The sequence below is a fragment of the Urtica dioica genome, chromosome 5, assembly GCF_054948205.1.
Source record: "Urtica dioica subsp. dioica isolate 48M chromosome 5, U.dioica_male_clone48M_v1_H2, whole genome shotgun sequence".
Lineage (NCBI taxonomy): Eukaryota > Viridiplantae > Streptophyta > Magnoliopsida > Rosales > Urticaceae > Urtica > Urtica dioica.
In genome coordinates, this window is record NC_142760.1 from 40,034,749 (window position 1) to 40,106,837 (window position 72,089).

Sequence of the window (72,089 nt, forward strand, 5' to 3'; positions counted from 1 at the left end):
AGCAAGACAATTCACATTTGCACTCAAATTCGACCAGAAAGTTTCACTTATCGTTCAACTCTCTCAATTATGTTTCTCTTCAACTAGATTCGTCTGTATCCATAGATAATTATGGCTATAAATTCTCAGTACTCGACACTTTATTAGTCAGTATTTAATATTTTTCGCGGGACAATTATTGTAATATTTTGTTTGTCAACAATTTCATAAAACTCACATAAAACAAGCATATGCCAAAAAAAATATTATATAATAATATGTATTTACAAAAAGACCATATTGACAGTTTTAACATATTTTTACATATATATAATGACATCCAGAAACACAAAATTTTATGTTGCCACTTGCCATACAGTTCAATTGATTTTAAGGACTCGTTGGACCAGTTTTTCAATGTATGTAGTTCTCAATTATTTATAACATTTGAATAAAATCCTTTCCAGTTAAGTAATTATCCAATTATGACATATTATTAATTTATTATCAGCTAAAAAATAATAGGATAGTACAATTCCATAATTGGCCAAATTAATTTCATGAAATATTCAAGATAAAAGTTGTCGATTGAATGCAACAAGTAAAGTAACAGACCTTGAAAAAAATAATGTGAGAATATTGCCACCACTTTATGTCGAAATGGCTTTAACTTGTGAGTTAGGAGCAACAGTTCTTAGGAAATGTAATATGGTCCTCTGATTTTTAAATCGTGATAAACGTTTATTATTAACTTAATATTTGCTTAAAAAACATAGGCTTTCGATCTATTTTTAAAGCATTTTGTTAAAATTTTGACCACAGGCTAATGTTTGGAGGATAAAATAAATAAATTGTAAATTGAGGTTGAGCACACTCTTTCTCCACCACAAAACAAGCTCGAGCCTGGGTTATTAATGACCATACTCCATGAAATCGACAGAAGAACAATATTTTTTCACTTATAAATACTTACACATAATCTTTTCCTATATCATCCTCAACATATTAAGTGAACCTGAACTAATCCTAGACATCGGAACCAGAAGAGATCAAAACTTCCAATTTCCATGCGTGACTTTACTCTATCAGAACTACCGTTTTGATAGTTGGGCGGACCGGAACTTCCGATTTCGAGGGTTGTTTGGAAGCAATGGGAAAGACTATAAGGCATGTCTTCCGGATATTTCCATTAATTTTTTATTTTTATATTTTTTTGGGCCGTTTGATTGAGATCCAACGACTTAGATTTGTTCTTTTTTTTACTTCGCCACGGCGTAATTCCTGTAATTTTTTTCTTCTTATGTTTTTTGCGTTATTTTAATCGGATTCAACTTTATTTAAATTATTTCTTTGTTTATAAATCGGAAGTTATCGAAACTCGGATTTACAATATCCTTATCGGAAATTCCAGTCCAATAACGTCGGATTTCCGACTTTATCAATCGGAAATTATCATTTTTGTTAAGCATCAGAAGGTACACTAATGCCTAACGGTGGCAGTTATTCCATTAGCTTTAGATGTCCAGGTTCGTACTACTAAAATTCGATAATGCGATTTCAAAATTTTATTATAATCACAATTGTCTAAACCTTTTATTTCTTTTTAAATTTAACTGTTAAAATTGTTTTTTTTTCAGACCATCTGCCCTCCATCTTTATTTTCCATCTCTATTTTACGTCTTTACATCAATGAATAACGTTTTTTATTTGCACTCCATCTCTATTTTATATCTTCTTCAAAGAATATCCTAAGTGTGTCCTCTACCACTATAATTTTTTTATAATTTAGTTTTAACCCATTATTATTTCTATATATTACAAATTTTCCCAACAAAATTAATTTTGTTAATATTCGTCCAAATACATATATATTATTAATAATATATCCGAAAATGAAAAAGATACTTTATTCCTCCATTGCACAAAATGTGATAATTTATTGATTGGAAACAAAGTACATAAATTAAAGTTTTGATATTTTTAATTTTGTTGTCTATGTAGTATTGTGACTCAATCTGGGCAATGGAAAGAATCGGTACTACCGTTAAGGTTTCTTCCGTTGCTTAACGAAAGTGGCAATTCTGTTAGGCATAACTTTGCCTTTCGGAGCTTAACATTAGTGGTAGTACCGTTAGGCTTAGCGGAAATAAACAATCCCATTAAGAAATTAAAAAAAAATCAAATTTAAGTGAAAAAATGAAGGGATAGAAATGTTAAGCTTTTAAAAGAAGATATTAATATGTAAACTAAATTGCATCTTTAATTATCACTTACAAAATAAAAAATAAAAATAAAAACATTACAACAAGATTATAGGAAAAAATTACAACAAAATATAATTTTATAACTTAAAACTGTATAATATAAATTTTAGATATATAGAGCTATATATTAAATCTATAGAATATATGTGAAGAATTTGATGGTTTGATACTTGAGAATTTGAGAAAATTTGATGGTTTGAGATAGATGAATGTTTGATTTGTGAAGAAAATGGTAGAAATAATTGAAAGAGTTATTTTTATTTTTTTTGGGTGAAATCTGAGGCTCCAACGGATAAATAATGGCCATTTATTTTCAGCCATTGATCATCCAGCCGTTGCACATCCAACGGCTGAGATTAATGTTTAAAAAAAACCCGAATAAAAGGAATCAAACCATTGCACGCATAATGGTACAATTGCCTATGCCAATTTCCGCTTGCCAACCTGCCAATTCCACCTGGTGTTGGAAGAGCCTCTGCCAATTTTCGTGGCTGACGAAATCGATACTTCCGTTAGACGTAAAAGGCTGACGGTAATGGCACTTCCGGTAACTACCGTTACTGTTGCCCATGTTTAATTGTGACTTATAGTTTTTTTTTTTTTTTTTAATAATTATGTAACTTTTAAATGTCTTGTTTTTTTTTTTTTTTAATTATGTAACTTTTAAATGTCTTGATTTTTTTAATTGTCTATGTAAAATATTGTGATTTCTATTGTAGTAGTTTTAATTAATTTTTTTTTTCAAGTACGAGTTGTATTTGAATTAATGATTTTTAGAATGCCGTAATTTATAAATAAACTTAAAAAATACATAAGACATATATAATAACAAATTATAGTTATAGATTAAATTTTGGGTTAATTTTAAATTTTTTAAAAACTTAGTATTGAAAAATAATTATAGAGATTGAATAATGCATCTTCAAATATGAAGATTCACTATTTTCATCAGCTTCATATGAAGATGAAATGTAGAGGTAGTTTCATATCTATCTCTAAGATAGAAATGGAGTGTAGATGCTCTTAAGACTTAAAAATTAAAATTAGTTATTCCGAGAGCAAAAAAGTTGATTCTCAAATATTAGATTGAAGAGCACTGCTATTTGACACGATGCCGACTTTTGATAGATTGAATGTAAGAGCAAGAGTACTCTAGAGAAAATTACCTCCACATTTCTAAAATAAAAATAGAGAGAAGATGCTCTTAAAACATATAAATTAAAACTAGCTATTTTCGAAGAAAAAAGTTGATTTTCAAAAAGTAGATTGAAGGTAAGAGCAAGAGTACTCCAGAAGTCCAGATAAAACAAAAGTCAATAGTGACAGTGAAATGGTCTAAAGTTTAACTCTTAAGTCAATATACAGAATTTTAAATTTTTTGTAAAGTATTTTTTTTAGCACCGTGTTCATTTCATTAGCAAGTACTTGACATGAGTGAGTGTGCACAATTACTCCCCACTGTGATTTTCAGTACCACTTACTTTTTAAAAGAAAATCTATGAGATTCAAAAAATGCCTGCAAAAAAGTTCATTTTTTTATTATATTTTATTTATTTATTAAGGGAACTTTACAAAAGAGAGAAAATATCGTATAAAAATAAATATTGAGGTGTCCATTAAATACCAATTTCAGACCTTCATTGTCTCTTTCTGGTCCTCCATTCACTTCTGAACCTCCTCTCTCTCTATAGCTATATATCATGAGTCATTTATTGTTTATTGGTGTAATGTAAGTGAAAAACAAATGTGATATTTTTTTTTAGTATTAAAAATTTGTTATCACTTTTCCAGGTTGGTTGTCATGTTCTAAATAAGAACCCAAAAAGATTCTTTCAATTCTTCAATTCGCCCCCATCTCTCTCTGTCTCTCTCCAAAAAAATAAAAATAAGAATTATCTTCTTCTTCACTTTATTTTCTTCTTCTTCATCTTCATTGAAGCTCAAAAACACCACACTTCTTCACTCAGGCTTCTTCTTGGCTGTGTGACTCGGAAACAACAACATTTTGGTACAATACCACACTTCTTCTCTCATCTCAAATGCCTTTCCATTTGTTTTATTCTAAAATAGGAAAATAGAGAAACTTCCTTATGTCTTTCCCTTTCATTTTTCTTTTTTAAAAAAACCCACTTTTCGTCTTTGGAAATGCTAAAGATGGAGTCTTTTTGACCACCCAAAATCCACAAACTAAAAAAAAACCCTTCCCAAAAAAAAAGAGAGGGCTTTTCTCTAGAGAGAGAGAGAGAGAGAGAGAAAATAGAGAGAGGTTGATTGATGAAGAAGAAGAACCTACTTTTTGAGTCATTGGTAACGCTAAAGTTAGTGCCTTTCTAACAACCCAAATCCAAAAAAAAAAAAAGTTAAAAAAATGAGGGCTTTTTTCTAGAGAGAGAAAGAGTAGAGAGATTGATGAAGAACATGCCAACAGTGTGGTTCTCACTAAAGAGGTCACTCCACTGCAAGTCGGAGCCGTCGGAGGTCCACGACCCGAAATCCCGGCGCCAGCTCAGCACGATCCTGACCCGAAAGCCCGGCCGGTCCGGCTGCTCTCGCTCCATCTCCAACCTCCGTGACGTCATCCACGGCAGCAGCAAGCGCCACGTGGAGCGGCCTCCGAGTTGCAGCCCCAGATCCATCGGCAGCTCCGACTTCCTGAACCCCATCACCCACGAGGTCGTCCTCGGCGCCGCCAACAACAACTGCGAGCTCAAGATCACCGACAACGCCGGGCCCACCGCCGGACCCGCTTACGTGGGCACTCTCCGGCCCGGAACGCCCGGCCCGGGAGGCCAGCCGGGCATGCACTACTTCAACAACCCTTCCTTCAGGGCCGCCAGAAAGCCCGCCGCCACGTCGGACGGCCCTTCCAGCCGCAGGATCTCCCTCGACGCCGACCTCATCAACGGCTCTTCGCCGACCGTGACGTGTCACAAGTGCGGCGACCAGTTCGCCAAGTGGGAAGCGGCTGAGTCTCACCATCTCTCTAAACACGCTGGTAATTTTATTATTTTATTATTATTATTTTTATTTTTTGTGATTCGGACCGTAGAAAGTTTTTTGTTTTGCGAATTTGCGGGTTTTCTAGTAGTGGACTGGAGAGATGCAATTTTTTTTTAATTTTTTATTTTTTAATTTTTGAATTTTTGTGAAACTGAATTTGTGTTCGTGTTTGTTCTTTTTCGGTCTGATTTGGAGCGGGATGAGATTCTTTATTCCCAAGAAGTTAAAAAAGAAAAAAAAATTTGACCCGTCTTTTTCACTGGTCTGATTATTTAACTACCTCAACATAGTTAAAAAAAAAACATTTGAACTTCAACTTATATGGTCCTAAAATTCATTACAATGTATCATATTCACTGAACTCGCAGAAGAGTGTAATACAATGTTTTTTTTTTTTTTTTTTTACTTAAGGTTAGCTAAAAAAAAAAAAAGATAACTGTCAAATTTCAGTTAATTTAGTTTCAACTAGTTAAATAAACTTGAACATAAAATTTTGATTAATTCTAACCATTTTTTAATTTAACATTTTTTTGTTTTTATATTGTTTTCAGTAAAATTTCGGTTAATCTATAAATTTAACCATTTTTTTCCCCCATTTTAGAGCACAATACGAGTAAAAATATTTTCGAAAAAAATTTGTAATCAGTGACGGAGCTAGTAGAAGGAGACTCATCAAGGAAAATAGTAGAGATAATCTGCCGAACAAGCTGGCCGAAATCGGAGAACCAGTGGGGCCGGATCGAGCGCGTCCTAAAAGTCCACAACATGCAAAAGACATTGGGCCGTTTCGAGGAGCACAGAGAGACGGTCAAGGCCCGGGCCAGCAAGCTCCCGAAGAAGCACCCTCGGTGCATCGCCGACGGGAACGAGCTCCTCAGATTCCACGGGACCACTCTCTCGTGCCAGCTCGGCCTCAGCGGCTCGTCGAGCCTCTGCTCCTCCGAGCGCTGCAGCGTCTGCAGGATCATCCGCCACGGCTTCTCCTCCAAGAAGGAGCTCAGGGACGGGGTCGGGGTTTTCACCACTTCCACGAGCGGGAGCGCGTTCGAGTCCATCCAGGCCGTCGATTGCGATGATGATGTGGCGGGGGCCGGGACTAGGAAGGCCTTGATCGTGTGCAGGTACTGAAAATCGGGACTGATAATAAGGTTTTAACCTAATCAACTCGGGGAATTCGGTTAACGATTTTATTTATTTATTATTATTTTTTTCGGTTACCAACTTAAACGTTTGGGTTTAGGTTTAGCAAAGTAGCCAGCGTTTCGTAAATCTTAAGAAAATAACCACTGCATTTTATTTGCAAGTGTATTTTTACATAAATACTCATAAATAAGTTCAAATTTTTTTTTGGGTATTTATGTATATTTTTGTAAATATACGCGTGTAAATAAGCGTAAATAAAATAAAATGGCTATTTACATAAAATTTACCAAATGTTTCCTATTTTGCAAAAACAAACATTAAGCCGACTATATTCCTCCTAGTGGACGGTTGTTTTTAGATAAATAATCAATTATAAAAGGTAACACATTTTAATAATTTTATTTTACCCTATGATTAAATTTTTGAAAGTGATAAAGTGTATTTTTATTATATTTTTACTTTTTTAAAAGTATTATTTAAAATAAAAAAAATTTACGATAAAATATTGGATAATCTTGATTAACCTTTAAAAAAAAAAAAAAACCGCTTATATGAATAAGCTAACAAAAAAAGTTAAAATGCCGGTGTATATTTGCAGGGTGATCGCGGGACGGGTTCACCGGCCGTTGGAGAATGTTCAAGAGATCGCGGGTCAAACCGGGTTTGACTCGCTGGCGGGAAAAGTCGGGCTGTACTCGAATATCGAGGAGCTTTATTTGCTCAACCCTAGGGCTCTTCTTCCTTGCTTTGTGGTGATTTGCAAACCTTGAAACATAGATAATGCCATTTTTTTTTTCTTTTCAAATTATGTGAATGAGTCTTTTTTTTTTGTTCTCCTTCTCTTTTGCTTCCAATTTTTTGGGGGAGAGTTACGTTTTCCTCTCTTGTTTCTCTTCTTTTTGCGAGGGGTTAGAATTTCTTTAGAAATGTGATTTAGTCACACTTGGGATGTTGTTTCCAATTGTTGTGTAGCTAATGAAGAAATGTTTAACAATTCGTTATTAACATCAATTGTTTATTTATTTATTTTTGGGGAATTAACTTCAATTGTCAGTGAAAAGAAAAATCATTTTGTTTGCCATTTAATTGTACATGACGAGAATGTTAGTGTTGATTATTTGTTTTTGTAAATTTGAGATACTTTTATAAATATTTGATCACATGTCTCGTAAAAATATTTGTGTTACGATGATTCTTTCACATAATTTAGTTTCAACCCGTATATTATGGATAAAAAAAATACAATCTCTCTCCTTTGTTTAAATGTATAAGCTCGATCTAATTCTACAGCCTGGAATCGATTAATATGTTGTTATTGCGTAATAATCTATAAGATTATTTATTATTTACGTACTAAATAAAATTTTCAGTGTAGTATCTAATGCGAAATTTGATAAAATATGACAAATAACACATAAAATTTAGTTTCTACTCACATTTATATTGTAAAAATATGTTTCGTTGGACCGAATATTTTAAATAGCTAAATATATTATAGCGATCAAAGGTCGAATATTTGACATTGACTGTGTTTGGCATAACTTATTAAACCTGTTTTTAACTTTTTTTTGAAAGTTAAATCATATTTAAGAGTTTGAAAAAATTGATTTAAGTTGAAAAAATGCTTTTGAATATTTTAACCTAAAATCTAAAAGCTACATTTTATAACTTTTGTACGTAGTTTTTGCTTTTGAGTTTTATTTTCTCTTTTCTAACTCATTTATTCTCTTATTTTAATTTTTTATTCTAATTATCTTATTATTATTAATTATATTTTATATAAATAATTATTACTTACAAATATTAATATATATTTTACAAAATACTAAATCTGTGGTTAACAGCTACACTATTTTATAATAATTTACCAAATGCTTATCTGCTTTTAGAAACATAAATTTTTTTTACAGCAAATTTAAAAACATTTTTTTTTAAAATAAAGCCAAGTCAAACGGAACCAATATTATTGAAAATATAAGCCAATTATATAACCAAATTTCTCTACTTAAGTCACAATGTCACCACAACAACTTGAACTTAGATAAAAGGGACTTTAAAAAAAAAAAGGGAATTCTCAAAGCCTTGGATTGTACTTAATAACAGTTTTATACACATAATTAATATGTGAATTAAAGAATGTTTTGGTCACGGACTTGGACTGATTTTTCTCTCATATCATAATTGCCACGTCGGTGTCCTATAAATGTGAACCTCCATTGTCTCTTAGATTTTAAGACTTGCTTACCTCTACTCCCCCAAAAATAAAGGACCACAAAATTATTAAATGACGAAATAAATGGATTTAAATGTCTTGAAATGAGACATTTCTTACTATGCATGTATAAATAAACTATACATACATACACATACAAACAGAGAGAATTTAATACAGATTGGATAAGTCAGTTATTGTCATTATAAATTTACAAAAAAAAAAAAGAAAAAAAAAAAGAAAGAAAGCATGCAGTCCATGTTACAATTAGGTTAAGCTAAAAACAATTTTTTTTTTTTTTTGAAAGGATTGTTGTGTTCCATATGTTATCTGCAAGAATTTGTTTCTCAATTTTTTCTTTTTGTTCTTACATCTCCAATTGATCTTGTACACTTCATATTTTGTCACTCTACTTAGAAAACAAATAGAATATAAACGTGTATTTCTACATTTTTCGTTTTCATTCCCACAATTTTTCGTTTTCTCACTTAAACATCTGCACAGCTTTCAAATATTCTGAAGCACATGCAAACTCATAAATGCACACTAACAACACTTAGCCCCAATATTGGAGATATTGAAGTTTATTTATTTATTTATTTATCTTTAATTCTTTTTCAATAAATGTTTGGAAGGAAGGTAGCTAGGCAGTTGCACTTGCAGCATATGAAGCTAAATATATATATATATATATAATTATAATATATATATATATATATTATATATATATATTAATATATTGATAGACATAACTCCTTGACGTGGACTATTCATCTATTGGGCAGCCATGCAATTTTGGCAAGACAAGATAATATGACTATTCTTCTAACTATTTGTGTTCTATTTATAGTTTTAAATTTTTCTTCCACATCCAACTTATCGTTTTATCTTGTTCGCTGTGTCTCTCTCTGTGCAGTTTGGATTTAATAGACGTAGATTACATCATGCATTGTTGCACATTGACTTTTAATGATGAATTTTCATGTTGTCATTAAAAATATTAGAGTGAAGGTCTAAAAGGAAGAATAAGGCTCATGCCCTTTTATGTAGCCATAATTTAAGGACAATGTATTATCATTTATGATGTTATGCCTTTTCACATGGCTTGGATGGATGGGCATAGTCAAAAGAGTTGGCTATAAGAGAACTCACCTTTATGATTTCTTTTCTGATTTGTATATAAATAAAAAAGAGAAAAGATCCGATAGCAGGAAGTACAAAGAGAAATTTGAGTATCAGATCTATTAATTAATATACTAAGACTGCTTTAAAATATTTGTTAATTTTTTTTATGTAGTATTTGTTATTTCAAAAGTTGCTTAAAACTTGTAAAATGTTTGCATTAGTAAAATATTTTTGGTTGATATGGATCAATCACATTAATATTAGATTATAAATTGCTTATTAGTTATAAGTAACAATATCAATCATTGAGATCTCATACCATGCAGGTGACCTCATTAATTCTTCATGCTCGTTCTAAATTCGATGTACCGTTTGTACATTTAAGAATCTCATACCTCCAATGTTAGTAATCCTATCGTGGAATTGTCGAGGTCTCAACGGAGACTCGGCAATTGGAGCCCTTCCGGTGATCGTGAGGAGGAATAATTCGGATATAATTTTTTGATGGAAACACGTAAGAGTCACTGTTACGGGAGAAGTTTGGTTTTTGGGGAGGAGAAGCGGTCTCGGCCAATTGGGTTTTCAAGCAGGACGTGTATTTGGTGGAGAATAGGTATAGACATTGATATTTGGTAGCTAAATAAAAATTTAATTTGGGCGGTGGCGAGAGCGATTACTAGAGATGATGATTGAGACTTGTTCGGGGTGTATGGGCCTCTTCATGACCGATGTAAACAATCTTTTTGGGACTTTTTCTCGTCGACAATCCTCGCATGAGGAGGCCTTGAGTGGTAGTGGGTGATCTAAATATTATTTTGGAAAAGAAAGATAAAAGGGGAGGAAGACCGGTGACTTGGGTGACCGGGAAAATTCTCCAAAATTTCTTGACAAATTCGGGATGGGTGGATATTGGCTCTAGATGAGGTCGTTTTACTTGGTCTAATGTGCAGAGAGGTTCAGGCCGGATCTTGGAAAGGCTAGATCGGGCTACTGTGAGTCCCGATTGGTTATGCAAGTTCAATAAAGTTGGGGTCTAGGTGCTCCCGGCAATTACCTCGGATCATAATCCTCTTCTTCTAGACTCTTTCCTCCTAGATGAAAAAGGGAGAAAACCGTTCCGGTTCTACGAGGCGTGGGGCGCGGAGGATCCGGGATGCCATGAGATTATTAAGGAATGTTGGAGCTTGGTCCAAACACTAATCGATTCATCACGAGAAGTCTAGGAGTGGGAAGAAAGCTCCAAACATGGCAAACGGTGACGTGGGGTAAGAATATACCGACGATCAAAGCCTTAGAAGAAGAGCTTCTTCGAATTCAACGAGCGGGAAGTTCCCTCGGAATCCTAGAGAGAGAGGCCGAGGTTAACGCAGAGTTGGGTTGCTTAGTCTCTAAAGAGGGTAATGTTTGCAGACAAAAAACGAGATAGGCGTGGCTCAAGGATGGATATGCAAATACACAGTTCTTCCACACGGCTACGATCATAAGAAGAAAAAGAAACTACATTGGTAGCATGAAGAGAGATAATGGAAGAGTCCTTGATACTAGAAAACAAATAGGGAATCTCCTAAATCACAAATTTGGAGAACTTTTCCGCTCTTCTAACCCGACCTTCCCGATGAATCTTGAAGGGCTCATCCAACCGGTGCTCAAAGACAACAACAACGACAACGGGATGCTCGAAGAGATTCCTTCGAAAGATGAGATTAAAAGAGCCATATGGGGTATGCCTTCGCTCAAAGCTCCGGGGCTGGACAGGCTTCAAGGGATCTTCTACAAAAAATATTGGGATATTGTGGGAGATTCGTTAGTAGAGTTTGTGCGAGATTTTTTCAAAGGGAAGAGTCTTGAAGCTGAGGCTTGTTTTGCACATAAGTTTGTGCAATTTTAGCTTCAAAGTCATCACAAGAATAATCACGGCGAGACTACGGGGGGTCCTCAACAAAACGATATCCCCGTTCTAATCGACCTTCGTTCCGGGAAGATAGATTATCGATAATACGATTCTAACTCAGGAAATTTTGGAGGTTATAGAAAAACAAGAAAAGGGTGAAGGATGGATTGGAATCAAAGTTGACATGAGCAAGGCTTATGGTCGTATGGAATGGGAGTTCATCTTCACCATTTTGAGAAATTTTGGGTTCTTCGGGAAAATAGGGAAGCTCGTCCAGGAATGTGTTTCCAAAGCCTCAAGTGCTATCCTCCTTAACGGGAGCCCGCTTTCCAAGTTGAAACTCGAAAGAGGACTCCGTCAAGGTGTCCCTTTGTCACTGTATCTCTTTATCATTCTTTGGAGGTCCTTGGCCGTCTTATCATGGGATCGGAGCCCAAATGAATTCAAAGGTATTAGTATCGGTAACAACATTCCTACGGTTTCTCACTTGATGTTTGCCGATGATACCATCTTATTTTGCCGGGCTAAAGAGGAAGATGTTGATGCTATTTGGATGTGTGTGGAGCAATATCAAAGATGGTTTGGTCAAAGGGTTAACATTGAGAAGTATGGAATTATATTCTTAAAAAAAATGTGATGAGGTCTCGAGAACTATCTTGAAGTGCCGTCTTGGCATGCAAGAGGTTAATACAAATGAACAATACATGTGGAATCTGTTGGGGCTTAGAAGAAGCAAAATTGCTAGCTTTTCGTATTTAAAGGAAAAAATCCAAGGGCGATTAAAAGATTGGATGGCTCGCACGATATCCAAAGCCGGAAGAACGACTCTTATCAAGTCTATGATCCAAAGCATCCCGATTAATGCCATGTCAACGTACAAACTTCCCAAAACTTTTTGCTCCTTATTGGATAAAGTATCTCGCAAATTTTGGTGGTTGGGCGCTGAGATTAACGATCGCTTCTTGGCTTTTGTTAGCTGGAAAACGATATGTTATTCGAAGTGGAATGGCGGGCTTGGGCTGAGGCAGTTCGAGGAAATTAACGACGGCCTTCTCTCTAAGTTAGGATGGCTCCTGGCATCTGGGTCAGAGATGATGTGGGCTAATCTTTTGAGGTTGAAATACTGTGCTCAAAATAAGTTCACAGAGGTAGCGAAATCTCTAGTGGATTCGATAGTCTGTAGAGACATCCTCTCTACTGAAAAGTTTGTGAAGGAGCACACATCTTATATTGTGGGGAGTGGAGATTCGGTGAAAGTGGTTGAAGAAAAATGGGCCTTTTTCGATAGACTCTTACCAAGACAAAGTGGAGCCAAGGTGATTATCATGGTGGACAAGCTATTCTAAGAGGGGACGAGAAGATGGATCCAGCCAAAATCGCAGAGGTCTATGGAGAAGAGTTTGTCAAGTCCATCATGTAAGTTTGTTTTCATGACACTCCCAGAGAAGACAAGCCTTTCTGGAATGCTTTTGAGTATGGCTTTTATAGCGTAATGTCGACTCTCAGGATTCTGAATAGAGCCTCGATGCCGCTGAATAGAGACTTATGGAAAACTTTGTGGAAAGTTAAAATCCACGAACACACAAGATTTTTTCTTTGGAGGGTTGCGATTGGTTGTTTCAATCTCGGTCACTTGCTAATCAAACAGTCTATTAGCGGAGATTCGCTATGCCGGGCTGCAAATCAGAGGATGAAACGATCGCTCACTTGTTTTTCCGATGCACCGCCGCGAGACATCTTTGATTGTGTGAGGGTTGGGATCCGGTGTGGACTTGGGGAATAGACGCAGAAGGGGATGACTTAGTTAAAGCCTTCCTGGACCTGAACTCAGGTTTGACTAATAAGAGAGGAAATGAGAACGAATTCTTGGTGTGTGCGTGCGCTATTTTTGGAGGCGATCTGGAATCGTAGAAACGCCATGGTTTTTCGCGGTGACGAGGAAGATGAGATGCCACCCTTAGATTTATTCGGAATAGAGTCCATTAATTTTGTGGCCATCGGAAGATTCCGGAGGTGATCCCCAAGATTTCCAGCTCTCCCTCAGTGCTCCGGTGGTCTGCTCCGATCTCCGAGATTTTTAAAATCAACATTGATGCCTCGTTCAACCAAAGAGGGGCGACGATCGGTATTGAATCGAGGTAGAATTGCATGGATGTGGTGGTCATGTGTCGAGGCGAGCTCGGCGTTGGAGGCAGAGCTCACCGGAGTCCTTGTGGCGGTCAAGTTGGTGAAATTCAGGAATATGAGGTATGTTAATTTTGAAGGGGATAATCAAATTATTATGAACTGTATTGAGCGAAAGCCGATGAGCACATGTTGGCAGCTCACCCCTGTATTCGAACAAATCTGGGATTTAATCGGTGTTTTTAATGTCTGTAGCTTTATTTGAAAGTCTAGAGTGACTAATGGTTTAGCAATCAATGTGATAATGCTGTTTTTTTTTTATATATATATATATTTTTATTTTGGGGATCTCCCGCCCCTTGTGCGAGAGCTGATTGTGGCTGAAGCCGTGTTGGAATGATTCCATGGAGTTGATCTCCTTTTTGCTCTTTGTTTCCCCTTCCTGGGGGGAGGAGAGATTTTTTCAAAAAAAAAAAGAATCTCTTTTATTTCTGTCTATTTATTTATTTTTGTTTTGTTTTTTCAAACCTATATTTGGATTAAAATATAAAACGAGCAAAATAATTAGCAAATTAACCATATTTACGCTTTTAGATTGTTATATAGCCAACATTTATTAAATATTTGATAAATAGCCACAAATAATTACGTGGTAGCATGTGGATGTTTTACGGTTCCCAGATTTGCCATTCTGATTTCGTAAATAACCTTTAGTAAATATTTGATAATTATTGTCTTATAGCTATTTATCAAATATTTACTAAAGGTTGAATAAATAACAAACCATACATGTGTATTTATTTCTTTCAGGTTTTTTAATATCCGTGACACGTTTTGAAAACATTAATAATTTTTTTGAATTTTACCGTTCATCATAAATTTTACTGTTTACCGTCTGAGTTCATCTCCCACCATTAAAATTCATTGGAATTAAAAAAAAATCAAGCAACATCAAACCCTTGTGTAGTGACTGTTGCCTTTATCTTGCCGATGAAATTATGTAGCGGCGATGAAACCTGAGGATGGGAGGTCAAATTTAAATAAATTCTTAGTGTTCTTTGAAATGCGTCAAAGATATCCAAAATAAATTAATTTTTAGTACGAAAATGAATTTAAATGTGATTCTTGGACTTTTTTAAAGTAAAATAGAGAATACAAATGAGATAGATAAAATAAATAAATTAGAGAATGAAAAATTGAAGTTTTTGAAATTAAAGTTATTTTGGTCCTACAATGGTTAAAAGTTTATTTGCGTAACTTTTGAAATACTAAAACTTTCTAAGCAATTTAGCACATTAGTGGGTCAAATTACTCAGATTTCACAATACAAAATACAAATTTGGGATTTGTGACAAAGTGCGATTTTGTTTTGTTAACAAGAGTTGATCTTTAATAGTTTTCGGCTTAACGTTGGTATTTTTTTTTATTGATTGCAATAATTTTTTTTTTTTTTATCTTATTATTTTAAACGTTTAAATCTAGATACAAATATTATTCAATAAACTATTGATCGTTAATTTTATATTAAGTAAATGATTAAAAAAATCGAGCCGGATATGCGGAACACGAAAGTCACGAGTGTCACTCCTCTAGCTAAACAACATTTTTCGTTCGTCGCAGAGATAATGAGAATAATAAGAAGAAGAAAGTAAGCTAGAAGGGCACATAAATAGTATCTCTGGAGCGCGTTCCGATTCTCAACATTATCATGAATACTGTGCTTGAGTTGGGGGGACATATATTAAAGAAGAATAATTTAGAAGATTTGTGGCTCGATTAAAGGAAACTGTGTGCAAAGAGTTCTCAGAAGCGTTATAGAACTCTGTAATCGAGTAGAGAATTTTTAGAAAAAATTACTAGATCCCTATGAGTGGAAGGGTATTTATAGCGAAGAAGAGGGTTGAAAAAACTCTCTTGAGTGGAGGCAAGGAGCTCGCGGCGAGCCTTGGCGCTTGCAGGTGAGGGTGCTCCTTTCTGCGCGTCGACGCGTCGCGTCCATGGGTTTGCGCGACGTGCACCTCGTGATGTGAGGCACATGCGGCGATGAGTGAATACCGATGTCCACGCGACGTGCAATGGCATCTGCACGGCGCGCGCAGCGGTGGCGTGCGTTGTATCGGTCCGTGCGAGCTCGAGCTCGGCTTAGGCCCACTTCGGGTGGGCTTTCGACTTCTTTGTGCCTACAATGGGCTTTTACGTGACTTAGTTCATTAGACTTTTTTTTATCCGGAATTCGTTACAAGTCGCGACGAATTTACTGTTTCAAGTTTTTCGAGAAGAACTGACAACAGTTTATATACTATAGAGCAGTCGTATTTTCAGTTTGATTATTTTCGCTTTATTAAACTATTTTGTAGCGGGAAAATAACACATATATATCAAGTGTTTTAGTGAAATGTTGACTTTAACCTTTGGTTTTCAAAAATGTTGAGTTCATACCATCTGTTTAACTAAAATGACGAAATTATACCCTTAAATGGATAGCAGTGTCACAAATTTCCATTTCATTGGTATTAATTCTTATATAAGAAAAACCGAATAAAAACTAAACTAGTACTCTAACTTCCAAATTCCCAATTTTGAAATAAAAATAGCCTTAATTTGAAATCAAATAATAAAACTCATATCTCGCAAGAGATGACTTCATTCCGTGTTCGAATTGCAACTCTGAATCATAGATTCTCTGTTCGAATATGTGATTTTGATGACTATCAACTGTCGAGTTTTAACCATTTGCCACTTTATGTGTTCTTCACGATTAAGAGACCGTTGTTTATTTTTTAGTAGAAATAAATTACATATATGACGCGAATGAATAAAGATAATTGGTGCTCACATATAAATATTATAGTTAACGTCAATGAAAAGTCAATAAATCAATAAAAAGAAGATTCATGGAAGTGTTGTCTATTTTAGGGTATAATTTCGTCATTTTAGTTAAACAAAGGTATGAGCTCGACATTTTTTAAAACTAAAGGTTAAACTCGACATTTCACTAATACACAAGGTATATATGTGTTATTTTTCGATTAAGACTAATATCTAAAATTTTAAAATTGACGAAAAATAATTAAAAAAATTTAAACACCAACTTTTAAGTTAGTCTTAGCTATAAAAGAATCCGTTAATTTTGTTTGAAATAACTTTCTTCTCGGTTGATATGCAAGCAAGCCAATAATTTCACAATTTATTATGGCTTTCATATTCATGACACATATTTTATTTATTTATTTATTATTATTTTTTTTAATCTCCTTTCCATCTGAGAAACAAAAGCACATCATATTTAACCACCCCTAAGTTTTTGTCCTCCAAATTGACGGCAGAGGACAATAATTTGAATGTCTTACTCGAGTTTGCTGAGAAAAGTCAATTAGCTATACTAAAATAACACAAATAGTAAAAAGGATAGTCTCCACAACAATTATTATTTGATTTCACCTATAAAAATAATTGTCTTTTTTCCTAGTCGCATTTGTTTTTTTTTTTTTTGGATAAATCATATCTAATATAATCATATCCTTATAAAGGGATATATATATATATATATATATATATATATATATATATATATATATGTAATATTTGTTTGGCCATCAATTTAGTTTTTCTTCCAAATCAAAGCTGCAAAACTTTTGATACTATAAGAATTAACTCATACAAAAGCACAAAGTTTCACTACATTCCAATTGAAGATAGAAAGCCAAATGCTAGACAAGCATTGACTGTCTGATGAATAATATCATCTACACCATGCTTGTATTTGAATCCCAAGTCTCTTAACTTATTTGAAGAAATTTCAGGGGGAGTTTCATTAGAGCCTTCAAGTTCACCCGCAAGTCTGCATGTGGGAAAAAAAAATTATATGTCATTAGTATACACATAATTTCACAATAAATTTGTCCATATAATATTTAAAAAAAATAAATATATTAACCTTTGTAAATTTGGGCAAGGATATTCTTGAGAGAGGTGACACAACAGCTTATAGAGGGTAATATTTTGGGAAGAACATATATATTTGCCTTGTGCTTTATCATGATTCATTAAGAAAATGTGTGCTCTACAAATATCTTCAATATGGACCAAGGCTATAGACCCCATCCTTGTATTCACAGCTGACAATATGCTAGAGAGCTCAGAGTCACCTACAAAACAAATTATTTCATATTGCATTTATTCTCATGTCTCTAAATGATTAGTCCTCTGAAAATGAATATATATATGTATATATATATTTTACAAAGCAAGACATAGTACACACATTGTCTAGGGCATAGACCACCTAGTAAATTGGCACTATGATTGATTTTCTATTGACTATTGAGTATTTCATACATCACAAAAAATTATAAATGGACCAATTTGATATTGATGAAGTTGTACTTGTGTCACATAATAAAGTGTTTTGGGAAATAAAAATAGTTTATAACAATTAAAAAAAACTATATGTAGAGAAGAGGAAAAAATAATTTTTCAAGCACATATTCTGTCATAACTTAATAAATTAGTTACCTGTAATTGGGGACAAGAGAACTCGAACGCTTGAGGGAGCGTTAGACGTGAGGAATGGACCGGAAACGGTGGGTGTGATAACCGAAACAAGATCAATTCCGTTTGCGGTCGCGAATCTAAATGCAGCTTCTTCAGTTAGAAGCTTTGAGAGCACATAAACCTATTCGATAATCAAACCAAACACTAGTGAGAAAGTTTTGTAAAATAAAGAAAAGAAATGCCCAAAAAAGAAAAAAAGAAAAGAGATCAAATAATCACCCATCCGCTAGCTTTTGCTTTCCAAACACGGTCGATAGGAGTTTGGCATGACTCATCGACTATCGATCTCCATTTTTTGTCAGAATCTTTGGCGGTGATAGTACTAATGGAAGATGTGAAAACAACCCTCTTCACGGATTCGGATTTTGAGCATGATCGAAGAAGGTTCACGGTCGCGTTGACCGCGGGGTCAATGATTTTCGATTGGACATAATTCTCTTAAGAAATTGAATTGTTATAGCAAAGTGAATATACTACTTGGTTTCAAGAAATAAAATATGCATTATTTAGTGTGCTTCATTTTTATACCTATGTTGTCTTCTTCTAGAGTGACACCAAATTCCATTGAGGCCGCGACATGAAACACTCCATCGCAGCCTTTCATGGCCTCGTCGAAGCTGTTTTCTACGTTCAAATCGGCCCGGAACAATCTCAACCGTTTATTATTAGGCCATTTCGATAACAAGTGCGAGCATTTGGCTGAAAAGAAAAATGTATATTAAAAAATATTACAATATAGAACGTCTATTCGAAAAATTATATTTTGTGTGCGAAATGTCACTTGTTGATGATTGCTTCAGAACGTCTATTTGAAATTTTTAATGGAATTTCTTATATTCAATCAGTTTTCATCGTAATTTTTTTTTTTTTTTTTTTAATTTTCAAAACAAACAAAAATGTCTATTTTGCTGAAATTACCAAAACCTCCGTAAAAAATTATAACGTAACATAAAAAAAATTGCTACCAGTAGTTGAACTGTTGAAGATTAATGATAAACGGTATTCGTCGGTTTTTCTCGGGTTTTGAAACTCTAAATCACACGACGGATACATGATGTATCCTTCGTGTGATTTAGAGTTTTAAAACCCGAGAAAAACCGACGAATATACATGTTATATGAAATTAATATAACACATAATATTCTTGTAAAAAAAAAAAAAAAAAAACAAATTATGATTTTTTTGTTAGCAGAGAAAAGTTGGCTATAATACTAGAGACTAGAGTCACTACAAGAAATACCACATTTAGCGACGAAACTATTAGCAACGACTTAATCGTCGCTAATAAATCGTCGCTAATCACCCTTTTAGCGACGATGTTATCGTCGCTAATTCTTTGGTGCGAAAAATAATAAAGTTTGGCGGCAAAGATAATTAGCGACGAATTTATCGTCGCTAATTCTATTTTGTCGTCGCTAAGTTCGCGGGAAAATAATTAGCGACGATAAATTCGTCGCTAATTATTTCTGAATTCATTTAGCGACGAAAATATCGTCGCTAATAATGTTGAATTAATTTCGAATTTTAAAGAGGGAAAAATCCCTCCAATTTGATTAAGACAAAAACATTTAGCGACGATAAAATCGTCGCTAAATAGTTTTTTGTTGTCGCTATACAATTAGCGACGATTTCGTCGTCGCTAAATGTTTTCGAATTTTGACGAATTTTAAAGAGGGAAAAATCCCTCCCATTAAATTAAAACGAAATGATTTAGCGACGATTATGTGAAATTTACTATTAGCGACGAAGAAATCGTCGCTAAATGCCTGGTTAACGTAAGTTCGTTTAGCGACGAAATGAAATCATTTAGCGACGAGAAAATCGTCGCTAAATGTCTTTAAATACCAGATCGCGACCCAGCTTCCCCATTTCTCTTTCTTTAACCTAAATCGATTTTCTCTCTCTTTTTCTCTCTCCCGCCGTCGCCGTGCCGTCCTCCGCCGTGTGCCGCCGACGCCGTCGACGCTACCCGGTAAGTCTCTCTCTCTCCTTACTTCTGTCTCTCCTCACATGCATCTCTCTCCTTACCTCTCTCTCTCTCCCGGTGCAGATCCTCCGCCGAGCCACTCCGCCGCCGACGCCGCCCCTCCGCCGCTCCGTCTGCTTCCCCTCTTCCCCGCGACCCGCGTCTGCTTCCCCTCTTCCCCGCGAACCCGCGCCCTCTTCCCCGCGAACCCGTCTCACTCGATCGATCGGTAAGTGGTTTTTTTTATAACTTTTTATATATATTAGTTATTTATAGAATTAATATATTAGTTATTTATATATATATAACTTTTTTATATATTAGTTAGAAATATAAATGAATTAAGTAGTTAGAAATGTAAATGAATTAATTAGTTATATTTACATAATTTATATTTATAGAATTATATATTTGTTATAAATTTTATAAATTATAAATGAATTAATTAGTTATAAATATTTAAATTAGTTTTGTTTACACAAATATGTAAATTAGTTATAAATTTTAATATTAGGTATAAATATTTAAATTAGTTATAAATATTTATATTAGGTAATTTTATGTAAAAACATGTAAAAACAATTAGTTAGTTTATGTAAATTATGTAAAAACATGTTAAAACAATTAGTTAGTTGATATGGATTATGAATTTTAATAATCGAACCACTGAGGTTGGATTTATTGTTAGTTTTAGGATGTTTCTATGCAGGTTTTAAAGTTAAAGGCTTGATGCCGGGTTGTTAAGTTTATAGGGGAGGTTCTGTCGAAATTTCGGTAGGATCGATCGTTAAATTATAAAATAAAATCCGAAAACTACTAAATTTTGAAATGTTCAATCTATAGGTAAAATGAGTTATCCAAATAGGAATTGGATAATCGAGGACCAACGTTTAAGCGTTGAGTTTGCGGCTGGCATGACAGAGTTCATGGCAATGGCCCGACAACACGTAAATGTCGAAGGACGAGTTAAGTGTCCATGCAAGAGGTGTAACAACGTGTTGATGCAAAAAATTCATGATATAGAGAATCATCTCTTTATCAGAGGATTTAAGAGGAATTACACGAGGTGGAACTTTCACGGGGAGGAAGAAGATGACGTAATGCAGAATACCAGAGTGGACAGTTCGATGACCTTTTCAGCGACCTGAACACAGAATTATGGCCGGGTTGTACGGAGTATTCGTCACTCTCATTTGTTGTCACGTTGATGCATTTGAAAGTGATGAACAAGTGGACGAATAAGTCGTTTGATCAGCTTCTGAAAGTACTGAAAAAATCTCATCCGATCGACAACACGATTCCAGAGTCACATTATGAAGCAAAGGCGAAATTGCGTCGATTTGGTATGGGTTACGAGTCGATTCACGTTTGCAAACACGATTGCGCGTTGTTTTGGAAGGACAACGCCAATCTAGACGAGTGTCCAGTTTGTAATGAGAGCCGGTGGCTGATGAAAGACGGTGGAAAAAAAGTAGCGCATAAAGTGTTGCGCTACTTTCCACTGAAAGATCGACTTAAGCGACTGTACGCGAGTCGGCACACAGCTCTAGAGATGCAGTGGCACGTGAATGAACGCATTAAAGAGGATGGTGTACTGCGACATCCTGCTGACGGAGCAACGTGGAAGGAGATCGACCGAAAATATCCCATGTTTGCGGCAGAACCGAGGAACGTCCGGCTTGGACTTGCCGCCGATGGTTTCAACCCATTTGGTGACATGAGTTTATCGTACAGTATGTGGCCGGTAGTCTTGACTGCGTACAATTTACCGCCGTGGTTGTGCATGAAAACATCGTACTTGATGTTAACATTGCTTATACCAGGTCGTAGTGCGCCGGGTAAAGACATGGATGTTTTCTTACGACCGCTGATTGATGAGCTGAAGGAATTGTGGGAAACCGGTGTTGTGTTGAGAGATGGTTCGACCGGTGAGCTATTCAGGTTGTTTTCCGTACTTCTATGGACGGTGAATGATTTTCCAGCGAGAAGCAGTTTGTCGGGATGGAGTGGTCAAGGGTACCTTGCTTGTCCGACGTGTAACAACGACACACCATCTTTCAAGGCTCGAAACAAGATTGTTTACTGCGATCATCGTCGATTCTTGCCGTTGTTACACCCGATGAGGAAGAGCAAACTGTACAAGGTACGAAATGAGAAACGACCACCACCAGTGAGAAAATCAGCGAGCGATATACTTCGACAATTGCGATTAGTGGGAGATGCAACCCCGGGGAAGCACCCTGACTTCGGCGGGAAGAAACGAAAGCGCGATGCGAGTGAGCTGAATTGGACAAAGAAAAGTATTTTCTTCGAGTTGCCGTATTGGTCGAGTCTTACGCTGAAGCATAACCTCGATGTAATGCATATAGAAAAGAATGTATGCGACAATCTTCTGGGTACCTTGCTGAACATCGAGGGGAAGACGAAAGACACAGATAAGGCGCGGTTGACTTTGACGATTTCATGAGGTAAATGAGTGAAATAAATGAACTTGAATTATATTTATACGAAGTGATGTATTAAATGAACATGAATTTTATTTCAGTGAACACATAGATCTCATGGAATTAGAAGGTCGGCCAGATGTTGAAGAAGCGCATCGACTTGAGTTCCCAAAGTGGTTTTGGGAAAAGGTATTTCACTCCAAACTCAAAGAATATGAGATAATTAATAACCGACTCGTTAATGGTTGTATGTAGGTATTTCGCATGAGCCAAGACGGATTATCCGTTACCTCCGAATTATATGCATTGGCATTGGGACCACATTTCGCACCACAGACGTATCCGTGTTGTGTAGTGAACGAGGTTAAATTTATCTCTCGTCAACGTGATAGTAGAAGAACGACTCAGAATAGCGGGGTATGTGTACCAAGTGAAGGAGGTCACGACTTCTACGGTCAAGTAGAAAACGTCATTGTCTTGACGTATCAGAACAATTGTCGCGTCGTCTTATTTCAATGTTGTTGGTTCGGTGATCAAGATCCGAGGAAAAGGACACGCAACGACAATAACTTGACAAGCGTGTATGTGGCAAAAGAATGGTACAAAGACGAGCCATTTATTTTGGCAACTCAAGCGAAACAAGTTTTCTACTTGGAAGATAACTTGAATGGTCCTGATTGGCGAATCGTCGAAGAGTGTAATCATCGAAATGTGTGGGATCTTCCTGATATTGACCTCATTCTTGGTCAATCTTCGTCTTCAGTTCAGTTGTCAGTAGAACCGTTAGATTTAGATTCACTGTCAACGCGTCATCAGTCTGCGATACCAGAGCCCGTGAGCAACGACGCAGTGAACTTGTTGGAAAATATTGAAGAAGAAGAGTTTATCGATGATGAAGAAACTGAGGACGAAGATTTGATGGAAGAAGATGATTTGTCAGACGACGATGATTGATAGTATATAACGTTTTTCATTTACTTACTAAATTAACTGATTTAAATCATTAAGAATGCATAACTAAATAATTTTGTTTTGAATTTCAGATGGCTGCGGCTACAGGAGCTGGAGGCAGCGGAGGCGGGGATGACTTCTTAGCCCGTCTCCCGAATTATTGCCAGTCGGCGCCCGTACGTGATGGCGTCGAAGAAGAAGACGAGGATATCGAACCGACCGTGCGTGGGCCGACGGTCGGGCTTCGATCTGAGCGTGCACGGCGCCCCGGGGTGAAGGAAGTCGTTATTTATAACGAGGAGTTTCAGTCGTTCTTGCAGCCAGAGCGCGAGATGGATCCGGATCTCGCGACGTTCGCGAACACGCTCGGGTTGGTCATCCGAGACAAGATCTCGCCTACGGTCCCAAGGTGGACGAATGCGAACGTGGGGCCGGCGAAGGAGGCCGAGATCCGAGCAGCGATTCGAGACAAGTACGACATTCGAGTCGATGGTGATGCAACCGGGAAGAAGAAGGCGATTGTTGATGCGGCAATCATTCGAGACGCGAAGACTCGTCTTCGCGATTGGAGGCATACATTGCGGTCGTGGTTCGACATCGACTGCAAGAGCAGCGTACAGGTGGCGCGGTCGCTGAAACCGAAGACCGTTAAGCTCGACACCGAATGGGAGACGCTGATACAACGATATACGAACGATGAATTTAAGGTAATATCGAATCATTTACGTTACTCGAATGTTTATTAAACGATTTGTTATTTACGTGTACGTTTACTTATATTACAACAGGCTATACAAGCGAAGAATAAGGCGAATCGCGCGAAGAAGAAGACGAAGACTCGACAGGGGACGATTGGGTTCTCGACCCACCGCATGAAAAACGTAAGTTTTATGTTTATATGATACATCAAATCGTTAAAATTATCTAACACTTGAAGTTTTGTTTACATGCAGAAGAGCGTCGAGACAGGCGCATTCGAGAGCTTGTTTGCGAACTACAAGCGCCAACATCAGTCCGACAAGTCTGAATGGCTGACTCCTGAAGCCTCCGCACGTTATGTAAGTTTACATTTATTTTTCTTATTTTTCGATTAATATATACTAACTAGTTAATTATATCAGGATCGACTGGTCGCTAGGTTCAACACGTTGCGAGCGGAGGCTGAGCACCAAGGAGCGGACGTTGATATTTCCGTTCTAGAGCAGCAGGCGATCCGCGATATTATGGGTTCGCGGATTGATCACTTGACCGGCGTCGGACGTTTGGTGCCACAGGGAGCACGGATGGCGGCTGAAGTCGCCGAAGTCTACGGTTCGGAGGCTGGGACGTCGCAACCAGGATATGTCTCGCAGGATGTGTTGGCATCGACCCTCGCCGCGTTCGCCGAGACAATACAGAGTCAGGTGCCCGGCCTCAACCTTAGCTCGTTCATGTCCCAATTTCCGCAGAGTTCGCAGCAGGCTCCGTCATCCCACAGCCAGCAGACTCCGACGGCCGGCGTCCACACTCCGACGCCCGACGTCCGCACTCCGACGGGCGGCCAGCAGAGGACTCCCGACGCCAGCCAGCAGACGACGCCCGGCGGACCAAGTCAGTCTACTCCGACGCCGCAGCCTGCAGAACTTCAGCGCCAGCAGAAGAGCGTTTCTCGTCGAGGAGGGGGAAAACGAGTGGCGGGACGACAAAGCAAACGTCGCGACTAGTGGTTTATTAGTTGTTTTGTGTATTTATTATTTACATATTTCTCGATAACCGAAAACGTACGTAACCGGATTTTATATAGTTGTTGATTTGGATAATATAATTTAGTTTTTATATGATTTTTCATTTTAGAATTTCACAACAAAAAAACCGTAAAAAAAAATAATAAACGACGAAAAAAAAAATTATAATAATAATAATTAGCGACGATAAAATCGTCGCTAAATATTATTCACACAACGTTTTAGCGACGACTTTGTCGTCGCTAATTGGCGCGGGAAAAATTCCCGCGTGAATTAGCTCTGTTTCACAACGAAAAAAACTTCTCGTCACAACATTTAGCGACGACTTTGTCGTCGCTAATTGACGCGGGATTTTTTCCCGCGGTAATTAGCGACGACAAATTCGTCGCTAATTGTCTGTTTCAAAATGAAAAAAAACTTCTCGTCACAACATTTACGGACGATTTTATCGTCGCTAAATATTTACCGACGATTAAATCGTCGCTAAATATATTTAGGCACGGCAAATTAGCGACGATTTTTATCGTCGCTAAATACATTTAGCGACGACTTTAGGGTTATTACCGACGAAAAAAATCGTCGGTAAATGTTGTAAATGTTGTAGTGAGTAGACCCCAAGTGAATAGAAATTTTTATTTTTTAGTGTGGAAGAGTCAAGACAATAGCAAATCTATTCATACTTAATGAGCATTAGTTCAGCTAAGAACTGTTGACATGTGAATCTCCTTACTCCCCAGTGTATTTTTATTTGTCCGAACAATTTAAAGAAAAAGACCATTTTCTGGAAAAAACTGACCTAAGTTACAGTAGATTAGACCTATGCAAAACATTCAAACATGTCAAGACAAAAAGAGCAAAGCATCTCATTAATTTAGGGCAGAAAGTGCATGATGAGTTACTGAGTTTTTATTTTATTTTTTTTTATTTTTGGTTTACTCTAAAATTAATGTCAGTCCGAAAACTGAAATTAATCCCTAGTCTCTCAGGTTGGTGGTTGGTGAATCTTTTCCTTCACTAAATTCTCCAAAGTTTGCCAACATAAGCAACATGTCACGTGGCAAAATATATGAAAGCAGTTTCCTTAAATTGCAAAAGAAAAATTATATACCAAGGTAATTTTCAACCACCATACACCAAAATAATTAGCATAATGAAGAATAAAAGCACAAGCAGATTGACCATTGAATGAACAAATATTTGGTGATCATGAGGACAAATATAACGGTAAATGAAGATCAAAATGACTTTATATTTATGGTGACTACTGTGAACCTCCAATCAGCTTTCTAGAATGCCTTCAAAAAAAAAAAAAAAAAAAAAAAAGCTTTCTAGAAGCGTCGAAAAATGTAAAGTGGAGAGATGTCATGGATGGAAAATGACGCATGAGAACTCACTACACTACTACGAGGACACAAGACAATGCTATAGGAGACTTCGAGAGATACAAAGCTGAGTTGGTGGCGAAATATACTATATATAGTTAAAGAAAAAGGCATTGACCACGATGAGGTAATTTATCTCATTGCTCAACTTGAAACTATATTAGACTAGCAGTCATTTGATGACAATAAAAAATAGATGAAGGGTCTATGACATGGGTGAAAATTTGACGTTTCTTAATGACTTTCTCAACAAAAATAAAGTCAAGATACTTATCCACCCTTCCACCCCACTCTCAGGTCGGAGACTTTCGTGAAGCTAAAGAATATACTTGGAGCCAGAAATCAAGTTTAAAGAGGGGATGTTGTAATATAAATTTAGACCTAGTTATATCTAGTTTGTAAATTTGGGCTTTAGTATTTTAGGTCTCTAGTAAATAATCGTATTATCTAGAATATTCTTGATATGTCTAGAGTAGTTAGAGAGTAAATAAACTCTAGAATAATTTTGTAATTTTTTAGATAGTCTTTAATAAATTATGAGAATTCTCTAGAAAAAGTTGTATCTAGAGATTTCTATAGAAGATTATATATAGAGAAAATGACGGTAAAAAAACTCAATGTTTACGGATTGTAACACTTAAGTACACATTCTTTAAAAGATACGGAAAAAGTACCCAAGGTCAAAAATTTGTCCCTCCATTAGTATTTCTACCGTTAAATTAGATGAAATGATATGTGTCACCATCTGATAGTTTTGAAATCATTTTAAAAATAATTAATTAATTTAAATCATGTTAAAATTTTAATTTATTTTAAAAAGCTCTCTCTCTCTCTCTCTCTCTCTTTCTCTCTTCTTCTTCTTCTTTTTTTCTTCTTCGTTCCTTTTCTTCTCTGTTTCGAACTCAAACATTATCGAATATCAAATTCCAAACTCACTCACCGGACGGCGGCGGCGCTCAACCGCAGTGATCGGTAGTCACAAAGATCGACAGAAGAGATATGTATAAGACATATATGAATAGAATGCCCCTCGCTGCGAGGATCGCCTGTAGCACTTTTCATTTTTATGATTGATTCCCATGTCGCCGAAAAAGACCAATTTTCTCGCCGGAGTCGGGATGGCGGCTGTGAATAATCAAAATTGATGTACTCGACGTGTAGAACAAGACTCAATCAACCGTTTTAAAGTGTTTGGTAAAAACAGTTTTTAGTAAAAGTTGAAAAGTGTTTTTGCAAAAATATAGAAAAAATTGAAAAGTTAGACTTTTGTAGCTTTCGGGAAAAACAGTTTTGTTCAAAAGCAAAATTTAAAAGCGTTTTTCTTAAAAGCATAACTATGCCAAACACCGCCTTTGTCAAAATTATCACATGGTGACACGTGTTATTTAATCTAATTTAATGACCAAAAGTATTAACGGAGGGACAAAATCTCGACTTTGGATACTTTTGATGTAATTATTAAAGAATGAATACTTGAGTGCTAAAAACCGTAAACATTCAGTCTTTTTGCTGCCATTTTCTTATATATATATATATATATATATATATATATATATATATATATATATATATATATATATATATAGTTTTATAGTTAATTAAGCCGCTAATAATTCAATCGCTTTTTCGAAAGACCAAAATCCATCACGCGTATAAACCAAAGTGTGCAAAGCTGTTTGGATGATCATTTTTCACTCAGCTTTTTTCCCTCAATCCAAAAAAAAAACACAAAATTCTTTCCTCCCCATTTTTTGTGTACCAAACATCTATACTGAGTGTTTGAGAATCCAATTGTAAAATATATATATATATATATATATATATATATATATATAGATATAGATATAGATATAGTGATGGTATCGAAATGAAAGCCAAACCATAATATAAATCATTGTATTGCTCATTGTGCACTAATCTTGTTTAACAGATTGGATCAGGTAATTAATAATAATTATTATTATTATTCTAACACAATATCAATAATAAACTGAGAGTACCAAAATAATCACGGATATGGTAGAAGAAACCCTCTCTTAAATACCTGGATCTCTGGCCGTGGCATGAATTGTGTAACCTTTTTCCAGAAGAGCGTTGACCAACCAAGAGCCAATATAACCAGTCGCCCCAGTTACGCAGTATGTTTTCAAACCCATAGTTTTCTTAGTTTTCCTCTCCAAAGTCCAAACCACTCATCTTTCTCTCTCTCTCTCTCTATGTGTGCGCGTACATATATTATACTGTATATATATATATGTGTGTGTGTTAGTGTGTATATTCTAATATTATAATGGCCCATACGTTATTTTACTCTTTTTTGTTGGTGATACGCGCGTGCAATATTTTATTTGCTAATTATAGGGAGGCCTATTAACTGAGATTTTATATTTTTCTAAACGTGGCATATTTGCATGGGCGTTGCAAAGATAGTGTAAATCTTTCTGTCGTGATTTGGCATTATATGTATGTGGGATTAATGCATGAGCGTTCAATGACATTCGTGTCGTTTTCCAAAAGAAAATTTATTTCAGGTCTATAGACTATAATTATCTTTCATCATTTATCTACATTCCACTCCACGGTCCACCCTAAAAATGGCAACGGATACAGATAAGACCGGCCGGATATACCTATTTTATTACCCGTACCCGTTATAATTTTTTACCCGTTATCCGGAACCATTTACCCGAGTTTTGAAACAGTCCGAGTAACGGGGATACGCGCCAGGTAAGCGGGTTAAAAATATTAGACTCGTTATCCATTTACCCAGTTAAAAAAAAAGTAGCGACGCGACCAATTTACTCGTTTACAAAATAAAAATCCATCAACAATATAAAATTTTAAAAATAATAAAATTTATGTGAAACATATCAAAGTGCTATTACAATATAAAAAACATTAAAATTCAAAATAAATAAAAAAATACAAAAAGAAAGTCTTCATTGCAAATTGGGACATCTTCATTGCAACGCCATCACACTGGAAAAAGTTGTTTCCTAAAAAAGTATATCATCTAATTAGGTAAACATATAATGATTTATTATATTTTTAAATATTTAAAAGTTAACAAGTCGGGTCCTGGATAACCGGGTACGGGATGACTATTCCGTTATCCGGACCCGGACCCGTTAAATTTTGACGAGTATTACCCGTTTATCCAAAAAGAACGGGTACTACCCGACCCGATAAAATCGGGTAACGGACTAGAACGCGGATAACGGATCAAATTGTCATCCCTAGTCCACCCTTGTTACCCCCTCTTCACGTGAACAAGTTCTTACACATAAATCTTTCAATTTCCTATCGCATCTTACACACACAGTCATATATATATATATATATATATATATATATATATATATATATATATATATATATATATATATAAATATAAAAAAAATGTGGGCTAAATAACTAGGCCAAATACTCAACCTACCTACTTTAAACTAATAGACCAACTATTAATAGCTCAATTCCATAAACAACACTAACGTATTCCTATTATACCCTTTCATAAAAAAAAATACCCAAATCAAAACTTAATTCTCGGAAAACAACCATATTCTTCAAACACCAAAAAAGATGATATTCACGATTTCAAAGCGAACTCTCCGTCTCCACTCTGACCACTCCGACTCAACCTAATCTCTCATTCGATGATTGCTAATTTTGTCTCCGACGAACACCAACGTACTCGCCCTCGTCGACCGACATACCTTTCCTCGTTAACCGCGTTCACGAGTCGTTCAACAATCATTGATCTCACGTTCAGTAAGCGTCTTCATATTCTGTCGTAATCGATTTCGTCAACCTTCAATATCGCCTCAATCTCTTCACCGATCTCGCTGCCATGTACCGGACGAGCTCGGCGTTGGCTTGGTCGGAGATGGATAGAAATGGACTCACAATCTTGTTTATCTTCTCGTTTCATTGATCGGCGGTGGAGTTTCTGCGTGTTCTGTTACTCTAAGGATGTGCTCACCGGTATGATTTTTTTTTTTTTTTTTTTTTAAATGTGTGAATGTTTATTCAGTATAGTTAATTGAATAAACATTCATAGTTAATCAGACTAATATTCGATTGCTCTTTTTTTTTATTATCACATTTGTGTTTTAGGTCTGCGATTTTGTTTTTAGTTTTTTAATTTCGTTATTGCGTTGATTCATTCACAGTTAATTGCATTAACATTCATAGTTAATCAGATTGATTTTTGTAGTTAATACTATCAACCTTCACATCAGACCTTTTAGCTTCTATACAATTTATTTGTATTTATGTGTGTTCTGTTACTCTAAGACTATGCTCATTGATATGGTAAATAATATTAACGTTAATGGTAACTGATATTAACTGTTAGCTATTTCCGATCATGCATTCAAAATCAGCAAAATGGTCAGTTAATTTTAGGGCTTTCTAGATATATAACCATATGAAAACTCAAATTTATAGCCAACTTTTGGTAAATTTTAAGTAAATAGCCACGAGATTTTATTTACAAAGCTAAAAAGACATTGATAGTTGTAAATATTCGTTAATAATTATAAATAACCATCTGACTCCAAAAGTATAAATGGAATGCTAAAAAGTGCAAATAATGCCACATCACCATAATGACTATTTACTTAAAATTTACAAAAGATTGGCTATTTAGCAAATCTCCAAATTTTAGTGGTTTAGTTACTCTACCAATTGTTAATTTTATTACTCTAATTCTTATTGTATATTATATTAAATTTAACGTTCAAATCGAAGACACAAAGATAACTATACAATTAATATGCATGCAAGTTAATATTATTAGGGCCAATTAGATATATAGCCATATTTACACTTTCACATTGATATATATAGCCAACCTTTCGTAAATAATAGGGTATTTCAGCCAATTTACGCATGTAAATATATGTAATTTAAAACGATTTAAAGAATCAGTTGACTATTCAGTTTATTTAGGTTTATTTTATTTTTATGTAATTATTTAAAACGATTTTATAACATTTTGAAGATTTTATATATTGCATATTAACGATTATATATTTACAGATATTGATTTTTATTACTGCATATTCACTAATTCTTCGGGTGCGACTTGTCGCACCCAAAAGTGTCACGCATTAGGTGCGACACTTTTCGGTGCGAAAGAGCGGACGGGCCAGCGAGCCCTTAAGAAGCCCAATAACAACATGTGTGTTTGTTCCGGCGATGAGGGGGCGGCGAGCTCCGACGCGGAGGAAGGGCGAGGAGCAGATGGACGAGATAGATAGAGAGGCTGAGGTCGGCGAGGGCGAAGGCTGAGGTTCGGCGACGAGGAGGGGCGCGCGTGGTGGCCGGGGCTGAGATCGTCGCCGGAGAAAGATAATGAGAGTGAGATAGACAGAGAAATAGAGTGAGATAGATGGAGAAAGAGAGCTTGCAATGAACCGACGAGGAGGAAGGGCGGCGAGGGAGGAGGTCGGCTCGCGGCGAGGGAGAGGTGATGTTGAAGGGCGGCGAGGAAGACGTGACGTCGGGCGTTGGGGCTGGTCGGAGGCGCTGGTGACGATGGTGGCGATGGTGGCTCCGGCGAGAGAGTTGGGCGGCGAGCAGACCAAGGGAATGAGAGAAACCAGAAAATGAAAGGATTTTCGGCTAAGTGAAGAAGAAGAAGAAGAAGAAGAAGAAGAAGGTCGATGATTATAATGTTACCCTAATACTATCCGGTGCGACATGTCGCACCTGTTGTTCATATCGAGTGTGACAAGTCGCACCTGTTGCTCATATGGGGTGCGACAAGTAGCACCGTATAGTAATAAGTGTGACAAGTCGCACCCGATACCACTTAAACTTATATATATTTTTTTGTTTCTGGAAAGATATCTGGTGCGACATGTCGCACCTGTTGCTAGTATTGGGTGCGATAAGTCGCACATATATGGGTATTGGGTGCGACATGTCGCACCCGATAGTAAAAAAAAATAATTCCGATAGTAAAAAAAAATTAATTTTTAATTTTCAGACAATGAAAATAGAAGGGGGGATTTTGAACGCGCTTAAAATTTTTGAAACCTTTAGGTTCGACTTGTCGCACCGGATACCACTAAAAATTAGCGAGATTAATTTGTAGTTTTCTAAAAGGGTATTCGGTGCGATAAGTCGCACCCAATGCTTGTTTAGGTGCGACATGTCGCACCTAATACCATTCCGCACAAGAAAATGAAATTTGTAATAGTGATAAACGACTATTTACAATTATTAATTTGTATTTTACGAACATTTTTGCAGTTAATATTTGAATATGTTGACTAGCTATATTGATTTTTGTATTGCAAATTGAACAACATTTACACTATTATTTACAACTTATTACTACTATTTACAAAAAGGGAAACCAAGAATGCATAATACCACATCATGTTTCTGGCCATTTACTTAGTATTTACGAAAATATGAATATATAGCAATCTCAAAAATTTTAATTGACAAATTACCTAATTTTTTTTTTATATTATTAACCGTGAATGTTTATACAATTAACTAAGAATGAATAATATAACGACTCTGTCATTGATATACTGAACATAAAAATGAAGTCAAAAGCAACAAAGGAAAACCTACTCATGTAATTTCTAAGGTTGTTGAGAAAGAAAGTATTGGTCATGAAGCAACAATAAATTACAGTTAATACGATTAACACTGGTAGTTAATCATATTAACTATTGAATTTTTTTGAATCAATGGTTAACATATGACATAAACATCACCAAGTAGAAGAAACTATACCTCTTTTACCTTGTTACTTATTTTAAAAGTTTTGTAATAGTAGAAATTATAGTTTACTAACAAGGTAAAATTACAGTTAATAAGACTAACCATGGTAGTTAATCATATTAACCATTGACGGACAACAAATAACAAAAGATGTAGATGCAACATTGAAATATTACAGAAACAGAGACGTGATCCCCACAGCGTAATACAAGAGATTCTAGAAGAAGAAAAATCAATGAATATGAAATGCCTAATAAACCAATACAAAAAATAGACATAAATGAAATTAATCATATACAAAATATATTAAAAAAATTTATTTCATTAGACACGTTCGCTTGTTGTGGCCACTACTACGGCACTTTCCAAAGTGTAGTTGCTTCAAGTTCTCAGAAGCTTATCTAAACCTCTTAGAATTCGACCTTCCAACCTTTGGTGCAATCTAGTTCTTTGTCATAACGAACAGTCGCTCGATGATTTCGTCCCGGCGATGCCTGAACTCACCACCTTGTCCACGCCGGAGAGAACCGCGTGAAACTCATCGACGTCCATCTGAATCAGAGCATCCACGGCTACTTAATCAACAATGAAGATGAATCGAGAAAATCCGAAACATTTATCTTATCCAAATCCAAAACTCCTTGTTAATAACTATAAATGTTGTTAACTGTGATAGTAAATAATATTAACTATTATAGTTAATAATCGATACTCATCATGAGCGACAAACGTTGACATTATCAGCGAGCTCAGTTATCTTGTCTGACGCACGGTTGTCGACCTAAAGACCTGGAAATATTAAAAAGAAAAAAAGTCAAGTTCAGATTCCTTGCCCACTTTGAAATTAGTAAAAAAGACACAACTTCAATTTCTTAACCCGAGGAGGACTGAGCCGGATTCGTGACGACACTCGCAAAAATGAGGAGAGTCGCCGGTGAGAAGAAGACGAGAACGACGGAGGTAGACGTTGCCGGAATCAATTTCTACGTCCGTCCAAGCAGAGATCGTCCAACGAGGTCTAGAATCAACCGGCGAGATCTCGTTCTCAAAGCGGAAGAAGAGCCACAGCCATGGTTGTGGCCAGCGCGCGCGAGAAAGAGAGAAGATAGAAGAGAACACGTGTCTGAATAAAGGTGTGTACCTCTCTCCATTGTCACAACTTTTGAAGCTTTGAAGGTTAGAATCGCGACGAGATGTATGGCTCCAAGTAAAACATGTGGAACGAAGGATAGGTGTCCGATGGGCTAGGGATAGAGTTATGGTTAGGGTTTAAGTGGAACAAAGGATGTGTCTCCGATGGAGGCGGGCGGAACCAACGTTGTCATTCTCGTCGGAGGAGAGGGAGGGGAGGAGAGGCGGAGGATGATAAGAATATGACGATCTTCGAGAGGGAGAAGAAAACGATAGTATTTAGTGAGAGAGAGAGAGAGAGAGAGAGAGAGAGAGAGAGAGATATGAAATAAAGTAATTTGGAGAAAGAATATTTTTGGAACTCTGATTAATGTTGGTTGTTTCTCTAAATAAATTGATAGTTTGGTTACTATTTTAATTTTCCCTCTGAAAAGTTACTTACGAACAAATCTCTATAATTATTATTATTATTATTGGTGATACGCGTGCAATATTTTATTTGCCCATTACAGGGAACCATAGTAATTCAGATTTGTTTATTTCCTTCTAAGAAGTGGCATGCATATTTGCATGAGCGTGGCAAAGATAATGTGGATGCATCTCAGCTCATTAAGAATATTTTTTTCCTTCTTAAACTATCAGACTCTAGAATGATTTGGGAGTATGTGGATGGGTTTAATGAGCGTTCAATCATTCATGTCGTTTTTCAACAGAAAAAATTATCTCATGTCGTTTATTGGTCATAAGGCATTCGGCATTTCAACAAGCAGCATTCCGTTAGAAGTAAGGTATCACACTTGAGAGTTGAGAATACTTTCTTAGTGCAATACACTATACATATTTAAGTCATAAAGAATCTAATAATACTAAGTACACTAATCACACATCTTTTGCCTACTGAAAAAATAAAAACGAATGATACGTATCTACTATTAAGGGATTTTAGTTTGGGAAGATTTTGGGTTTTAAATTAGGAAGTTTAAATTTTAAGTTAAGGAAGTGGTTTTTTAAATTATGTATTTTATTATTACGAATTTATTTAATTAAATGCATTTATTTGGAAAGTGAGATTAGGGTCGTAAGTGACCTATCTATAAATAAGTCTTTTCATTCAATAAGAAATCAGCCTCCAACAAAATAACTTAATCTATCTAAAAAACGAGAAGAGGCTAGGTTTCGGTTGAGCACATTCTTCACTCTTCTTGTTATTAAAGATATAATCACAATTACTCCTGTTACGAGATCCAAATCCCGGGCCGTATCATCGAAATACTCACTATAATTGATGGAGATCCAAACAACAGTGGCACAATGACTATAAAAAAAATATTATAGACAAATACAAAACAGACTACCCAAACCGGGATAGTGAAAGATGCCTAATCCGTCTTTAATTCAAATTAATAATAAAAAAAAAACAAATTCAAAAGAATATAACAAAATACATTAAAGATACTAAAACAAAAAAAAACCCCCAATAAAAATAGAACAAATAATGATAATTGTCAAAGGGCGGTGACGTAGCGCTTCCTATTGGTCTTAAAAAAAAGGAGACCCACTGATTGTGTCACACCGCTGACGCGTTGACGACTATCAATGCTCAACTAGTAATGGGCAACATCGAATTTGATACCACCTAATCATCGAAATCCACGCTGCTAGCATTTGTAACTCGATTATCACCGCCGCCAATGGATCTCGTTACTTCGACCGTCTCGACAATAGCCTTCTCCGTTTCGTCATAATACTTTACCAAACCCCCATCGTTCGCATGAAGGCCATCAAGCCTAGACTCGGAGTTCCCTTTTCCTTCTTATGAAGCCCAAGTCCAGACAAAGTGGCCAAAGTCCGTACCGGCAATAGCCTTAGGGGAGAATATGGTACGGAAGATAGGTGATCGACTGAGGAATCCACTATTGGAGAGGAACGATAAAGATGCTCCACGACACCAACGTGCAAAAGAAACCGCACCAGAGGATCTCCCAAGCGGCTGAAAAAAAAACAATTTTCAGAGACTAAAACCGCCGGAAAAACAGAACACATGTGGAACGAAGGATAGGTGTCCGATGGGCTAGGGATAGAGTTATGGTTACTTGGTTAGGGTTTGAGTGGAACAAAGGATGGGTCTCCGATGGAGGCGGGCGGAACCAACGTTGTCATTCTCGTCGGAGGAGAGGGAGGGGAGGAGAGGCGGAGGATGATAAGAATATGACGATCTTCGAGAGGGAGAAGAAAACGATAGTATTTAGTGAGAGAGAGAGAGAGAGATATGAAATAAAGTAATTTGGAGAAAGAATATTTTTGGAACTCTGATTAATGTTGGTTGTTTCTCTAAATAAATTGATAGTTTGACTACTATTTTAATCTTCCCTCTGAAAAGTTACTTACGAACAAATCTCTATTATTATTATTATTATTATTATTATTGGTGATACGCGTGCAATATTTTATTTGCCCATTACAGATTTGTTTATTTCCTTCTAAGAAGTGGCATGCATATTTGCATGAGCGTGGCAAAGATAATGTGGATGCATCTCAGCTCATTAAGAATATTTTTTTCCTTCTTAAACTATCAGACTCTAGAATGATTTGGGAGTATGTGGATGGGTTTAATGAGCGTTCAATCATTCATGTCGTTTTTCAACAGAAAAAAATTATCTCATGTCGTTAATGGGTCATAAGGCATTCGGCATTTCAACAAGCAGCATTCCGTTAGAAGTAAGGTATCACACTTGAGAGTTGAGAATACTTTCTTAGTGCAATACACTATACATATTTAAGTCAGAAAGAATCTAATAATACTAAGTACACTAATCACACATCTTTTGCCTACTGAAAAAATAAAAACGAATGATACGTATCTACTATTAAGGGATTTTAGTTTGGGAAGATTTTGGGTTTTAAATTAGGAAGTTTAAATTTTAAGTTAAGGAAGTGGTTTTTTAAATTATGTATTTTATTATTACGAATTTATTTAATTAAATGCATTTATTTGGAAAGTGAGATTAGGGTCGTAAGTGACCTATCTATAAATAAGTCTTTTCATTCAATAAGAAATCAGCCTCCAACGAAATAACTTAATCTATCTCAAAAACGAGAAGATGCTAGGTTTCGGTTGAGCTTACATTCTTCACTCTTCTTGTTATTAAATATATAATCACAATTACTCCTGTTACGAGATCCAAATCCCGGGCCGTATCATCGAAATACTCACTATAATTGATGGAGATCCAAACAACTGTGGTACAATGACTATAAAAAAAATATTATAGACAAATACAAAACAGACTACCCAAACCGGGATAGTGAAAGATGCCTAATCCGTCTTTAATTCAAATTAATAATAAAAAAAAACAAATTCAAAAGAATATAACAAAATACATTAAAGATACTAAAACAAAAAAAAAACCCCAATAAAAATAGAACAAATAATGATAATTGTCAAAGGGCGGTAACGTAGCGCTTCCTATTGGTCTTAAAAAAAAGGAGACCCACTGATTGTGTCACACCGCTGACGCGTTGACGACTATCAATGCTCAACTAGTAATGAGCAACATCGAATTTGATACCACCTAATCATCGAAATCCACGCTGCTAGCATTTGTAACTCGATTACCACCGCCGCCAATGGATCTCGTTACTTCGACCGTCTCGACTTTAGCCTTCTCCGTTTCGTCATAATACTTTACCAAACCCCCATCGTTCGCATGAAGGCCATCAAGCCTAGACTCGGAGTTCCCTTTTCCTTCTTATGAAGCCCAAGTCCAGACAAAGTGGCCAAAGTCCGTACCGGCAATAGCCTTAGGGGAGAATATGGTACGGAAGATAGGTGATCGACTGAGGAATCCACTATTGGAGAGGAACGATAAAGATGCTCCACGACACCAACGTGCAAAAGAAACCGCACCAGAGGATCTCCCAAGCGGCTGAAAAAAAACAATTTTCGGAGACTAAAACCGCCGGAAAAACAGAACAAGTGATTTAATAGAGTTGAATTCATTCACATGATTCAATGCTTCAGATAGCTTTTGTTAACTAGCATATTGATTTCTAGTGCAAAGATCGTTAGTTTGGGTGTATGGTTATTGACATCAAGGAACGATGTTTTGAACTTGAAATCACACGTAGCAAATTACTCTCTTTGTTAAAAAAAATGAAAGCTTTTTTTAACAAGCAGCTTCAGAATCATACAAACTTAATCTCAAAGATCTCAGTGGTCTTGGCTTGAAAAGTACAATATAAAAAATAGAAGAAAAAAAGAAAAAGAAAAGACGCAAAACTAGAATTACAAGTGAAAAATAATCCCTGAAATCAAACTAGGCAGCAACGGCGACTTCGGTTTTCTTTCCTTCCTTGCTCAGTTCCTTCCACCGATCCGGATTGTCAATTACTTCGCCGGTTTTTATGAGATAACGGACTTTTCGACCGTCTTCGAGCATTTTATGCCCAACTCGGCTCGCCACTTCCTTCTCTTTCGAGTAAAGCATCACGTTTGAGCTATGGATCGGTGCTTCGACCTGCAACACCAACACAAAAAAGAAAAGAAAAAAAACAATACTAAATACTACACCCAGGGTAAAATAACCAACATATCTCTCAGGTTTTATGTCAAGATCTACTTTATTTGATACAGATATATCTCCTCAACCTGAATTTTCATGGTTTTAGCATAAAAAACGGTTTCTTTATACACGCCGTAATGAGAATTAACCGCGAAATCTTTTACCACTAAAATAATGAAAAGGCAGGTTACGAGAAAGGTCTCAAAATATCGTCTATTTTTATGATTATTGACATGTATATATGCGGCCAAATGTGTTATTTTCTTTCTTCTACCGAAAATCGCCAAAATTCCAATCAAAACACAAAATTCCGGCTTTCAGTAACAAAATTCCCATAAAAAACCGGCAAAAATTCTCAACCTTGGCTACTAAATTGATCAATCTAACAAACTCATGACTACATATCAAATACCGAAAAACGCACTAACTTTGACCAAACTCAGAGGATATATATATATATATATATATATATATATATATATAAAGAAGAACGAACCTTGATGATCTGGCCTTTCTCGCCCTCTTCTTTGCTCTTGACGTGCTTGGTCTTGATGTTGATGTCGCCAACGACGATTGTGCTGTTGTGCTTGAAGATCTTGGTGACCTCTCCGACTTTGCCCTTGTCTCGCCCCGATATTACCTTCACCGTGTCCCCGAGCCTGACGTGCATTTTCTGCAGAACCGGGAGGCCGTTCTCTTTGCACTCCTTCCTCTCCCATCGCTTCAGCTGAAGAAGAACCAAACAACAAAACAACACAAAAATGTCAATCACTGAGTTTGATATTCAGAACTAGACGAGAAAGTTCAAACCTTTGCGAATATCAGGCACTGGTTCTCCGCCGGTTTGGCCTGCGATAAAATGGCGAGCAAACAAAAAGCGAAGCACAATGTGAGACAGAGAGAGGATGAAAAAAAAAAGGATGGGTGCTTTAGCTAAATAGGCAATTGAAATTAATAGATTTGTAAGGAGTGAAATAGTCAAAATGTATAAGTACCGCTATGATTCAATAATCACACTGTCAATATATTTTTTGAAACTATTTAACTTTGGCTATTTTGCTCAGCAGTTATTTCAAATGGCTATTTTGTTTTATTTTTAAAAAAATGGAATGAGAAAGCTCCAATTTCACCACTGCATATATTTGTGAATCATGCTATGATTTCAAGTTTTAAACTAACAGTCACTACATTGATTTTTTTTTTTTTTTTTTCATCTTCTTATTCTTCATAAACGAAACTAAAAAATGAGGTATTTTCTGTATCTCAGAGCTCTACTGTAGCTCAAATTGCTCATTATAAGGAAGGGGAAAAAAATAATATCCAATCACAGTGTCACTACCGAGAAAGCCCAAATCGAAGGTAAACAAAAGCTAAAGCTCTAATTCAGGGAAAGAAAGAAATAGAAAACCTTTACAATGTCACCAAAAATTAAGCTTAATTTGAAAGGCCAGTAAACAAAGACGGAGCTGAAAGAAATGACAATAAAATGGTTTGAGAGAGAGAGTGCTGACCTGGACATAGGAGAGAGATGAAGCAGGAGCGAGGCGTTGTCCGAGGAAGGAATTGGAGGAGAGAGAAAGAGAGGTCATTGAGGTTTGTAGAGCAGCCATGGCTGCCATGTTCGCCGATTCTTTCCGAACTCTCGGAGTATGTGACTGTTTTTTTGGGTTTGGTTTTTGGTTATGTTTCTGAGGAACAAAAAAAGGATATGGATAACGAGAAAACAGGATTGAAGTGTATCAAACGACGACGGATAATATTTTTAGAGACTACTTCAACACAAAAAACGACGTGCCGTTTTCTGTTTAAAATTGAAATATACCCCTCTGCCTGTTGTTTGGCTTTGCCCGCATTTAAAAAAGAAAAATCGTACGGACAAGCCCACATGAAACGTTGAAATTGTAAAATAACTAACGCCTTAAAATTTTATTTAAGGCAATTAAATCACTCTTTTGCTTCCGATTTTGCCCTTTTTGTTAAAATGTTTATTTAAATAAAAAAATTAATTAATGATAATATTTTATTCTATCTTCATCTCTCTCTCCAATCATATTTGTTTTATACATTAAAAGTCTATAATACGTAAACTACTAAAAATATACTTTTCTTTCCCTAAATATTTATCACATATCAATATAACTGATTCGTTGACTTTTTGTTTTTAATTCATTAACCCAATTAAATAGATTTTTATTCTCCAACACGTGATACAAACTTTTCAAATGAATATCAAAGAACAAGAGTTTATACACATCTCTCTCTCTCTCTCTCTCTCTCTCTCTCTCTCCATAAATCAACGTAGTGGTCGAATCTCTTGCGATGGCAAAATCAGATCTGCATCGTTCGACTGATCTGAGCTCCTCTGCGACGGCACGGATCACCACCGATTCGTAGTCTTTGTTCGGTTTCATCTTCTCCGAGAGCGGTCTATCGCAGCGGTGAAAAGTTTTGTCGGAGAGCAATTGGAGAATCTCGACGAGTTGGTTGTTCTGGTCGCCATAAAGGATTCGGACGGTGATGACGTGGACTGTATGGATCAGAGGATTCGAATCGGCAAACGACGTTTTGCCTTCACTGATTTTGAGCCAAAGATCTCCGAGCCAAGACTCGCTCCGTCTTTGGACGCACCGACACAGATCTGCGGCACCAGTAGCGAGATGGCCAACACTGCGCCGATATATGTAAGCCATTTTTTGTGTTAATTCGTGTGAATGCATGTTAATTCGTGTTGGTTTGTGTTGATTTCTGTTAATTTGTGTTCATTTGTATTGATTTGTCGCTAAATCTGTTGACTTGTGTTGATTTCTATTGATTTGAAAACTAGTGTTGGTTTGTGTTGATTTGTATTGATTTGTTGCTAAATCTGTTGACTTGTGTTGATTTCTATTGATTTGAAAACTAGTGTTGGTTTGTGTTAATTTGTGTTGATTTGTGTTAATTTGTGTTGATTTGTGAGTTAGTGTTGAAATGTCGTTGGAATCTGTTAATTTGTGTTAATACGTGTTTATTCGTATTAATTTTAATTTTTATTTGTAGGAGAAGTGGCGACTCTGTGTCTCCGATCAGAGAATTGGCGGTTCGAGACAGATCGACGGTGAAGATCGGCGGAAAATTACGCGAGTTGACTTGACGTTGAAGACCGGCGGTGAAGATCTCGTAATATCTTTAGAGATTTTTTTTATCTATTAATGAAATAGTTATTCATTCTAATATTTTCATTAATTGATTTATTTATGTTAACTAATTTATTTTTGGTAATCCTTAATTTTAAATGAAGGGTATTATTGTCTATTTATGTTGGTTAATGTGGTTAATTGGCTAGTCCACAAAATAAACCAAACATTGGCTATTTTGCCAATTTCATGTTTCAAATTGGCTAGTATACTTTAACTCCCTTTAAAAAAAAAATCAAGTAATTGACACATTCTATTATTTTACTATACGAATTTCAAAACTTGGGGCATGAAATTATTACTTTTAAATGTTCTACGTTCAAGATTACATACGGATAATCAAAAGTGAATCATAGACGACATGTATGTTTTAAACCTATGTGAATATACATATAAGAAACAATGAGAGTAATTCGACAAAATTTTAGGTCTAAAATAGTGGTATATCACTCCGATGATGAGTTAAGCCCTTATATAAGAAAAGGAACACTTGGGGGTCGAAGGAGATCATCGAAAGGGATGTCCTAAAGCCAGCCATCGACGAAGGACAAATGATTTTGTTTGAAGGAATTTTGCTCGAAAGATCAGACTTTATCGGTCTTGATGAGCCGTCCTAATCTCGAGCCGGCGTTCGTCAATGATGACGAGACCATGCTTGTTTCGAGTTGAAGAGGTCCATGGGGTCAAGCTACGAGTTTGTAGATCTAGTCATTAGTTTGTAATTGCAGATATTTTAGATGTCATATTTTGTTGGGATGTCAATTTTCAAGAGTGGAAAAAATGACGGTCAAACATTTTCTTTAACTCAGTAACAATTTTTTGGTATAAATTATCTCGACCTATCACATAATAAGATAATGTGTCATTTAGATTTAAGTATAAAAAATGCACAATTTATCAAAGTCGAAAAACTCTACTAAACAATTGAAGAAAACGAGTGCGTTGATTTTTAAATTGTAATCTTGATATGCCTGTGATTTTCAATTTAAGCTCAAATTTATTAGACAATCCATTAATTAGGATAATATTATGACTTCAATCGATCTTTAAAGTGACATAATTATTGCTCACCATATAATTTGGTATAAATGAAGAAAAAGCATGACACGTCGTTTTCACAAAAGTTGACATGTCGTTTTACATGAATTGTACACGACACGTCTTTTCCGTGTGTGAACTTTGATAATAATAAATTGAAAGTCCACATGCATCATTTTTAGTTATCTAATTGATGGCCTGAAAGGATATGATGTAACAAACAATCCTAAAAAGGGAATGCAAAATATGTCAACTTTAATAGTAATAGCATTTATTGTAAAAAAAAAAAAATAGTAATAGCACTTAAAGAACTCTTTAAGTTTTTCACAAACCACTGCATAATAATAGAAGAATATACAATATTTAATTCAAATTCTTGTACCCCTTGATTTACCATAAATAGCATGTAGTACACGTTGAATTTGCAAAGGGGAAAAAAGGATAAACCGATTTCTTTTTTCCTTCATTTTCCATTTCTGAAGTATAAAAGGTTTCCAATGTACAAACTCTGATTCTACCACTCTACAAAATATGGAAGATGTGAAAGATTTATACATATTTATATGAGAGAGAGAGAGAGAGAATTCTAAAACTCCTATAATCACTCTCAGACCAGAAAACACCTGAGACCAAAACCTGGTTTTTTTGTTTTTTTTTTTGTTTTATGTGCATAAATCCTCAAAAGGGTTCTCTTTTCATAACTGCACATATGTTTAGGAAAATTTCAAGAAAAGAAAAATCATAATAGACTAATGAAAAAAAACCCACGAAGAATAAAAGGTTATTTTTTAGTCTTTGTTGTTGAGTATGTCTCTAAAACTTCAGTCAGTTGTGCTGTCCAAGGAATCTTCTCTCCGGTGATCAGAGATCCGAGCGTTGGTCTCCGATTGGTCAATGTCGACGCTAACATCATCGGTCATGGCCGATAAAGACTTGTTGTGGTGCTTCTTGTTATGCCTTGACTTTAGGATCCTTGAAAGGACTTGAACTATGTCTCTCATGGAGGGCCGTTTTTTGGGCGCTCGGTTCACGCATTTGTAGCCGAGACCCGAGATTTCGTTTAGCTCTCCGAGATCAAACTTCCCGTCCAGGCGAGAATCGACTATCTCTTCCCACCCCACTTTGCCTTCAACGTTCATCGCCGCCTAAACGACGTCAATGCCGTCATTTTAGATTTAGACATCAATGAGAGAATTGATAAAGATTTCAACTTTTTAATTAATTAGGACAACTTTCTTAGCGCGAGTAATCATCGAACTGTTATGCGAGTGGTATTTTGGTCTATAAACTAATTATTGGAAAAGAATGGTCCTCGAACTACAAATATTGATGAGCAAAATAGTCAAAATTCTAAATTTTATGAAAATAGTCAAAGGTACGTTTTCGAACTTTTTTTTAACGCTATCAATAAAAATATCGACCCCTATATATAAGCAATTTACCACAGTGAAAATTTCTTGACATCATAAAAAATTATTGACACGTTACTTGCACAATTTTAAAAATTATGGCTACTTCTCACTAATTTAGACAAAAATTAAACTAATTCGATTGGCTACTTAACTAAAACACTATGATTCGCGAACACTTAAGGAGGGTATGACTGCAAACCATTCATAGAATACGAAAAAATGGCACGTGTTTTTTTAGCCTTGTGATCACTTACGAGATCGATGTAGTCCATAAGTCCTTGCTGAGGATTTCGGCCGGCGACGAGCTCAAACAACAAAACCCCGAAGCTGTAAACGTCGCTTTTCTTGGTGAAAGCCCTCGTGGAAATGTACTCCGGGTCCAAATACCCGAAAGTGCCTCTCACATCCGCCGCGTGTCTTTCGACCATTTCTTCCCTCGATAGCCCGAAATCAGCCACCTTCTCAATGAAAAAAATAAAAAAAGCCATAAAAAAATTATAAAATAAAAAATAATCACTTTTGTACCACGATAAAGGCTGATCGGGACGTACTCTGGCTCTCATGGATTGATCCAGAAGAATATTCGACGATTTGATGTCCCGGTGTATCACCGGAGGAACGGCCTGCGATTTTTTTTTTCCCCACAAAATCAGATTCGTAAGGATGACCAAAATAATAATTATTTATTTTTTTGGGAATGAAATTCACTCACCCCATCATGAAGATACTCCAAGCCTCTTGCTACATCCAAAGCTATGTTCACTCTCAAATCCCAGTTTAACGGCTCAAGATTTTCGCCTGCGTAAAGATCGAATTTGATTTCAATAACCATATATTCTTAAAAAAATTAGCCAAATAAGTCACCGAAAGTTTAAGAACTGCTAAATAACCAACCTTTTGTAATTTTTTTGTAAATAGCCAACCTTTTGTAATTTTTTTGTAAATAGCCACCTCAACTTATTTACGGCACTCAAAAAGACAAAAATACCCAAAAACATTCCTGCCTATTTTGGATTTTTTTGTCTTTTTGAATGCCGTAAACAACTTGAGGTGACTATTTACAGAAAATTATCAAAAGGTTGGCTATTATACAAAACGCTATAAGTTAAAAGACCCTATATTCTTTTTAGCCATAGAGCTCGAATTTTTCGAACACGACGATTCTTACTGTATAAATGAGAAGCCAAACTGCCTTTGGTCATGTAGACATAGATGAGCATATGTTGCCCTTTCTCAGCGCAATATCCGATCAAGTTCACAAGGTTCCTGTGATGTAATCTCCCCAGCAACATGACCTAAGATTTAAAATGATATATAAAAATTGGAGTCGAAACTTGCCGAACAAGTTACCAGGGAGGGAAAAAAGAAACCGTTGCAGTACCTCGGTCTGAAACTCTTTCTCGCCTTGCTTGGAATCGGTGGCGAGCACTTTGACTGCAACGGTCTCGCCGGTCGACATCTGAGCTTTGTACACCGGACCAAACGCTCCTTGCCCGATCAACGTCGTGAAATTACACGTTGCCTTTTGAAGATCCCTAGAGAAACAAACAATTATAATAATAATAATAAAAAAACACATAATAACAAGACATATCAATCTTAAAACTGAACATTCTGTCATTTTTTCAAGTGTCTTGTTCCGTTTCCCTCCGATTAAATTATTACATGTCATCGAAAAAGGAATTGAAAACTGATGAAATGTCGTAATTTGATTTGAGGGACATAGAATGAATCACGAAAAAGGACAGAGGATCGGGAAATAAAGATCCGCTGTCTCGAGTTGGTGATGTCTAACCGGCACATCAATTAATGACGAATTCGGATTCTTTGTCATCCTTTTTTTCGTTCGTTTTCTGTGTCCCTCCAATTAAATTATGACACAGTAATTTTTTTTTGTGACGCGTGGTAATTTAATCGGAGGTATATGGAATCAAATCTATTTTACTCACGTTTGGTAATTTTTAAAAATATCGAAAAATAACGGACACATCAAATTCATGATGAGTTCAGATCCTCTGTCCCCTTCTCTCGTTTTCTGTATCCCTCCAATCAAATTATAACGCGTAAAAAAAAAGTAATAATCGATGACATGTCGTAATTTAATTGGAGGTACACGAGCGAGATTGAGTTTACTTTTACTTACTTATACGAATACTCGGGGATCCCAGAAGCGGAGATGACACTACTCTTCCTGAATCCATCGAGCCAGAAAGACGAGCCGCTACGACCCGACTTGACCGGAGACTCTGGTCCGATCGTCGAGTCGGAGAGAATTGTACACGTGTCAACACTGTGGGCCCGGATCGGGAGAGTGGCGGCTCTCCGGGAACTGCTGTTCCCGATCTGGGACCGCTTCCGGTGGAACCTGAAGCAGAAGAATCCGGAAATAGCGATCGCGATTCCAATCACTAGTCCGATTGAAATCCCGATGATCAGCCCGGCCGACTCGCCTTCCATTTCCCTTATTCGGGTTTTTGTTTACTTTCTTCAACCCATAAACAAAATCTGAAAAAAAAAAAAAAAAAATTGAGGGCCTATTGACTAAGAATTTTGTGAAATAGATAAATTAAACATGTTTGATCTTTTTACGCTATTGTCAATTCTTTTGACAATTACATTTATAATATTCATAGCCCTAAGAAGCCTTGTTAAAGAAGTCAATGCAATGACAAATCCACAATTACGTACTAATGCACAATCAAGAATTTAAAAAATAAAATAAAAAATGGGAAGAATGAGTCTTTTATTGTGACGCAAGTAAACTCATGAAATGTTGTAACAATAAAAGAAAAGAAAAGCACTACGGTTACATACATTAATCAGTATCTGAACATTAATTATGAAACGAGAGAGTTAAAAAAAAAGTGATCTTTGCAGTTTCTGAATTAAAAGCTTCATTGAATTAAAGTATTAACATTCAACAGAGCTTTAGTGTTATAAATTTCATTTTAATTTAAATTTGTTTTTCTAATTCCCTCTTGAAAGTCAATCTCATTGATGAAAATGATTTTTAATCTAGTCCCTGGGTAACAGGGTCTCTGTGTATTTAACCAAAATTATTGAAAAAAAATATGATTTATATTAATTAACAGCTAAACTCGAACATACATACGTATAACGAAACTAAGCATTATTGTTTTGAGTTTAGCCAAGCTAAAGAGTACCAAATCAAAACCCAGATGCGAATCAGTGCAAGGAAAAACAATAAAAATTCGAAAAAAATGATAAAACAGTAACAAAAGAGAAAGGGTAGGAAGGCGATAAAAAGATATTTAATAAAGAGAAATTTCATTTATTCGTCAAAAAATATTAATACCTCCACAGCGAAAATGGTAAACAAGACGAGCTTTTGTATCTTCTACTGAAAGATGCACCAATGAACGACTCTGCTTTCGGTCTCAAAGAGAGAGAGAGAGAGAGAGAGAGAGAGAGATTCGAAGGAAGAGAGTGAGAGATAAGAATTTACTTGACAGAGACGATTGTCGAGAGAGAGAGAATTCGATCTACAGTATCAAATACAGAAGAAATAAATGTTTTGCAATGAAGAGAAAAACAGAGAGAGAGAGAGAGATTTTATTTTTGTATTATTTAATTCCGTGAAACGCCGTTTGGGCAAAACCTCTCAACAATAATGACACTTTCGTTTGTATGGAAAGTGCATATTGTGTTTGTGTCTGAGTTGTTTTCCATTTTTGTTTGCCTTGAAATTGCCTTAATGGCTCTTTTTTGCCTTTGTTTGACGAACCTACCCCTGAAGCCTGGGGGTATATTGGTAGTAATAGTAACGGTGAATTAGCCTAACAAGAACATTCACTTTTCTTTCTTCCTAATTTAGGTGTTTGATCTCCGAATTCAAAAGCGCAATGACAATTAAAATTTTCTTGCAATAATTTTTTTGTACTGGGTTGAAAAGTGATAACGGTAGTTAAAATTTATGTGTTCCGGCCTTTTGTATTAGTTTGACGAATTTGCCCATAAAGAGTGTGCCTTTATAATAATATTAATAATAATAATAATAATCATGGTGAATTAACGTAACATAATTTTTTTTTTCAACCTATATGTGTTTGATTGCCGTATTTTAGTGTAACAGTATTTAAAATTTACGTGTTTATCAAGAAGTCATGGTTAGTGTAACAGTATTTAAAAGTCATGGTTAGTTCTCTTATTGCCAATTGGTTTTAATATAGAACCCAATGATACTTTAACATGGTATCAGAGTCAAACTCATTCTCGATATTGGACCACTCGTTTTTACAAACTTCACGCACTAGTTGTTCAATCCTGGGCTTTTTTTTTCATGTATCAAGAAGTCTCACATCAACAGGATATATCATTAATTTGTGCTCTTTATAAAGTTCATGAGTTATTCCTCTTATTGTCAATTTGTTTTAAAATTGAATCCCATGATAGTTTAACAGCGTTATTGGTACACCATGAATTCAAAGTATTGAGCTAAAAAAGAAGGAAAAAAATATATTTATGTTGTTTTATAGTTTGTGATCTATGTGAACCATACCATGGGTTGTCAGACCCACTATCGTCGATTACATTCTTAGCAGCAAATGTCGAATACGTATTCTTATTTTGTTTCTATGTTTAAATCGTAATTGAGTCTTGAGACTTTGAGCATTTATATATAAGTTTGTGGTCATGTTCTTTTCTTATTTAACTAGCCTTATGATCTCGTCAAATTTTCCTTAGTTTCAAGTTTCAGCTTGACGGATTGAGTCCTAAATTAACTTTCATAATAGTTGTTTTTTTTTTTTTTATCTTTTAAGTCTTCGTGCTTCTTCCAACTCAGACTATTGCTGATTTTTTTGGTCATTTCGACTACGTGATTTTGATCAGCAATTTATATTATACGAGTAAAACCACTCATTTGGAGATTTATTTAGTTTACACTTAAAGGGCAGGTTTTCTACAATAACTTATACTAGTGACTAATTAAGCATGCATTTTACAACTTATATAATGCAAGTAGCCGAGTATTATGCTGTATTTTGTAAAGAAGGACAATATAGACCAAATATTAGGACTTAGAGCAAGGTGTGAAGTTTGGTGCGAAGACTTTAATTTGGGTATGTAGTCGATGTATTGTGTGGTTCAAATACTATTTTCAATATATATACATCACATTGTGGTGTTTATGTGACCCAAGTTAGCTTACTATTCCCTCAAGATAATTTAAATAATATAAATATGGGAGGATAAGAAGAGAATCACCGAGGTTAACACAAATTTCACATTTCACTCATGTATTGAAATTAAATACAAGATTTTTCATTTTATTATTAAATTACATTTGCGGGTGAATTTGAAGAGCACACAAAATTTTAATTTGTATAATACAACAGCCTATTTTTATTGTATTTATTTTTATTAGATGATATTACTTTCTTCAGATAAATTGCTGAACATTTACATATTAAAAAACTGGGTTTTATTTAAACTCAGGAGACCTTTGTTTTTCTTTTTTCTTTTTTGGGTTCCTATGAGTAGATGACGTGGATGTTGGAACAATTAAGGGGCAAAGCCAATTCATGATTGATATCTTTTTTATTTTAGTTGTTTAAAAAGGACTTTTACTTGTACGTCTTGGTATTTTGTCTCTTCATTATGGCCCCCAAGTGGACGTTGAAATACTAGACTTGTGTATCATACCTAAACTCTAAATTGACCTAAATCCAAAGTTGCATGAGTTTTGTTAGTTTTTGTTACTGTTTTAATTTCATTATTATTTAGCGAAAGCATAAAAGGTTGGTGGAGGATCAATTCAAGCTATATGCCTATTTTACAACATAATGAAAAATATGGGACCCTTAGAATGATCTTGGAAGAAACAACTAGATATTTACTCATTAATATTAGAGTTAACCGCAATAAAAATATCCAATATTTTCTAAAAAAATCGTACTTATATACTTAATTTTTTCGGCAAAAAAATTACTTAATATTACATTTTAGTTACAACGTAAGTACCTAAATCGTTAAGTTAGATTAAAAAACATGTGTCAGCCTAAAATTTAATGAAAAATTCAGATTTTTTTTCTTAAAACTAATTAATTATATAATTTTATAATACATTTCTTAAAATATTTCCTTTTTCAAAAAAAATTATTATAAAATTATTTAATTAGTTTTAAGAAAAATACTATTTTTTTTTAAATTAAATCTGATGCTGCCATGTGTTTTTCCAATATCCAACTTAACGGATTAGGTATCTACGGTGCAACTAAAACGTAAAATTATTTTACCGTCGAAAAAAATTAGATATATATATATATATATATTTATAATTTTGAGAAAACATGAAGTATTTTTGTCGCTATAAACTCTTAGTATTAATATGCATATACATGGTCGAGTGAAATATACTACTTGGTCTGTAACTTGTTATTTTTAATGATATCGGATAAAGTTTAACTTAGTATCACTTAGAGAATCTCCAATGCATACACTAAATTTGGTTAATAATTATATTAAATTTGGTGTAACTTTTACACCAATTTTTTTTTTTTTTTGCTCCAATAGATTTACACTATATCTTACACGAAAGAGAATACTCTAATAATATGCTTTTTGATTAGGATTTTCAATTTAAAATTAATTTTAGATTAAGTGTCTTAATTTTAATAGTTATTTGTAATGTCTAATTATATATTTAAAAAATAATTGTATTGTATAATTTATTAATTATGTATAATATATAGTATAAATCAACAATAATTATTTAAAAAAAAGAAATTAATAAAAGTGAAGATTAATAAATTTCATTACATAGATAATACAACATTTTAGGGAATAGATAAAAAAATCATTGAGAAAGTTAAATATGAAATTATTAATTAATTTCATTACATAAATAATACAACATTTTTCAATTTAGACTTAATTTAAGTGGTATTGAAAATATTAATTTAGATTATAAAACAAAGCTCCAAACAGTTAAAATCATATTGATTAAGCTTGGATTAATTAAAATGGACTTTTAATCAATGATTATGAATTAATTATATTAAAATAATACTTAAATATCTAGTGTTACACTAAATTTGGTGTAATACTGTTCATTTGGTGTAAAAGTTACACTAAATATAGAGTTTTAGAATTTTAATCTTTGGAGAACTTTTATTTTATTTATAGAGTTTTGGTGAAATACATTAAAGATGTTCTTAGTATTGTAAATGAGTTTTTGAAGTGATATAGCCCTCTGAAATATATACTGTAATAAAATAATCATATTTCAGCGTTGATATTTATTAAACTTGATCAGACATCTTATATTTATATTTTATTTATAAATATATTAATTTATATTTTCTCTTTTTTTATAACTTTTCAACTACTGCCATAATTTAATATTGAAACTAATTTTGCATAGTCAGGAAATTCTAAGAATTAAAAATTATGACTATTTTACAAATTTATATTTATATAATTCCCATAAATATTACATTAAATTAATGTAAATAAAATATGACTATTTTTCAAATTTAGTTTTGCATATGTCGCTATATTTATGTAATTCTCATAACTACTACATTAAATGAAATAAATAAGTAAAGACAAATGACAATTTGGATGATGAGACATTTATGCATATATGTGGAAGTATTATATCAAATATTCGAAAAAGAACCAAACAAGTTCTTGATTTAGTGGTTGTTGATCTTGGCGGTTAATCTGTATTGATCAACAGTCAACTAAAATACCTAATTTCATATCAAATGGAAATATTTATAAAAAAAAATTATAATAATTAGTTATGATCACGATGAAAGTGACCCTTCTTCCTCTTCATTTCATAAACTATAATTTGACATTTTCATATCTAAATCCGCCAAGATCAAGATGCACCAAAATTCTATACCCACTTCTCTGCAAGTTTGACCTTGAATTACTCTCCATATTATATTAGGCTCTAAAGATTAAGATCATTATGGATATTGCTAAAATATGCCCTTTTGTATAATTTCTTTGAGCTGGTTAAATAAAAAGACATTATACCAATATATATATATATATATATATATATATATATATATATATATGTATGTATTATATATATATATATATAAACATATATAGCTGGAATTGAGTTGGGAGAGAGAATACAAGGGTGTCCAAGATTGGTCCATTTAGATCTGTCCAAGTCTTTGTGTACAAAAACTATTATAAGGCTAATGAATATAATTATTCATGAATCTCTCGTCATGTAAGGTCATCGTAAGAGGCTAACACGGTAAGTTTAGGTGGCAAAATGATAAATTTGATAAAACATGACTTATAAGCTGTTTAATTATATTTTTGCTTAAATTTATCAAAATGAAGGCCCGTTTGACTAAAGTACCTCTAATGACTAAGAAAAAGAAACATCGGACAAGATACGATTGTAGTTGAAATTTTTCTCGAACCGTTTTTTTTTCATCATTTAGGGTATTTTGATCCAACGAGTCATATTTTTATAGAATGTGGAAGGTCAAAGCTTTGAATGAATATTATTAATAAGGTTGGAAAACTACTAACACGAATAAAAGAAATAATAAGAAAAATCACACGGACCAGCGCACTTGAAACGTTGAATTTGTAATCTAACCAACATTATAGATATGTTTGAAATTTAGGCACATTTGATTATGTGACTTCGTTTATTAGATGGTATGTTACATGATTGTCTATAGCATTTACATACGTTAATTTTAGTAAATGGCAGTAAATGACTGATTTATTAAAATAAATGAAACGTTGACTAGTTCTTTATAATCAAGTTTGAAATTGGCTAGATAGCCACAACATCCAAATAATAAAGCAATACTAAATAAAAAGTGTAACATATACTATATTACTATATAACAATAAAAAAAAAATTAAAAAAATGGTTGTGAGTAAATGAAAATAAGAAATTACAAATAAAATTACTAACGTTACAAGCAAGGTAAATTAGTATCTGATTATGTGGTTTTGAGATATATACTGCTATTACAATATTTTACAAATAACGTCTACGTTAACTGTTCATACTATTAAGTAAAAAAAAACTCAAACACGATTTATGACTTATAACGAATTTCCAGCTTTACTTATAACTTATAAGATTATAAGAGGATCAACAATCCAAAACTTTATAAGTAAAGTATTTTTACTCTAAAATACAACAATATTTCATCTCCAACTTTATACTACATTTTTAACACCAAAAAAACATATTCTATATATTTTAATACTTTCAACTTCTTAATTATTACATTATAGTTTATATATATATATATATATATATATATATATATATATAACTTGTATCTTATATATTCAACAATACTATATAATTTTTTTTACCTATTATATAAATTTAAAATGATTAATTATGTGACTCTCCAGTAAATACAAAGTAATATTTTGTCTTCTAAATAAACACACATTACATATAGCATTTAAATACTTAAAAAATAATTAAAGTGAAGTGTATCATTAAAAATATGATATTAAATGGCGCTAAACAAAGATCCCAGGATGGTTTTGAGATAAAAATCTTGATACCACATTCTATAATACGATTTTTTTTCTTTCATTTCTCATATATTACCAATAATACGGGAAAATGGGGTCTCGCGGGATCTCATATAACCAAGTTGAGTTGTAAGTGGTGATAGTTTTCTAATTTTTTTTATGACGATAGAAAAGGCTTAAAAAAAACTTTAAAGACCTAAATTTTTTTTATTAAATTATTATTTTTAAATATCAAAGTTGTTGAGGCTAAATATGTCATATTTAGAAAGGGTTGAAAGAATCCAATATGAAACACATTTTAGGTTAATTATGTAAAATTGGGGACATAGTGGCAGAATGTTTTTCATGGGATAGCAGGAAATCGAGCATGGATTTAATTTGAAACTTTTGTATTTGGGGATTTGTATAAAGCCTGCAAGAGAATAGAACAAGAGGTACAAGACAAAACCAGAAATTAATAAATAATTCAAAAGATAGTTGATAAACTCGAGAAGGAAAAGAGATCAGAAATGAAAGAGAGGTTTGAAACTTCGAACGAAGTTCCAAACTCTGACTCAGAGGGACCAATACTTATTGTTCAAAACTTCAGAATAGCGAAGATATTTAAAATGTTTTTTTTTTTTTTTTTTTAATTTATAACTATATCTAAGTTAATCTATTTTTGAACAAAATAAAGCTACTACGCTATTTGTGGCCCTTTTTTTTTTTTTTTTTTTTTTTTAAAGGCAATTATGTCGTTTGTTAAGAAACAAAATTTCGTGAAAAAAGCCGTTTGATAAATTCAAATAACGACTTTTTTTGTTACACTACACAACTTTAAATAGTTAGAATAATAATTACTAAAAAATTGTGGGCTATAATACCTTTGTTTAATTTTGGGGAAATAGCGGTATTAATGAATAAATTTGGATAACGCTTTCTTAAGACATATTTATGATCTTTGTGACAATATTCTCACAAAGTTAAGTACTTTGTAATAACATTTGGTAATAGTATTCAAGCTTATATGTATTAAAATTATTTAACCAATTTTATTTTGATATTTATATAAATAAGGCTTCTCATAATCATGACTCTAATAGATACAATAATTTAGCACGGTAGCTAAAAAAAAAGTATAAGTTAGCACGGGAATTTCTTACTTCATCAATAAATATACTTTCGTGCTTGAATCTAAAATAAAAGTACAGCTATTTCATTCATTTAGTTATTCTATGTATAATATTATTAAAAACTATTAGCGTATTAAACTGTATCTCGATTTTTTCTTGCCATATTAAAGTATTATAGTTCTTGATATCCCGTGCCATATCTCCACATATTGCCAAAAATAAATCCTCACAAAGTCTAATAACATTTTTTTTCATTATCAATAAGCTGTATATCCATGAAAGTAGACTAAAGCACGAGGCTCAACGTACTTTACATATTTAATTTGCAAACAATAAGCTTTTGACCATAAAAACAAAAATCATGGGAATTATTTCATTCCACCTCCAAAAATTAATACCAACAAGCAAGTACATGCACAATATAGATATACAATATATTTATTTGTTTAAGAGGAGTGGAACACCAATAAAGAGTCACCTCTTTAAGATATTATAATGAGATCATGGCATTTTTTTAATTTAAAGTTTTTTACTAATTTTTTTTTTATAATGTTCATTTCGTTTGTGTTCATATTTGACAAGATATTTGCTTTTGCTTTAACTTGGAGACCAAGATACACATGCCATTTTATGTCATTGCAACAAAAGCTTCTATTATTATTATTATTTTTTTTTTCATTTGCTTATTAACTTTATTATCACATTATTCAACCGTGTTTGGTCCACGGAGCATGTGAGATGCACGTGCATGCATGTGTTGTTGTTCTCTACCATCTCATCTCACATTCTCATTTCTTAAAGAGAAGATAATTATGCCAAGAACACTCGATGTGAAAGAAAACTATATATAACGGTGTACATTATATACATATACATTTCTCATTAAAAAAAAGAAAAAGAAAAAGAGAACACATGATGAACGTTCTAGCCATTATTGTACTTATATTGTAGCGTGGTGGAATGATGATTGCTATGCTTCCTAGATTAGTTCAACAAAGTTGTGATAATGATGAAACGTTGTTATTTAATAACTTATTAATCTAGTTTTAGTACAACTGATGTACAGATTTAAATTCCTCCATGTTTTTTATTTTTTTATATTTTATATTTCTCTCTTACATTTAAGTAATTTTAAACTTGTTTGAAAAATATAATATCTTACTACATGATAAACACATACCACCAAGAAAATAGGTAAAGTTGGGTGATATGAAATTTGAGAAAATGAATGTAGGAGTCTCATATTTTTATATTTTTAAATTTATTACTGACTATCTAAATTTCTTAAAGTAACTTACACAAGTAAAAGGCAAATACAACCTTAAAAAACGCTAAAATTGCACTAAATTGGACTAAATGTAGATCTAAGTTCCGTCTCATATCTTAAATTAGGGTGGCGTAAAAAATCTTAAAAACCGTAAACCGGACCGGACCGGTGATTTTTAGACCGCCGGTCCGGTTTAAAATGGTTTTTTGTTTTCCCGGTCCGGTCCGGTCCGGTTTACTCAATGCAACCGGTCCGGTCCGGTTTTTTTAATAAAAAAACCGTTAAACCGGACCGGACCGGTTTATTTATAAAAAAAAATAAAAAAAATAAATTAATGTCCAATTAGCCAAATTAGACATTTGTGCATGTATTTAACTCCCATATATGACTATATGTTTGTGTTTTTGTGGAAAATTAATGGTTTTTATTTTTTTTAATTATGTAAAACGGTTCAAAACGGTCCAAAACGGTCCGGTCTAAACGGTTCGAAACGGTCCAAACGGTTCAAAACGGTCCGGTCCGGTCTAGATGATTTAAAACGGTCCGGTCCGGTTTTTACAGTTTTTTGGTCCGGTCCGGTTTGGATTTTTTTGAACCGTTTTGAACGGTCCGGTCCGGTTTTTTGGCCGGTTTTGGACCGGACCGGACCGTGCACAGACCTATCTTAAATGACATCAATAATAATAAGAGAAATAAGATCCCGCGGGATATTATATAGCCAAGTTTAGATATACACCCTCTTGAATTTTTAAATTACGATTTTAGCTATATGTTTTATTTCATTTTTTAGCTGAAAATTATAAAAAAAAATTTGTTAAATATTAATCCTCCTATAAAACATGTTTTACACACCTCTACATAAATTTATATTTTTATTAAATAAGTTTCGGAGTTCGGATTTTGGCTTCGTATCTGCCTTTGAGTAGGTATGGAATTTACCCTTTATAGACCAAATTAAAGCATCTCCAATGCATCTCTATTATAGAGATAGAGATAGAGATGCATCTGCAATGCATCTTCAATTTTTTCTCTATTATCCAAATATGGAGATGAATGCAATAGTGTATCTCCAAATATGGAGATGCACTATTCCATCTCTATATTTGCCCCAAACTTTTAAAAATTATATTATTAGCCCAAAATTTAATTTATAACTACAATTTAATATTTATATGTATTATGTATTTATTTGTAAATTAGTGTATTCTAAAAATTATTAATTAAAAAACAACTCATACTTGAAAAAATAAAATAAAATTACTACAATATAAATCACAATATTTTACATGGACGATTAAAAAAACATCAAGACATTTAAAAATTACATAATTGAAAAACTTAAGTCACAATACTACATAAAAAAAAAAGATTAAGACATAAATAAAAACTTTAGACACAATAAATAAAACCAAACTACTTAGACTTATATGAAAGTCTAATATCTCGGAAAATCACTTCCAGAACCTCCAATATTATCAAATATTGTCCCAAACACATTCGTAGAATTAGAAGTACCAAATTGTCAATTAATAATGATTTTTTTTTTAATTTTCGGATAGATTATGAATAATATCTATGTATTTGGACTAATATGAACAAAATTAATGGTGTTGGTCAAATTTGCAATTTATAAAAACAATAATGGGTTAAAACTCAATTATAAAAAAATATAGTGGGAGAAGATATATTTAGAATATTCTTTAAAGAGGATGTAAAATAGAGATTGAGTGCAGATAAAATATACTGTTCACTGATGTAAATATGTAAAATAGAGATGAAAAATAAAGATGGATTGTGGATGGTCTTAGGAAACCATCTTCAATTTTCTTTCATGGTGATATTTGAAATAGAATACATAAGTCGGACAATTTTTAATATATTTTTTTTTTATATATAAACGTGATTCTAAAATAAAATTGTTTTATATATATATATATATATATATATATATATATATATATATATATATATATATATATATATATATATATACACGGAAAGAGTAGTGATCTTGTAATTTCCAAACTTAGAATTGCAATGTAATCACAGTTAGATAATTTTTGTTTATTGGTCACCCCAATTTATTACCTATCATACAAAAACTCTATTATCCTTGAACATAATTCATGCTCAAGCACACCACTATATGTGATAAAAAAAATGACAATAACTAATAACGTGATTAATAAGCAAACATTAAACATACCGTAACCGACAACACAACAATGAATTCATCGAAAAAAACAAAGACGGAAAAAACAGAACCACGAACAAGCATAAAAAACACGAAGAAGAATATAAAGAAAACAGAGAATCTAATCAAAGACTTTCGAATTCAATGGTAATTTCTATACATTAACATAAATTTATATAAATTGACATAAATGAATTCAGCTAGACAAAAAAAAAAAAAAAAAAGTTTAACAACCATTGTCCTACTATAATAAAAACTCAGAATCACTAACAAGTAGAAAAGGAAATGAAGAAGAAGATTATGAAGAAAACAAAGATGACTGATCAAAGGCTTTCGACTTCAAAGGTAATTTCTATAAATTAACAGAAATAAACATAAATTTCACTAGTACAAAAAAGACCTTTGGGTGCGACTTTTTTCGCACCCAAAAGTCAATTTTCGCACCCAAAGATATCTTTAGGTGCGACTTTTCCGCACCCGAAAGTCCGCACCTAAAAGTCTTGGGCGCGAAAAGTCGCACCCAAAAGTCTTGACTTTCGGGTGCGACTTTCCGCACCTAAAGTCGCACCTAAAAAGTCATTTGTGGGTTACAAGAAATAGTGCTTAAGATGTCGCTCTATTATAAAGTGACTTTAAATCTTTGAAAAATGTAATTATTAGCAGCGCTTTAGCTGTCACCTGATTTAAAAGTGACTTCGATTCTTAATTTATTTATAAAAATAAAAAGCAACTAAATATGTTCAGCCTCAAAATGGTAACACACAGACTTGGCCACTAAAACATAATAGTATTTATAATTCTCAATACATCAAATGACTTATAAAATTAATTAACGGCTCGCGCCTAGCTCGAGTCGAGGCCCGGGAAATTTCTCGACTCGCTAACTTCTAACAGACTCTATTCGGTCCTCACAACATCCCTCGAGGCTGCTCGCGTCGCTCGCGCGGCACCTCCGCCAATCTTCGGACAGCCTCCTCGCCGTCCTGAGCCGCTGGTCCGAGCCTTGTTCAGCCCACCTAAAACCGAGCCTCACCCTCGACAACAACTCATAACAAGGCAACGTTTAACGACCATATTAACGAGTCCGAACAAAGCTAAAACTATAATTTCAACATCACAACTCAAAACTAACAATTCTCAGATTCTGGGTTTTATATTCACAGCCAAATCAAACTCAAAATGAATCACACAACTTCACCAAAGCCAAACAATTCACACAGCCAAGAATTCACACGGACAAGCTCAATATTCAAAACCCAGATTCAATGAAAAGTAAACAACCTCAGAATCATGTCACAAAAATCAATAACAACACACGGCCAGCATCCAAAAACACACGGCCAACCCAACTTCATTCACAAACTCATTTCAGCCAAAACCAAACCAAAGAATCAGCCAAAAAAATCATCATATAATCCCTAACGAGCATAAATCACCAAGCAAAATCAAGATTAACTTCATATTCATCGAACACATCCAAACCACGCACGGCCAGAACCATTTCACACGGCCAAGACAAATTCAAACTCAAGCTCGCTCAAAATCAAGAACAACCATCTCAATCTCCCATAATCATCATTGAATCATTCCATTACACCAACTAATTCGCTTGAAATTAAAAACCCCCAATTTCCAAACCCTAGAAATCGAACCCTAGAGGTAGAAATTTCTCTTACCTTGGGTGAGATTGGTGGGGTTCGCGTCTTCTCCGGCCTTCTCTCCCTATTTTCCCGACGATCTCCTCTCAGCCGGTGCCCTCGGCGTGCTCGCGGCGGCGCTCACTCATTCTCGGCCGCGCGCGCGAGGTGATGCTCGGTCTCGGTGGCTGCTGTCGGCCGCGCGTCCTCTCCCTCGGTCGCTCTCCTTCTCAGTCTCGCTCTCTCGCTCCCCCTCAATCTCTCTTTCTATCTGTCGGCCGCTCAGCCCCCTTCTTCTTCTTTTCTTTTCTCTTCTTCTCTTTCCTTTCCCTTCTTCTTCTAATGGGATAGAATTTGGCAGAGTAAGCTAAAAAGAGGGGAACGAAATTTTAGAAGTGAAATAAGAGGGAACAAAATCCCGCTAAATTTTTAGACCAAATGTTTTGGACTTTTGGGTGCGACTTTGTCGCACCCAAAGGTATGATGAGCTTTTAGGTGCGACTTTTCGCACCCAACTTTAAAAAAAAAATCAGCGAAATTTTTTGGTTACTTCAGTGACATTTGGGTGCGAAAAGTCGCACCCGAAAGTAATTTTTGGTGCGACTTTTAGGTGCGAAAAGTCGCACCCAAAAGTCATCCGCACAATAAAACTGTATTTGTAGTAATGTTTCTAAAATTAAAGATCGCGGGCATCCTCCGCTGCCCTCTGAGCGCAAATTGTGCGGAGCCCCGACCAATGTTGAGGCAGATAGGACCGACGCTGTGCCCACGGGTCTGCAAAAATGGGTGCATTTGCCTCTCTAGCGGCCTCCTCCATGCCCGACGCCGAATGAAGCCCATATCTTTCCGCTCTCATAAATTCTATAAAATTGCTCAACCCACGTTTTTTTTTCTTTTTGTATGACTTAAGAGAGAGAGAGAGAGAGAGAGAGAGAGATAAAAAAAATAGCATTAACTAATTGCTATTAAAAAAAAAGGAAAGAAAACTGAATTGATTATTTAATAACATAAAAAACCGGATGATGATTTAAACAAATGGCAGAATAGGAAATTTGCCGATTCAATTGCCACCTCAACAATATGGCTATTTGTTTAATGCTTTGAAAATGTAGGCTACATCAAAATTTCTTAGTTTGAAGTGGTCTAGTGAGTGCTAAATCTCTATATATATTGTAGAAATTTATTGGTATTGTAAACATTTGTGGTGACTAATATGAAAGAGTGAAATCTATGTTATGTCTTTAAACTACAATTATACATAGAATAATATCACAAAATAGTTATATACAAATCAAGTCTTTTACGAAATCAGTTACATGTGATCATTGTATGTTTAAGTTTGATTGGATTAATGCTTTTTCATAATTATTTTAGTATATTAGTTAATAGTTGCTAATAAATTAGAAATCTTAGGAAATTTAAATTTAAATGGAGATAAAAATGTGGTCTTCTTTTTTTTTTCTTTTTTTTTTGACATGAAAGGATGATTGTCAATTGCTATTACAGACTTACCACCTATGAACTTTAGTGGTTGAGTTTAGTTAGATTTGGGTTACAGTTCAGCTACCCTTGTGTTCCAGAATTCCAAGCATACTTGATTTCTGCAAATATAATAGAATCAGATTTATGTATGGTAAACCATAATTGCACAAAAATCTGATTGATGAATACCATACCAAGATAATTAAGTAAAGATACTTAGCAAACTACTTTCTAGCAAGTATAACTGCATAAGAAGAGTATCTGATTAAAAAAAAAAAAAAAAAAAAAAAAAGACTGTATAAGAAGAATAATTAACTAACACCAGAGCTTTATATGATTTATAATCATGAACGGATATATTTTTTGGTATGCAATTGTTGGTGTGGTAATAGGTCCATTGGGCCTTGTGGGCTTTGCTATTTTATCAACAGTGATGATAGAATCACTAGCCTTATTGGGACAGCTTTTACATCAACTTTTGGAAGTTAGGTTGGGCCAAATTCACTATCCAATGTGATAAAATATTACGGAAACATGCATTTTGGCAGCCATAACACTTAAACCAAAGACCTGTAGTTGAGTTATGTATAAAATTACCGCTAGACCAAACTAGCTATGAAGAATATTGGGTTTAATCATGTTTATCGTGAAAGTAATATTGCGGCGGATGGTATAAGCAACTTTGGTCATTCTTTAGATTATTTATCGATTTTTAATTTTTTGGACATTCCCTTAAATATATATAATTGTAAAAGATAGCAACGAGTATAAATATCACAAGAGTCTTGTGTAATTTATCTCTCAATGCTCTCTCATTTTTCCTCAATTTTTTTTAATAAAATTATTACCACGGTTTTCCTCCATCATATGTGAGGATTCCGAATAAAATTAGCATAGTTTTGTTCACGTTCTTAAAAAAAAACCTATCAAATATGGTTGTTTTGCAATTAAATTTTGTGAAAATTACATGTGATACCGTTTTTTTTTTAAAATAATATAGCTTTTATCAGGAAACTAAGATATTCAAGTTGTAGAAAATTATATATATATATATATATATATATATATATATATATATTATAATTTTTTTTAAATTGTTTTTCATACTGTTTTGGGCTCCATTTAACTTCGCTTACGGTTAACAGTTTCATATGTAAGAAAAATAATCTCAAATAACATTATGATTTGAAAAAAAAAATTCTAATTTTGAAAAGATTTAAACAATCATTATTTGAAACAAAAAATACTACTTTTAAAAATATTGGTTATTTTAAATATATTTTCAAAAGTTGTATTTTTAAATTTTCGTGTTTTTAAAAATTGTATGAATACTATTCATACAATTTCCCACTAAATTTTGGTGAGAAATGACGCAAGTATTGATTTTAAAAGAAGGATTTTGAATATGCCGTCAAACTCTCACGTTTATAAAACTATCGATTTTAAACAACTTTATCATTGATGGTTTTCCGACTTAAAAACTATTGACGAACTTGATCGAGCTCTGGAACAATACCCCCTAACGTTGATAAAAGAGAGAGTAAATGATCTATAAAACCGATATTCATGAAACTAAGTTTATTAAGAAAGCATCTCTAAAATTAAATTAGAAACGGTACTGTAGATAATTTACTCGGTTTTGGTTGGGTTCGTTAATTACGAAGCTCATGTTAAGAAAAAAAGAGATGAGTCTCTTAAACATTATCAACATTGTATCATAATTTAGACATAAGAAAAACGTTAGCTAAATGATATAAAATGGTTATGACTTGTTACAACTTGGGTATGTATCTAATAAAAACCTTTAGATAGAAGCCTTAAATTCATGTACAAAATAAGAAAATGCACGTACACCTCCAATATCATTTCATTGGGCTAGCATTGGAAGATGAAGTATTATTGCTTGAGAAGATTCTAGAGAGTCAAATTCTGGTAAATATGCCGGCAAAAATCGTGTCGTACAATAAACTCAAGTTGTGCCCAACTTCATTTGGACTTCTTGGATAAGACTTAAATTCCTTGCTACAAATGGATATATGTGATAAGATTAGACTCAAAGTGAGAGATTGTGAGTCTAATTTATCGGTAAGATTTTGAAATTTTTTGACAGTTATACTGTGAATTAACATGTTATATTACAAGGGTATTTAGAAATTTTCAGGTAGGTATACTTCGGCTCTAGTTATTTTTTTAGGTGGTTATAAAGATATTCTAAACATAACTTAATCTTGCTTTTATAGTGATCTCGGCCACGGCTATCACCACCATTTACATCGCTCATTTTCATCCGCATCACACAATTATGAGTGTGTGATAAGCAAGTTTACTTCTTCCTTCTTGTTGTAGCCCCGAAGTCTCTCTTCGTGGACCTTGAGAAGACCTATCATCTCTTTTATATGGTCATGGTCTTGAAAACGCCAATTTGCTCGATCGACGTCACGATCTGCAAAAGTTTTGGCGGGACTGTCCGGAGAAGCTTCTTGACGACGTAGACCTCTTCTACCTTGTCACCCAGTGCTCGGATGTTGTTGACAATCGCCGTCAACTTCATGGCAAAGTCGTCTACCGACTCGCCATCTCTCATGCGAAGTATCTCGAATTTACTCTTCAAAGTTTGCACTTCTGTCTCCTTGATGCGCTCCGTGCACATGTGTATTGTCTTGAGCATCTCCCATACTTCATTGACCGAGTCCTTCTCAGCCACGTTAGGAGCGCCAACCTATCCCACACGCCTTCGTTGTACTCGATAACATCCCACACGCCTTGAGCCTGTAAGTTGATCCGCATCTTGATTGACCACGTTCTGTAGTTGCTCCGTGTGAGTAACGAGTATTGAAGCGTCATGACTCGCTCTCTTCCGCCCTTCTGCATCGCTACATCCGTAATGACCCGGCTCAACGACGACATTTGCTTCGGCATCCATGGCGCTCTAATACCATTTGTTGGATATGATCCCTATATAAACATCAAAATATATAAGAATTTAAAAAAAAAAATGAATTGAGTCCCAATTCTTCCCGATTTTGTTTTTTTTCCTCTCAATTATTTTTCTTTCTTCTATATTTTGATGTTTATATAGGGACCATATTCAACAATAAAAAACTATTATTGACTCTTCAATTCCGAGAGATTGATACAATGATGGGTTCAACTAAATGGCATTTTTCGATTTGTTTTGAGTTCTTCGTGAAGAGAATTCTACGTTCTACTCAAGACCAGAGTTCGTCATTCTCATAGATTGGTCCAGTTTTGCTGATCCACTTCCTCTGATATGCAAGTTGTATTTTCCAACACAATCGAAGTGAATATTCTTGTCAATTTCATTTCAAACGCATCATCAGCGAGAATAAATTTCTTCACATTCTTCTCCGAGCTGTCTTCTCCGATGTTTCATGATTTTCAGTCCAATATGCACTTTCAAGAAAAGTTCATCTTGAGAGGGTGTATTGGAACACATAGTTTGTGTCTCAGAATATGTCGTTTAGTCTTTTATGTTTTTAGTCGTTTGCTTAGTTTCTTTTATCTGTTTTAGACTTAGTCGTTTAATTCTTATTTGTGTCGTTTGAAATAATTATTTCACGCGGCTATATAAGAACAGTTTGATGTTTTGTACAAGTGTGGAAGAATATCGAATAACAATTATTTTCACTTTGATTCATTCAAGAACAGAGTTTCTTTCCTAATTTAATTTCTCTATCTAAACTTAGAAATCTAATAAAATAATAATTTATATCAATATTCATAATTTAAAAAAATAAAAATTTAATGTCATTTTGTTGGTTCGTCAAATCAATCGCACGACCATAAAAAATCAAACCTAAAAGATTTGGAGTTTGAAATGGAGAAATTAAAGTGATGATGAGAGAGAGAGATTTTCTTCTTACAACTAAATGATATATAGCATATGACACAAGTCATTGTAAGAGCGAATTGATTGCAACTAGAATTTCCATAAATACAAAAATATTGGGCAGGATGTATCAATCTTAGTCAACCCATAAGAAATCAATGTATAAAAACTTTCGCTACCACATTTCAGACTTGCATTGCACGCCCAAGTAAAGGACACCAAAATTTACTCTAGAAAGCCCAAAAATAATGAAGAAATGTCTTATTGCTACACTAAAAACCAAGTAAAGGACACCAAAATTTACTCTAGAGAGCTAAAAAATAATGAAGAAATGTCTTATTATGTAAGTCAATGTGTTTGATGGGAAGGATATCGGAGGATAAGGATAGAATTGGCTAGTAGAGGCTGAAATGTTTAGTTTGTATCAAATGGTAAATAGCGAATGAAATGGATTTGCATCCAAATTCTAAAACAACCAATAGAAACCAACCACAAAATTGTCAACGAAGCCAATGGTCAAAGGCCTTTGTTTGACTTCTTGCCACGTCTTGATTCTAATCTTAGAAAAGGTCGGTCGAGATCTGTTAAAGGGACCCACAAATTCATCGTCCACGGATCAAAGTTGGTCCGACACGGTGACATGGCAACCATAGAAATAGTATTTAATATTTTACTTTAATTTATGTGCTCACGTGTACTGGTCCTCCACACGTAGGTTTGCAATGGGAACGCACTCTCTTTTCTGACATATTTTACACGTGAGGATATTGTTTTTGGGGGGAGAGAAATTCGTGTTCCCTTTTATTTTGACTAAATCAAATGGCTTTTGTTTGTTGGGACTTGGGACAGTGCTCGAAAAAAAAAAGCTTATTTCTAAAACTTTTCCCGATTAAGACAAAACAAATATCAATTCACACCTACTTGATACTTGTTTACTAGTTAACGCCATGAGAAAAAAAGATAAGTTTATTATATACAAGTAGTGAAAGCTGAAAGGAGAAAGGTTGATATGGAATAGATTCTGAGTTGAGAAAGAAGAGAATAATTTAGACCAAATATTCTATTTAACTGATTTCAGAATTTGGTTTGATCATATTAACATGTTTGATTTAATTTATCCTTCTTTTCCATATTGTAGTCATGCCTCGCACATTGAATATGACTTATAGATAACAATTATAGCTAGTTGAATAATTAAGAGTACTTTTGTTCGTATTAATATTATATCATTTGCAACAATATAACTTTTGCATGGCCGGTGTAATTATGACATGCAATTGATTTATATTAAAAAAACGAGTAAATAACAGAAACCACAAAAAACAATTTCTTTATTACTTATCAATCGTACTAGATCATTGCAATTGGCAAAATTCAATTTTCATCGAAAACAATTCCAAAACGATCATAGGATTCTCAACAAATGATGATCATAATCAATGGTTTCCTTCGACCTTTTTTTTTCTTCTTTCTTTCATGTTAGAGTCTCGTCATAAAATGTAAATTAAAGCAGAGTATGTAAAAAAGAAAAGAAAAAAGCAATCATGTAGAAATCATGACAATAGATTAGATTATTTTTTTTAATGATCAAAACATAACATTGGTGCTCCTTTTTTCGGGTCCACAAGTCACTATACGTTAGTGATAACGCCGTGTCTCTTTTGTTGATGTGAACACTTGTTACATACTACATTTTATTGGCTAATCTTTGTGTGTGTGTGTGTGTATAAATATATATATATATATATATATATATATATATATGGCTCTATACGTAATATGATCACAAGAGCAAAAATAAATTACATTCCATTCAAAAGTGCACTCGTAATGATCAAATTGAATGCAGTTACTAATCACAATTTGTTTATATAATTTATTTTAATATTCTTATTAGGATGTACCATGAATAATTACTTATCATGAGTCATATGGTTATTTGTTCCTTTAGTTCGAAAGAAAATAGGTTAAATCAGCTATAATCTGTAAACATAACATATTTATGTTGTAATTTATTTTTTTGTGCATTTTATTATTTAGTAGTTGAGATTGATATAATACCTCCGTTTAATTCATTGAATAAAGTTTATGTATAACAATTTTTATTGTTAAAGTATCTGAAAGTATTGTGTATTATATCTCAAAATAAATTGACAATGAAAATAGCATTCCATATTTTTTTTTTTTGAACACTTGTTAGCTCCCATTTAAGTGAGATTTCTAACAAAGAATATCATGGTAATTTTGTTATTCAATGTGACATGTTATTGTGTATGTGAGTGTGATCACTTATCTTTGTCATGGCTAAGCTATGCTTATTAGGAAATTAATGCAATTAAAATGTTTCAATATAAAACTTTGGTCAAACTAATGCAATTTCATGACATATTTATCACGGAATATGTGATAAAATTATTTCGTGACACATCTATCATAAAATCGGAAAACATCAAAAGTCTTTTTTGAGGTTTTCCTGAGCATACAATCTCTAGGAAGAAAAGAAATGTCAAAGTACATAAACTCATCAACAAAAAGAAGGATAGAGTCCACCAGAAGTTCGGTCTCTGTAGGAGGCGAAGATCGGGCTCGTATCAAAACCAATTATTATTTCATCACACATATTCCACTAGAAATTTCATCACACATATCACACCAATAATTTCATCACACACACATCTCACAAAAAATTATTCAAAATATCCTTATCTACCTGTGTCCATCTCTTGAACTTTTTACTAATAAACCAATAGGAAAAAAAAACACATCAAAGCGCATATAATCGAGACTCTGAACTCACCGTCACCTCCACCAGAACCACACTTTTTTCTCATACGCAACCTATCTTCTACGAAGTTTTATATTTTATTTTTTTCCTTAATTTTGTTTGGTCAGAAATCAAACAGCAAATAAGGAAATTAAAGGAAAATAAACCATACTCAGCGCGTGGAGCTTCTCGTCAAGATTTTAGTTCAGTCGGAGAGTGCTGGAGAGCTTCTCTGCATGCTTGGTGATTGGAAAAGGTCAACCCTGAACTTCTCACCTCTGACCTGACTGTCAATATCCGAGATTCCGACAATTTGGTCGAGCTTTGGAGCAAATCGCTAGAGTTTTTCTTGTGATATCTCGCCGACGAAAGCCGCTGCTGAAATGAAATTTTATTTATCGTCGCAAAAATGACATTTTATTCGACCTAAAAATTAATAATATTGTCTTTCTCGGGGTTAAATAAATATATATATAATACAAGCGATATGTCTGCGCGATGCAGCGGGTACATTTTGATAATGCTATGATACTGCTATTTTTTATAATTTTTTTTACAGATTTAAGTCTCTATATATAGACGAATATTGACATATCAAATGACACCGTTGGAACTTAAAAAAAATTCTTTTACCGTAAAGTTGTCGAACAGTCTAAAATTTTCATCAGTTTGTAATTTTTTTTTATTTATTTATCAGATTCTTTGATTTGTAATAGTGGAAGTCAGATAGGGTTATAAGATGTTGGAATGTGGATAATAAATTTTATTTATTATCATGGGAATGGCTGATTTGTGACAACAAGTTGAGTGGGTTCCACTCATCGGAATTGAATAATTCCAAATGATACGGATTCCTCGTAACGAGGGCTATAAAATCGAATATTTATTTGCCAAAATCGGACCTAAGATGAATGAGAAATTGATGCTCAAAGTAGGCTAAAGAAACACAATTGTTGTTGTGTTGTTGTTGTGTTGTGGAAGTGAAAACCAAGAGTCCCACATTGGTTGGGGATGTGTGTTGTGGTAGTGTTTATATACTATCCTCTCTCTTTAGTGGTCAAGCAAGTGCAAGAGAGGAGAGTGTGGGTGGGTTATCTCTTAACCCCTCGCGCGCGCACACACACACACACGCGCGCCGCCGCCGAGCCGAGCCGGGCTCGGGCTCGGGTTTCGGGTTTCGGGCTCGAGGAGTTACTCGTACCCATAAAGGCTGGAACATTGCTGCACAGTTACAGTGCATTAAGGCCGAACCATGCATTAAGGACGGTGTAACCTCTCCTTTATGCCGAATTATTGGGCATTATGGAGCTTTATTGCTTCCGTTGAGAGCTGCTGCTGAGTGTGCTCTTGCGCCTATAAAAGGCTGAGGTCTCTCTCATTCTGTAGTACAACGAAATCCATACATTCCCCACTTGTTCCCGTTTCTCTCCCTCTTTCCCAGAAAATTTTCTTTGTCTTGGTGATAGTATTCTCGCAGGTTCTAGTTCGCCGAGAGAGTCAAGTGGTTGGTGCTCACCTTGCCTCTGACGTCGTTGTATCCTGGGAGGCTTTCGCTCACGATTTCCAGCACCTGTGGGAGAGCGATAAAAAGCTTCAAGGAAACCGTCCAACGGGTCTCGACTTTTCCGACCTATTTTTGTTTTCCCGTTTCTTAGTACAAAGGTGTAACCGGGTTGTTTGTAATTTATTTTACGTGTACTTTTTCATGCATGCAATTTGTCTTCTATTTACGTCAATATCACTATAATATTGCTAACAATCTTGAAGCTTTTTTATTCGAGAAGACAGGTTGCGTGGAGAAAGGGAAATAATTATTTTCTTTAATATTCTGGGTTTTTCCAGACTTGTTTCGGATTTATTTTCCAGACTTGTTTCGGATTTATCTTCCAGACTTGTTTCAGAATTATTTTCGGATTTGTTTGAAGATAACTGACGTGTGATTTTCTTTTGTAGAAAATATGACTAATGTGAACGACAACGACTCGACGAACATGAATCTTGGAGGGAACGTTGGAGACAACCCCTCCGTGGTGAACACCCCGCCAACCCTTATCAACATCGGCCAAATCCCTGTGACCTTGGGACAAAGCTCGATGGCGGCTACGGCCGGGAACGGACCCGCGGGTCTTGTTCAACCTATGGCGGGTTTGGGCCTTGATGGTTCAAACGTGGGCGTGACTCGAGGGCCTCCCACGGTGATGCCGGCCGAGAGGCCTGGGAAGTTTGACGGACTCAACTTCAAAAGGTGGCAACAAAAGATGGTTTTCTTTTTGACAACCATCGGACTTGCACGGTTTTTAACCGAAGATCCTCCGGCCACTCCTCGAGAGGGTGAAGCCGACCCACAAGTGCTTCGGGCCTATGTGGGGTGGAATGAATCCGACTATCTTTGTCGAAACCACGTGTTGAATTGTCTCGCCGACTCTTTATACAACGTGTATAGCTCTAAAGTATCTTCTAAAGAGCTATGTGATTCGTTGGATCGCAAGTACAAAACCGAGGATGCGGGCTCAAAGAAGTATATTGTGGGTCGTTTCCTTGAGTACAAGATGGTGGACACAAAGACCGTTGTGAGTCAAGTCCAAGAGCTTCAACTCATTTTCCATGAGATTCAAGCCGAGGGAATGACCATTAGCGAGTCTTTCCAAGTTGCCTCCGTGATAGAGAAGTTACCACCTGGGTGGAAGGAGTTCAAGAACTACCTTAAGCACAAGCGAAAGGAGATGAGTCTTGAGGACTTGGTTGTTCGCCTCCGAATCGAAGAAGACAACCGAGGATCCGATAGGAGACTTAGAACCGTCTCCGAGCGAGCTAACGTCGTCGAACATGGCGAGAACTCGAAGGGGAAGAAGCCCGCCCACAAGCTTGGAGTCAAGAGTGGGACGTTCAAGAAGAAGGGCCAACAAAAGATTGTTGGTAAATGCTACAATTGCAACAAGGTCGGTCACCGAGCTGTCGATTGTAGAAAGCCGAAGAAGAACAAGGAGGCCAATGTTGTGGAGGATGATAATGACCTCCTCGTTGCTGTGGTCTCCGAGGTCAACATGGTTGATTCTAACCCGAAGGAGTGGTGGCTGGACACTGGAGCAACCCGCCACATCTGCACTGATAAGAATTCCTTCTCCACCCTCGAGCTACTTGGAGATGGAGAGAGGTTGTTTATGGGCAACTCTGCCACCTCTGAAGTCAAGGGGGAAGGTGAAGTCTTCTTGAAGATGACCTCTGGGAAGGAACTGAAGCTCACTAAGGTGCTCTACGTGCCTGATATGAGGAAGAATCTGATTTCTGGGACTGTGCTAGATAACCATGGGTTTATGATGGTTTTAGAGTCTCAAAAGCTTGTATTGTCTAAGAATGGTATGTATGTGGGCAAGGGCTATGTCAAGAATGGCATGGTCAAAATGAATGTAATGGCCATCAAGGCAAAAGATAATAATAAAGCTTCTTCTTC

The 72,089-nt window shown here is 34.7% G+C and overlaps 4 protein-coding genes across 6 annotated transcripts; 1 reads left to right on the forward strand and 3 right to left on the reverse strand.

Moving 5' to 3' along the window:
- Positions 1-3,947: 3,947 nt before the first annotated feature.
- LOC149398466 (zinc finger protein-like protein) lies at positions 3,948-7,412 on the forward strand. The gene is made up of 3 exons (XM_089615961.1): positions 3,948-5,238; positions 5,890-6,364; positions 6,985-7,412. The coding sequence occupies exons 1-3, from the start codon at positions 4,653-4,655 to the stop codon at positions 7,154-7,156; spliced, it is 1,233 nt and encodes a 410-aa protein (XP_089472087.1). The 5' UTR covers positions 3,948-4,652; the 3' UTR covers positions 7,157-7,412.
- Positions 7,413-17,363: 9,951 nt separating this feature from the next.
- LOC149398467 (NAD(P)-binding Rossmann-fold superfamily protein) lies at positions 17,364-28,966 on the reverse strand. The gene is made up of 6 exons (XM_089615566.1): positions 28,804-28,966; positions 18,821-18,991; positions 18,512-18,729; positions 18,254-18,413; positions 17,676-17,886; positions 17,364-17,579 (listed from the first exon to the last, which is right to left on the reverse strand). Exons 1-6 carry the CDS (start codon positions 28,913-28,915, stop codon positions 17,417-17,419), a joined length of 1,035 nt encoding a protein of 344 aa, XP_089471692.1. The 5' UTR covers positions 28,916-28,966; the 3' UTR covers positions 17,364-17,416.
- Positions 28,967-38,762: 9,796 nt separating this feature from the next.
- Positions 38,763-40,905, reverse strand: RPL24 (Translation protein SH3-like family protein). The gene is made up of 4 exons (XM_089616004.1): positions 40,711-40,905; positions 40,010-40,048; positions 39,696-39,926; positions 38,763-39,154 (listed from the first exon to the last, which is right to left on the reverse strand). Exons 1-4 carry the CDS (start codon positions 40,816-40,818, stop codon positions 38,954-38,956), a joined length of 579 nt encoding a protein of 192 aa, XP_089472130.1. The 5' UTR covers positions 40,819-40,905; the 3' UTR covers positions 38,763-38,953.
- A 2,941-nt stretch (positions 40,906-43,846) lies between these two features.
- Positions 43,847-48,459, reverse strand: CRLK1 (Protein kinase superfamily protein). 3 transcript variants are annotated; one of them, XM_089615842.1, is made up of 8 exons: positions 48,139-48,449; positions 46,966-47,327; positions 46,204-46,357; positions 45,991-46,117; positions 45,535-45,620; positions 45,374-45,445; positions 45,077-45,280; positions 43,847-44,555 (listed from the first exon to the last, which is right to left on the reverse strand). In XM_089615842.1, the coding sequence occupies exons 2-8, from the start codon at positions 47,277-47,279 to the stop codon at positions 44,232-44,234; spliced, it is 1,281 nt and encodes a 426-aa protein (XP_089471968.1). In that variant the 5' UTR covers positions 47,280-47,327; positions 48,139-48,449; the 3' UTR covers positions 43,847-44,231. The 3 variants fall into 3 exon arrangements, with proteins under 3 accessions (XP_089471968.1, XP_089471967.1, XP_089471966.1); XM_089615841.1 differs by having other exon boundaries at positions 45,077-45,445; positions 48,289-48,459; XM_089615840.1 differs by having other exon boundaries at positions 45,077-45,445; positions 48,139-48,459.
- Positions 48,460-72,089: the final 23,630 nt, after the last annotated feature.

Excerpts from the sequence above, each read along its gene's own strand:
- LOC149398466 (XM_089615961.1), top strand. The coding sequence starts at position 4,653 with ATGAAGAACATGCCAACAGTGTGGTTCTCACTAAAGAGGTCACTCCAC. Across the intron at positions 5,239-5,889 it reads CCATCTCTCTAAACACGCTG|TGACGGAGCTAGTAGAAGGA; the intron begins GTAATTTTATTA and ends ATTTGTAATCAG. Across the intron at positions 6,365-6,984 it reads AAGGCCTTGATCGTGTGCAG|GGTGATCGCGGGACGGGTTC; the intron begins GTACTGAAAATC and ends GTATATTTGCAG.
- CRLK1 (XM_089615841.1), bottom strand. The coding sequence starts at position 47,279 with ATGGAAGGCGAGTCGGCCGGGCTGATCATCGGGATTTCAATCGGACTA. Across the intron at positions 45,621-45,990 it reads TTTGGCTTCTCATTTATACA|GCGAAAATCTTGAGCCGTTA; the intron begins GTAAGAATCGTC and ends ATCTTTACGCAG. Across the intron at positions 44,556-45,076 it reads TTATGGACTACATCGATCTC|GCGGCGATGAACGTTGAAGG; the intron begins GTAAGTGATCAC and ends GACGTCGTTTAG.
- RPL24 (XM_089616004.1), bottom strand. The coding sequence starts at position 40,818 with ATGGCAGCCATGGCTGCTCTACAAACCTCAATGACCTCTCTTTCTCTC. Across the intron at positions 39,927-40,009 it reads AGTGCCTGATATTCGCAAAG|CTGAAGCGATGGGAGAGGAA; the intron begins GTTTGAACTTTC and ends GTTCTTCTTCAG. Across the intron at positions 39,155-39,695 it reads AGAAAGGCCAGATCATCAAG|GTCGAAGCACCGATCCATAG; the intron begins GTTCGTTCTTCT and ends TTGGTGTTGCAG.
- LOC149398467 (XM_089615566.1), bottom strand. The coding sequence starts at position 28,915 with ATGGGTTTGAAAACATACTGCGTAACTGGGGCGACTGGTTATATTGGC. Across the intron at positions 17,887-18,253 it reads TCTCTTGTCCCCAATTACAG|GTGACTCTGAGCTCTCTAGC; the intron begins GTAACTAATTTA and ends TTTGTTTTGTAG. Across the intron at positions 17,580-17,675 it reads CCTTGCCCAAATTTACAAAG|ACTTGCGGGTGAACTTGAAG; the intron begins GTTAATATATTT and ends TCCCACATGCAG.